Source organism: Macaca fascicularis, chromosome 3 (assembly GCF_037993035.2).
Source record: "Macaca fascicularis isolate 582-1 chromosome 3, T2T-MFA8v1.1".
In the NCBI taxonomy this organism is placed as follows: Eukaryota; Metazoa; Chordata; class Mammalia; order Primates; family Cercopithecidae; genus Macaca; species Macaca fascicularis.
Genome location: NC_088377.1, coordinates 104,602,703 through 104,674,791, shown reverse-complemented (window position 1 = coordinate 104,674,791; position 72,089 = coordinate 104,602,703). Strand labels below are relative to the sequence as shown.

Genomic DNA, 72,089 nt, shown 5'->3' with positions numbered 1-72,089 from the left:
GAAGCTGGAATTATTATTCCCACTTTCCAGATAAAGCTGGAGACTGAGAGACTTAATTTCCTCTGATCATGTAGAGAACAGAACCAGGATGTAAACTTAACTCTGTTCATTCTAAAGCCCATGCTCTTGTCTGGTGCAGACCAGCCCTCTGTGTTCCCCAAGGAGTCAGTCCAAGTTACACCAGTTTACTACACTAAAGGAGACAGGCGATGAACATTAGCTGTCAGTGTCATTCACCTTGAGCACCACCCACTGAAAAAAACAATAGATGCATGAGCATCCAATCTACCCTCCTACAAAATGAAAGGGCCTGAGCATCTCCAGAAGGCAGGAACAAACAAATGTCTGGAAAGAAATAAAATGGGTTTGCATAGCAACAATTTAAAAGACTATATTGAGAGGAAGAAAGACCGCCAACTGAAAACTATTTGGGGAGCTAGAGTCTTGTCTTTGAACCCAGGAGGCTGTTGGGTGTACACTACAGAATGTAAGGAGGCAGGGAGATTTCTCCCCATTCCTTCTCTCCAGTCCACCTGGCAAAAGCAGCCACTTGCAGTTTGGGCTGACAAGGTCAATGCCTAAAGAAAAGGTCGTACAAAGAAATGATAAATGTTTGAGGTGATGGAGATACTAATTACCCTGACATGATCGTTACGCAATGTATACATAAGTCAAACATCACATTCTACCCCCATACACATGTACAATCATTATGTGTCAAAGAAAAAATAAAAAGAAGAGGTAGTGACTCCTCTTGAAGTCAGCTTGACCGTATTTTCCCCAGCAGGCTCCCCACTGGGGGCAGGACACCCCAAGTGGTATTGACACAGTTCCACTCTGCAGTCCCCTTGGAAGCTGGGAGCCCAGGAGCAGAGCGTGAGTGCTGGAACCAAGATGGCACTATCCTGGGGTTAGGCTTCGGGCACTGGAAGCCAACCCTACAAACAATAGAAAGAAATACCAAATTATGGGAATCATGTGATAAATTAAAATTTCTTTTCAAGATAATGTTCTTTTTTCTATTTCTAGCCAAAGGATCTCTTTTCCCTTATCTAAACAATCAGAGAATTTGGTTCCCTCAAGTCTCAACCTTCCATGTGAAGGTTATTATTGGCTCGGTTAAACAAAGTACTTGTTTGTAATAGATATAAGAGATGACGAAGTCGTTTTGAAATTACACAGTTGGTGTAATAAAACCAGTTAAAACCTTATTTAAAAAATGTCACAGCTGGTCAAAGGTATTAATGGCATATGGTTTAGTTTTTTCTTTTTTTTTCCTGCCCCAGAACAATATGTGCATTCTCATTTCACAGAGTGAGTAGAGGATTAATGGAGCAAGATAAACTTTCTGCTGGCTTTTCTTCTAGACAATCTACACTTTCATTAACTGACTCAAGCTTTATTTATCCCTTTCTATGTCTCATCTTCCCCAGTTTGCCATTTTCTTTCCCAAAGCACCCAATTACAGAATTCCTAAAATTCCAGGTAATGTAAGAGATGAATGTTATATCATATAGAGCATGTTTTAGAAGGAGAAGTTAATGCAGAAATTACACACTACATAAACAAAATGCCCACAACTGGCAGACGCAATTATTTTTTCTCCTGTTGATATTACCAACTGTAGTAATAAAGTCAAAAATGTGCCCCAAAGCATAATATTTCGGCTGCACGTAGTCATCATACCAGAAAAGAACATAATTGGATTATTTGTCTCCTCTGAAATCTTTCACTCAAAGCTATACCTTTCCCAATATCTCCTATTAGAGAATTATTTGGCTGTTTTCAAAAGTAATGCATTGACCGAAGTTTTGAAGTCTGGACTTGCCAACGTAGCTGTACCTGTTCAAGTGGGTCATCTCAGAATTGTGCCTGGACTCTGCCTGGAGCTTGGAGATGCCATCTCTAATCTACAACCCTGCCATGTATTTGGTTTTTGTCATAAATGAAGCATGGGGCTGTGCTTTAATTTTCCTTACTGCCCTCTGTCAAGTAATAACCATAAATATTGTCCTGAATCATTAAGTCACAACCTGAAATGTGATCCTGCCCAGCTCCCAATCAGACGGCCATCTGGAAGATGAAAGAAGTCTATTTGGGTTTCGGAATGATCCAGACTCTAATTTGTAGTAACAGTCCTAACAGGCTGTTTCAGAGACATTAACCAGCAACTTGTCTCAAGTTCTCAAGGAAGGCACATTGTCCACAGTTGGAGGCATTTGCTTCAAGCAGAACCGTGAACTGTAACTGTTGGAAAACTACCAGGCTCACCAGCTTTCAATCAAATGCCACATTCTTCCATGGACACTAGATTTCTACCCAAGGGCAAGAATATATGCATAGAGCAAATGCATACATAATATATCTCCAAATATTCTCTATGTCATAAGGAAAGCAAACATTTCAATAGAGGAAAACAAATTGCAGCTTCTACAAGCAGACAACAATGCAACATGATAGATATATAATTTTTGCTATCATCTCAAGGTTACTCTTGCAGGGAAAATAAATTGTACTCTGATTTTGCCATAGAAATAATTTTGTAAACACAAAAAGAAAGTCACTATCTAAAGTCTAAAAACATATGCTTAGATATGAGTACAGTACTGATTAAAAGGACTATTGGCCAAACAATTGCTTTAACTATCTGAACTTCCTTATCATTAGCGATGTAAACAGTATCAATAGGAGATGCCTTTCCATTTCTACTTGACTGTGGATTGGAAAACCAAGTAGAGAAAACAACTGTGAAAAATTATGCTTCTTCTCCAAGTTATACCTAGCACTGTTCTCTCTATGGAGTGAGTTGAATTTAATTTTTGAGCATTGAAAATACACGTAAAAATTAAATGAAGATATTCACTCATAAATAAATGATATTTTAGGCAGGTATGTCAATGGTGACTCGGAGAGAACTAAACAAATGCTAATCAACACAAGAGAGTCTCTTTTCAGCCTTCAGGGAAGGAACTTCCATGCCAACTTTCAGAAACCCTCTTTTTTGCCTCAAAATTTGGTTGGCACCCCTCACGTTCAGTAATTAAAAATATTTATTAATTATTCATTAAAATTAGTGCCATGAAAAAGATAGATTAAAAGAAATTTAATTGTATTTCACATCCTTATTTGAGCCTTTGAGCAAACCAATTATTAAAACATCCATGATATGTGAGACACTGATCATGGGCTGGGTATTAGATAATATTAAGGAATTATTATTAGTCTTGTCAGATGTGATGGCATCATAGCAATTTTAAAAGTCCTTATCCTTTAGAGATATATACTTAAGTATTCATGAGTGAAATGATATGGTGCCTGAGATTTGCTTTAAAATAATAGGTGATGGAGGTAATGTAGGTAGATGAAATAAATAATAGTAGGTAGATTAAACAAGAGTGGCAAAATATTAATACGTATTAAAGAGGAGTGGTAGATACCTACAATTCATCATCTTTTTTTCCTACTTTCATCTATATTTAACATTTTTATATTAAAAAATATTTTTTAGTGTATTGAGAACCTAAAGCAGTGGTTCTCAACCAGGGGTGATTTCTGGCTACTACAATTAAGGGGGCAGGGTGGTATCAGCATCTAGTGAGTAGAGGCCAGGGATGCTGCTATACATCCTGCTATGCACAGGACCGACCCACAGCAAGGAATTGGCCCCAAATGTCAATGGTGCAGAGGTTGAGAAAACCTGGCCTGGACAATGTCTTGTTCGGATGGAGTTGATACATAGGTAAAATATAGTCACTGCCTTCATGGAGTTTGCCATCTTACAGAGTTTACCATCTTACAGAAAGAGTTGATACATAGGTAATATATAGTCACTGCCTTCATGGAGTTTCCCATCTTACAGAAAGAAGAAAACAAATAACTATCCTACAAGGCACCCTGCACCTGTCTTCTATCATGTCTCTTTGTCAGTGACCTCCAGGAGAGATGGAAGGAAGATTAATTCCTTATAGTCAGGCGTTCAAAGGCAGTGCTTTTCATTACTTATTTATAACCCTAGCCTCTGGAAATAAGCTTTTTAAAAGGTCTTTGATAGGAAGGTAATTTAATGGGCTACATTTTAGATAAAGACTGGAATATACACTGTGGAATACTACTAAGCCATAAAAAAGAAGAATGAAATAATATCTTTTGCAGCAACTTGGATAAAGCTAGAGGCAATTATTCTAAGTGAAGTAACTCAGGAATGGAAAACCAAATACCACATGTTCTCACTTATAAGTGGGAGCTAAGCTGTGGGTATCCAAAGGCAGACAGACTGGTATAATGGATTTTGGAGACTCTGAAAAGGGAAGGCAGGAAATGCCATGAGGGAATTTTTTTTTTTTTTTTTTTGAGACGGAGTCTCGCTCTGTCGCCCAGGCTGGAGTGCAGTGGCCGGATCTCAGCTCACTGCAAGCTCCGCCTCCCGGGTTCACGCCATTCTCCTGCCTCAGCCTCCCAGTAGCTGGGACTACAGGCGGATTTTTAAAAACTACACATTGGGTACAATGTACACCACTCGGGTAATGGGTGCACTAAAATCTCAGACTTTACCACTATACAATTAATCTATGTAACCAAAAACCACTTGAACTCTAAAATTAAAAAAAAAAAATTAAGATTGGAAGGGAAGATATTCTAAACAAAGAGAATAGAGAGTACAGAATGCAAGGGTGTGGAGGTAGTGGAAACTACAATTGGGAGAAATCTCTGGTGAGCCTGCAAAGGAAGCGTCTCCAAGGCACAGGGAGGCATTGGTCGTTATCCTTTCTGTGCAGAGAAGTTGTTCTGGTGTCCTCTCTCCCCCAAGCTACCAGGCGGCATAGTTATAAACATTCCCTTTCACCTCTCCGAACGTGGACATTGCATGCTGGGGACTGAGGAATGGTCCTGCACACCACGGAGGCCTCCGTGCAGGGAAGGGATCAGAAGTAACTGGATCATTTCCGCCAACCACCCAACACTAAACCCACTGAAACCAAGCCACCAGCACTCCCTTATCTCTTCCAGGGAAAGCGTGCAGAGGTCTCCGCTTATTTTTAGAAGCCACTCAGCCATAGGACACATGTCCATAAGAAGAGGAGTGATTGTTCGTGTGGATAAGTGGAGAGGAGAGAGTCACATCCATGGAGGGCCTGATGTGCCAAGCCTGGTCCTAGACACCTCTCATGAAACATCACCTTTAATCCACACACCGGCCCTGAGAGGTAGGTAGCATGAGCCCCACTGCACAGATAAAGACACTGCAACATGCTGAGAAAATGTGACTTTTCCCAAGGTCCTGCAGCTCCTAAGTGGCACGTTTGGGATTCGGAGCCAGAACTCTCTGATTCTAAAGTCACACAATGAGCCTCCCATTCTCCATCCAATCTGTGCACATCAATAACACCAACAGTAACAATGAGTGGAGACGCTTCAGGCTGGGAGCTCTTCCTGGCCTTGCTGTGGAGGTGGGCAGTTCAGGTGAAAACCAGTACAGGCTGAGGCTGAAGCCAGGTGGATCAGGAAGGAAGAAACAGGCACCACTGTTTCGAGTCAGGGCTTCCGGAGCAGGGGTTGGCAGCTGTCTCTTGTCTGAATGGAGGAAACTGGACATCCTCAGCCAAGGGCTATGCATTGAGCACCAGCAGTACGCTGGTTTGGGGCTTTGAGAGGCTTATGGTACTTGAGCCTTTGGCCCAGGGGAGTTATCAGGAGGACCAGGAAAGCTGCCAACTCCATGTCAGAGTTCCCAAGCGAGCTCTGGCTAAGGAGCAGTTTGGGTGGTCCAGAATTGGTGCCTTCCCAAAACAAACAGGAGAGGCCTATGTTCCTGGCTAACTCCCACTGTGACCCTAACGTCTGGCACCCCAGGGCACGGCCTGGGCTTAGAGAGCTCATTAGTGCACACAGAAAGGAAGCTGTCCACGTCTGGGCAGAGGGGGTGGAAGAGCAGGTGGGTGGGACGAGAACAGTTGGAAATCACCCACTCCAAGGGACTCAGCTGAGCTAAGTATGGGCAGGGGAAAGGATCCCGAAGCAGGAGGCAGGAACTCAGAGTCCTGTATCGCCTGCTGTGTACCTGTTGGCAAGTTATGAATGCCTTGTGGACTGAGTTCAGTGCTTGTGAGCAAAGACTTACAGTCAGCCAGATTTGGGTTCAAATCTAGCTCTGGCACTAACTAGCTGTGTGACCCTGAGTAAGTCACTCTGAGACTCATTTTCCTTATCAACAAAATGGCCAAAAAGAGGTACTTTCCTTATAGGGCTGCAGTGAGGATTAAACAAGCAATTGTGCGTAGAATACAGGGCCAGGGCCCCACGCATTGTAAGTATTCAATAGATGGTCTAATTTCTTAGTATCATCACCATCCTTATCGATAATGCCACAGGCTCTGCTCTTTCTCAGCACAGGTTGTTGTAATGCTCCAGTGAGACTGTCTACACAAGTGAAAGCATGATGAGGCAGCAAGGCACTGTGTAGACAATGGCCAGACTTCTCAGTAGGGACATGCTGCTCTGCTCCCTTATCTTCTCTCCTGGGCTCAAGAAGATGCCCAAAGGAATATTCCCTTGTTGAGGGTAACCAACTATCTCATGGAGTAAATAATTCTATTTTCAAAGAAGTTACATGTCATTGGTTATTGGCTTTTAGCACATAGCTAACAGCAAGAAACCATGTACTCACATAAGAGTTGGGGTTCAGATCATTGCACCCCTTCAAGTAGGATCATAGTTTTGCATTCCTATATTCCTTATCTACTAGCTTCCCCTCCACTTTCAGTTGACTGTCTTAAACAGAGCCTTTCTTGGTACACATTTGTTGGGGAAATGATTTTTGTAAACATTTTAACAAATTGCTTGGGCATCATGGAGAGCAGATCCATGTTATGTGTTGTTCCTGGGAGGCTGCAGGGAACACAGTGAGCGTTTGCTACTTCCTTAGACCACTCAGACCTTTTCAGTCTGCAAACCACAGTGAGAATCTCCAGAGAGAAGCGGCCTCATGGCTTGTTGACTCCTTCCTGCTTTCTGTAGCACTAGCTCCAGCAGGATCACAGATGCTTCCTCTGAGTTTTATCAAAGACAGTTGAATACTTACAGGCCTGGGCAGGGCATAAAAATCTGGAAGGAACTGCCATGAAGATCTGAGAAATGCCTTCTTTCCAGCTGGCTGGAAATTTGGCTTAGGTTTGGGTCATAGATCAGGTCGATGTTGAAGTGCCCCTCCCAGGTCACCCCAAGCTGGTAAGGGGACCCTTTGGGTCTGCTTTGATTTAGTCATTGCCAGTCTCCTTGTCATCACTCTGTCCTGTTTCTTTGGAGGCTGTGCTGTGAATGTTTTGCTTCTCCTGATGCTAGTTGAGCCCTGTGGTCACTGGCCCTCCCTGGTCTACTGCCCACCACATCAGTCTTTCTGTCCAGTCTGCAAAGCCAGTACCTGCCTGGTCACTTTTCCACTTCCTGGCTTATCTCTGTGCTCACAGCAGGTTTAGCTCCTCTGCACATTCTGAGAATGGTGCCCAGCAGGACTTTTTGGGCTTTTCTTTTCTCCCCGTATAGAGGTGACAATGGATAAAATATTGCCTCCCGAGTCACAAAGAGCTTCCTGGGGAAGCGGCAATGAGGGGTAGCCTTACCTTTGGGCTAAAGATCTGAGGGAAGGAATGAGAACTATGGCCTGCTCTGACTATGCAAGCTCTCAAAACCACGATTTTTGAGAAAAAAACTCTCTGGGGCCTTTCTGAGCCATAGGGGACTGGGGAGGGGGTGGGCAGCTGGAGAAGGATTCAAATGCCCTTGTGATGAATTCTAATGCACCTGTACACATTCTACATCATGATTGTGTTCCAAAGACCCATCCACCACCTCTCTTCCTTGCTTGCTCATGGCTGCTGGTGTTCTTCCAAACCCAACAGCCCAGTAGGCCTCAGCTGCTACCAGGTACGAGGGATAGCATACTGGGTGAGACCTGGACTCTGGAGGCAGACGGTGGGTTTGAACCCTGGCTCTGCTGCTTATTGGTCATGTGACCTCAGGCAAGTTACTCAACCTCTCTATGCTTCCATTTTCTCATCCATAGAATGGAGGTGATAATAGGACCTACTCCACTGGTCATGATAAGAATCAAATGAGTTAACACATGGAGAGTGCTTGTATCAGGACCTGGTATGCAGTGAGTGTTTGCAACATATAACAAATATTCAAAGACCCAGTGTTAATTTTTCCATGGGATATAGGGGTCATTACTGAACTTTGAGCTCTCTTGATGGTGGGGTTGAAGTTAACTTAGAATATAGTGGCAAGAAAACCACTTGACATCCTCAGCACTGGAGCAATGTAGCTGTGTCCCTCGGTTTCCTCTGCTGTACAATGGTAAACAAATAGAATTCTCCAAATAGAATTCTATTCTGGAATGAAATAATTCCAGTAATGCTCTTAGCAGAATACCTGGGAAATATGCAATATGTATTTAGCTATACTCATTAATGTTATTGTTATAGTAGCTGAGACAGGCCAAGGAAGGGTAAGGGTTGTTCTTGGACACTTGCTCCCCAAAGGACATCAGCAATGTCTGGGGTCACTTTGGGATGTCATAGCTGGGGTTTGCTACCCATATCTAGTGAGTAGAGGCTAAGAATGCTGCTAAACATCCTATAATGCATGGGAAAGTTCCAACAGCAAATAATTATACAGCCCAAAATGTTTATAGTGTCAAGGTTGTGTGTTTTAAGTGTAGCTACTGCTGCAGTGCACCACATCCCTGACTGCTGTGTGATCACCCTTAGAACAGAAATACCCTTGAGCAGGCTTTCCACTGTTGCACAGAAAAAAGAAGGTAATAACTCCAGATTCACTGAGTTTAAAGGGAAATGTCTCTCTAGGGCTAACTTCAGGTTTTCAAGTACCAGAATCAGGGAACCCCATGAAAACAACACCAATCCCACACCATGTACCTAGAATAGCTGCTTTGCTGAATTCTCCCTGATAATGTTTGCAATCCTACCAAATGCGGGTGCTGGCTCAATGAGCTTCTGCAGGCCAAACTCTCTCCCCAGTACAGTCTCCACTGCTGTGAATGGCTGCATCCCCCTCCATGCAGTCACCCAAGTCAGAAACCTGGAAATCATTGTCAATGCCTCATTCTCCCTTGTCCGCTCTAGCCAGTCATGCTGTTGATTCACTGTTCTAGATGTCACTCACATCACTCACCTCTCCCTATTCCCACCGCCATTGCCTTGGTCTAGGTTTTCTTTCATTCAAGTTACTCCAAGAGCTCCTAATAGTCTCTGTTTCCAGTCCCTTCCAACCCCTATCCATCCACCACCTTGCTCCAAGAAGCATCTTCCCAAAACATAAATCGTGTCACTCATTTACTTAAAATCCTATCAGCAAAGTATTGCACCAAGCACAGGGCATAAGATGCAAAGCGCTTTGTGATCTGGCCTTGGCCTGCTTCTCCATACTCCCCTTGCATTCCTCAGGCTTCAGCTGCTTGCATGTCACTAGACGTATGTCATATACAGTCAAGCCTCTGAGCCTTCTCATGTGCTGTTACAGTGCCTGCAACACTATTTCCAGCCTCTTCTGTGGGCTGACTCCTACTTTCCTTGAAGACTCGATTTAAGCATCACTCCCTCAGGAAAAATTTCCTAAAACTCTCCCCGGGAGGCTGTGTTTAGGACTTTCCTTTCTGCTTCCATAGCTCCTCATGCACACTCTTCTCATCTTGTATTATAATCATGGATTTCCTTACCTGATTCTTCCACTAGACCATCAGCTCCTTTAGGTGAGGCACTGTAATCATTTCTATTTACCAGCATTCTAGTACATGGTCTTGCACATGATAAGATGGTCAATAAATGTTAATGGAATAAATAACTATTGGGGTTATGATCAATATATGGTTGTTGAATTAATTGAATGAATTATTTAATGATATTTCACCCAAGTTACTCCAGGAGCTCCAAGGATGTCACTCACTAATACTAAGCATCTGCTTTTTTTTTCCCCCCTTGGTGGATTTGTAAGCCAATCACTATACAGGTCTCTAGAAATTTCAAGATGAATAAGATGATGTAGTCTCTTCCTTGTGAACTTTGTAGTCTGGCTGAGGACACAGACCCACTAATTAATCCTCTCCTGCCTCCCTCTCCATTCTGCTGCTCAAAAAAAAAAAAAAAATAGGATTCTTTCTTCATTGATCTCTCTTACTCTTCCCCCTCATCCAACCCAGCAACAGGTCTCACTGAGTCTACCTCTAAATCATAATATCCTTCACTTTCATTGCCATTTCTACCACTATAATCCAAACCAGCATCTTCCTCTTTGACTCATTAGTCTTCCAGCTTTCACTCTTGCCCTTTACAATTGATTCTCCCCATAAAAGCCTAAACGATCTTTTGACAACGTAAAAAGAGCATGTTACTTCCGTTCTTAAAATAATTGCTCCTCATCACACTCTTACCAGGCCAATGAGGATGACTGAGCTCAGTTCTTCTCTTCATCCCTTAACAGAATTTTGCATCCATACCCTTGCTATGGCTTCTTGGTAGGAATCATGTACTTCTCCACCTCTTGACCTAGAAATTGGCCATATGACTCCTTTGACCAATAGGATGTTAGCAGACATCACCAAAGCAGAGGCTCAACATGTGCTTGTGGAGACTGGCATGCCCCTTGTGCTTCTCTGACCTGCCATGAGATGTTAAGCCCTGGTACTTCCTGTGCCAAAGAAAATGTGGAGACATGTGGAGCAAATTTGAGCTGAACCCAAATTCTGGAGCAAAGCCCCACCAACCCATACACCTGCAAATAGGTGCTTAACCTGTGTAGTTGTACAGGACTCCTTGCTTGGAGGAGCCCCATGCTTGGTTTAATGTTCTTCTGTTACTGTTTTATTTGTTTTAATATTTTTAACAAGGGACCCTACATTTTCACTTTGCTCCGGGCCCCCAAATTATGTAGCTGGTAAGCAAGAATAAATGTTTGTTATTACAAGCTACTAAATTTTGGGTGGTTTTATTTATGTTCTTTCTTTGTAGTATCTTATCAACTTCTGAAGTTCCCTGTCCACTTACTTGTTGATGATTGTCTTCTCCAAATAGACTGTAAACTCCTTAACAGCAAGGACCTTGTCAATCTTCTGTGTCTTTGTAGACCCAGGGTCTGATGCATCCTGGGCTTCCAATCAATGCTAGTCGAAAAAATAAATGAACAACTTCCATAATTTCTAAAATCAGGCAAAAAGCTGCAAAAGCCTCATGGACAAAAGTATTAGTTCTGTCCAAAGATGGGAGGTTTACAGAAGAGGCAATGCTCAAATTTCTTTATCTCTTTCACTCATCCTTTCTTGTCTTTTGTCTATTTGGAGTACCCAGCACCTGAGTGACATTAAAAATCAGGTTTTTCTACAGTCATCTTCCAAAAACATAGATGAAGGAGAAAACAAGAAACACCTCTTTTCTCAGACCACTCCAAGGATAAGTTCACTGCTCAATACGTTGGGGGGTAGACAGAGGTGTTCATTGTCCCCCTGGCTTTCTTCTTCCTATATATTTAATAACATGATGCCAAGAGTTTTATCTGGGCACTGATCACTCAGCTCCAGCCTCCTCTGCAGCCAGTTGAGCCACATGACGCATTTCAGCCAATACAACATTAGCAGAAATAAATTACACAAAAAAATTTGCTTCACAAAGTTGCTATAAGAACCTTGTGAAGTATGAGATAACATCACATGTAAAGGGCTTAGGAGAGTGTCTGACTCATAGTAAGCACCCAAGAAATGTCATTCACAGTCATCATTAATATTTTAATCTTCAATTTTGCCCTCATTATAAAAGAATAATTTATGAATCTTCCACTGTTCTCATAGCCATGTAGTATCCCAAGTCTCTGGTTATTGATTCAGAGGCTGTTTCTTCATTGTCCTTCATTGTCCTTTCTTCATTGTCCTTCCAGTGTATTACCTTGGAGAAGACATTGCAATGGAACAAGTCACTAATCAGGCACTTTTCCTGTTGTATTACAATTCCCATAGGTAAAGGTGTGCCGGGGCCTCAGGAAAATGCATCCCATCTCAGATCTTATGGGCTGCTTTGTGCTCACCAGGCAGCTTTACCCAGCACCAGCATTTCAAAGGACATTTAGAGGCTCAATAGAAGTGCCCAGAAGCATGCACTGCTCTTGAGAAATAACTAGCTTCCTATTTGCAATATTTTGAAAACACTGTGCCATAGTCTATAAAACTGGAGTCAATTATGTGAGAAAGTGATAAAACAAAATCAACTATTTGTCCTGGAGAGCCACTGATTCTGAGGCAGCGTTGTAGATGCACGGTTCTTTCTTGCATCTTTCTGGCATGGCCAAATGATACAGTTAGGTGTTATGAGCACAAGACTTTCAAGACAGGCAAGCTGGCTTTGAGTCCTAGCTCCACCCTTTCCAACTGGGTGACCTTGGGCAAGTCACGGTCTCACCAAGTGTTTAAATGTGGCCCACTTCATGCAATTGTAGTTTATGTAAGGAGCAGATGAGATGATGGAGGCAGAGCACTCTCAACAGCACCAGGAGCACAGTGGGTGCCACTGTTATTACTGTCACATGGCCCAAAACTCGCCTGGCCCAAGTCAGCTCTGTCACATGACTTTCAGCAGTGCTTCCCGGCGACAAAGCTGTTTCTGCAAGTCACCAACAGCCAACAGACCCGGTGGATAATTTTAATTCTCAAATAATTTTAATTCTCGCAGAGAGACTTCAATTTCCTATTGGTCAATTAAAGAATTCGTAACTGCCTCCTGCCCTTCATGTTCAGCGTTTTAAATGGTGCTCCCTAAATAGAACATGTTTCGTCCTCTTTAGCCCAGCCCTTCCCAGTCAGGAGAATCTTTACGTGGGTTGTTCTCCTCCACATTCATTTTCCCTTTTGGAGTCCAGCTTACAACCTTGGGAATCAAGTCCTCCACTGGCTTCTCGCCACAGGTGACTCTGGGAACAGGCCTCCCGGAAGGGCCTCTGAAAAACCTCCTGGGCAGAGGCGTGGGCCTAACATATTTTAAGCAGAGGAGGAAATTCTCTTCAAGCCGCACAGGCAAAGGTTCATGAGAAAGTGCTTTCACGCAGGCAGGCTCAAGAGACTCCTCGACTCGGAAGAGGCAGGAACAGAATTCATGAGAAAATGGGATAAGAATTCAGCCCTCAGACCCACAGCACATTCAGATATTAACACCCTTGCCTTCACTCTCTCCCAGATAGCAGGAAAAAGCAGTACGAACCATCACAGTTGAATTAAGCCCAGGCTGGGCAAAAACAAACTCTCTCATGTTCCCATTGCAGAATTCACCTCTTGGCCAGCATGAAAATATCCAGAACAATGTAATTCAGGAATAAGCCATCTTATTTCCTACTGGTTTCTGTTATTGAATCAATAAAAGTCTCCCATTTTAAATATATACACTACTGTCCTGAAAATAGTGCTCAGAGCATTTTAAAAATAAGTTAAGAACATTCCTCAATTGCACATAACCCCCCATATCCAAAGAAAACAAGGACTCAGGCTATCACTTGGACAGAATGTGGTTGTGAGTAGGACGAGAGGCTCAGTGGGTCTCTAAGAGCTCTTCCAGTGCAATAATGAAGGCATTAAATTACCAGGTCAGAGGCCCCAATTCACAAAGAAATAATATCGGTTTATTATTTCTAATCTTATTAAGTTAGAAAATAGTCTTGAAATGCAATGTCATCTCAGAATGGCTAAAGTATTGATTATGTGAGGTTGCTCTCATGGATAATTCAAGGAGCCTGATTTTATTTAATTCCAGTAATTTTTAAAGCATTCTAACAAATTTTCTATAAAGTAAATAATACTGAATTATTCCCATAAATAATGTAGATATATGGTCAGATTTACTTAGTATTTACCAGTTACATATTTTGCATTATGAGTTAGAAAAAATAATTATTATTTTTAATCCTATTTTACCAATCCCCAGTGTCTTCCTTGAGACAAATAGACCTTTAAAAATATATATGGCCATTTTAAAATATATATATGGATGTTATCAAACTAGAACTTGTGACAATCCATTGATGCTGTCATTTTCTTACAGTTGCATTACGTCCAAAGCTGAAACCTCAATATGCTATGATTTCAAATTATGCAAGGAAAAGCCTATAGCCAGGCATTGTTACAACGTCAACCTGCTGCAGCTGGCATTATAGACAGCAGTTAACCCTGCCAGAGCCCCTTTCTCCCCTGCCTACCAGCAGAGCTCTACTTGAGGGTAGGGCCAGAAAGAAGCCTCAGTCTCCTCAGCCACAAACCACATTCTTCCCTCATGTTCAAGGAAAGTGACCCCAGCATCTGGTGAGTGGGCAAGACTGGCTACTAGAGCCAACAGCTTAATCCAACATTGAATGAACACCTACTCTATGCCAAGACCCAGGCCAGGCATTCAAGGATACAAGATTTTCTTCCTTCTAGAAGTTTCCAGTGGGATGTATGTCTGGATAATGAAAGGCTTGGGAAAGTAATGTCCAGGGTGGTTAGGGACCTCTTCTTCATTACTAGATATTACCAGGGCTAAAAAAGTCACCACCCTCTGCTACCACCACCACATTCATGACATTTTTCTCAATATCCTCCTTTCCTTCCACATAGACAATTTTTTTTTCATTCTCCAGGCAAATAACATGGGACCTGCCATGTCCCAGGTGCTATGCCAGGCATTAGGAGTACAGCAATCAGTAAGATCCAGATTGGGCCATTTAGAGTCTTACAGTCTAATGGAGAATACAAGCAGGTCAATGAAAACCATATGGCATCATATACTGTATAAGAGTAGACACTTGGTACGAAAGGATCATGGAATTCTTTCTGGGGGAGGAGGCATCTAAGCTGAGTTTCCAAACATGATGACAACACATGCAAAGGAAGGTGGGAATGGAGTGCAGCATTTTGGACAGCACGTGCAAAGGCCCAGTGGTGAAAGACAGAGACGTGACAGGGAACTCCTAAGTGATATGTCAGAAATACACAGTGCAAGGAGGTGAGGGAGGAGCCCCCAGTCCTGCTCCCAAAAGGCCCTACATGAGGTGCTATGGAATTGGCACTATGGTCGACTCACCTGGGGTCAGCCTCCACCAGTGGCTCACCTTGGCTTGTGTCCCGTAGGCCAAAGAATCCAGCAGTCTCTTCCCTGTCTCTCACTCACATCCCCTGAGGTTGTTAATTAGACTTTTCGGATCCCAAGATTTCGTGAGCAGTAGGCAAAGTGCCTTCATGCAATTAGTGAGCTTGAAGTTACCAATCTGAACCTGAGATTCACGCCCTCAAGAATGTTTCCTCTCAGGATATGTATTAGCTCAGAATACATGTGTGAGCAAAGCATGTTATTTAGTGACCTGTAATGCCTGAATAATGATCACAGTAAATCAGACCTCATTATTATGTGCAGGAGAGTTGGGCAGCCCAACTCTTAGGTAATGAGGTCTAATTTAATGCCCTGGCATTATTCTCCACATGTTTGCTGGGAAGTTAGGGGTGGGATGGCGGGGTTGGCCTGGTGGATCCAGAAGCCCTGGGATGTTCAGCAGTTGCCTAGGGAGGCTAGTACACACGTTAGGAGCTTGGGAAAGACTGTGCTCAGCAATGCTCAGTCCCTCCCAGTGGGTTACAACAAGGCCTGGTCCTCTCACACTGGCTTAAACCAGAAAAGCTTACAGTCACAGCTTATTATAACAAACAACAGCACCCTGGGAGCTATTTCTTAGAAATAAAAGGAAGGTTACAAAGGCAGGAAACGCCAGCACAGATAGCCAAATCAGAATCTCCATGAAAAGAAATACTAACTGTCAGAGGGTTCACTTCATGATCATGCGTCTCAGACCAGTCTGTGATAGAGTCTAATCAGCATGTCAGAGCCAGGGGAAATGGCTCTTGGTCTAGCCTTCTTTGACTGTGAGTAGTCCTCACTTATTTCTTGCTTTAAGGAGCCTTTCCATAGCAATCCATTATTGTGGTTTTTAATTCTTCATGCACAGCCTTTTCTCATTGATTACCTAACATCATTCACTTGGGCCTGTCCCATACAAAAGTCAATGGAGAGATCAATGTTAACCATTTGATGTACAAAAATTTGCTCTTAAAGCATCCAGAGACTGAAATCATTTATCTTTTGTTCACCAACTTATAAATCTTTTCCTACTATTGGTTGCTTGTTGGGTAGCAGACATAAAGAAGGAGCCAGCCAGAGACCTTTGTGCAGGTAGCCTCCTCTGAATCCCCATGGAACTATCATCTAGGAAACCTCTGACATCCAATGGCAGTTACAAAGTGTAATATCTGTGTGTGACATCAGGTACCAGACAGGATGTAACACTCAACACGCTATCAGCTGAAGCTCTCTCACTGCCTCCTTCATCAGTTTTCAGTCCTCTCATTCCTATCAGTGGAATATGGTGAAACCCAACAAAGCAGACTGCACGGCCACATGTCGGGGGCTCACATGAAAAGCGATGCTTAGTGCAAATCCTCCTTATCTTCCATATCAGCAAAATAGCAGGATTCTCTTGCATTTTCCCCGAGCAGCAATTTGAGCATTTATTTCTACGGGGCACAGAAAAATGCTTCCTCTACATTCTCTTTGGACTTGAAAAGGATTCTTAGATCTCCCTGTCTTCTGGGACTTCTAGGCTCATAATCAGACAAAAAGCCTTTTAGTAATACCAAACTATGATGCAAGATAATCATCCCAAGTGTAAGGGAACAGCAGGGAGAGACTCAATTGTGTTTTAAAGCACTCTGAAAAATAGCAAACCCATTCATTTGAACCCTTCAAAAGTATTCTGTGTTGTAGGTTCTCTAGCTGGCATTTTAGCTGAATATGGCAGTAAATCTTCATTGTATAGCAAAGTCTCTAACAAGCAAAATGGGAAGAGGCTAAGTGTGCATTGGGCTGCCAAGGCAGAGGTTTCTTTATTGTAAACCAGAACAGTGAGATGGGTGTGGGTGCAGTGGGCTAGTGGAGTAGAATCTGTCTGGGGTTCAAAGTGATCACAATATGGTGAATATGGACTATGGTCAAAATTATCCTTGAAAATCCCGTAGGATAGTGCCAATCGATGATGGACACACTGCCTCTCGCTAAAGTCAGCCCTGCTAGATTTTCTCTAGCATTGAAATAGGACTATGCCTACCCTTGAGCTTCTATCTAGGGACTAATTGGCCTGAAAACTGTATGCCTATAAACAGTAGAACAGCACACAGCATTAAAAGAGGCTGATGCTGTGAAGGGCCAGGAAGACTGAAGTCATCTGCAAGAACAGCAAAGTTATGCTTCCCACTTCATGTACACCTTCGCCCAGTGGTCCTCAACCTTCAGCCCTCATCAGAACCACTGGAGGCTGGTTAAAGGACAGATCAAGAGTCCTACCCCCATGGTTTCTGATTCAGTAGGTCTGGGGTGGGCCTAAGAATTTACATTCCCAGTGAGGCTGGGGCCAACTCTGCAAACCACTGATTTGGGGGGTTGTGTGGACTGATGGGAAGAACTTTCTATACTAACCACTTTCCTGCACTTCCATGCTGCCTTACTCATACATCTGTACCCATATTTCCATTTTCTCCAATCTTGAAGTAATCATCTGTCTCTAGCTATAGTTTCTACCAGCTTTGCTTCATTCTATTATTGGCTTTTTTTCCCGGTTGCAGATGAATGTACGATGCCCTTCCTAACGTCTAAAAAATTTCATCAGTCTTCAGTTCCCTGCCAATATTGGTCTTCCGTGTTCTCTACCACCCCACCAGCAGCACCTAGATTTGCCAGAACACCAACACTTTAATACGTAGGGCAATACTCTTTTTTTGTTCCTTTGAACTAATTCAGGCATTCTCACATTCACACATTTTATTGGCCATTATAGGTCAAAACCTACCCTCACAAAGGCCACAGAGAAGTAAATAACACACATGGCACAGTGCGTTCAACTCAAGACGAGAGTCAGCATGTTTTCAATAAGTCACAGTAACTATTCACCAGATTATTACAGGATTCAGAGCACATATGCAGAGAGATACGCAGTCATGTGTGTGAGTGTGTGTGTGTGTGTGTGTGTTTATTTCAGAGGCAAATAATGCTAAAATACTTCAATCCTTCACAGGTAGGTCTTCAGTATCATATTCATGCTAAGAGTACACTGTTGGCATCGCTTAAACTGCCTGTGATGTACTCGATTGAATGTGTTTTATGGCTAGTGAGAAAAATAGAGATATATAGTTTATAGTAACAAAAAAGAGAAAGCTAGATATCCATCTCACATCTAATTTCCTGGTTTCAGAAGGTAACTCAGAAAAGGTTCTCTCCCAGGCAATTAAGTGAGCTAATGAAAGGCAATTTACAATGCAGAAAGAGAAAATAACTAAACAAACGTATTTAACCTATGGCCTCATCAGGACCAGAGAGCCTCTTTCCTGGAGTCTAGAACTCCCGAACCTAAGAAACAGTTCAGTCGATTTTCATCTTTTGTCTGCAAACATCTAAGAAATGTTGGTTGAGAACACAGCTTTGTGTTAAGCTGTTTGATTTTTTGAAAAATAATATGTATACTCATGCGTTATATATCTCTAATATTATTAAATTTAATCAATAGGTAGTGGTTTTTAAACAAAGGATTATTTTCTCAATAATTGAAAATAGAAGTATTTTCCTTTGTGTCTGTCTTCGAGTTTTCCGTATCTAAAGCTGAGAGTCGTGAGGGGCTCACACTATCCCAAACAGATACCACCCCACGAAGTGACTATTTTTATAAATACTGTCTTCCAGGAGCACAGCGGCCTCTGCAAAAGCATTCTTGCAAACTCAATATTATCTCATGGTGGCAAAGTGATGGACCTGTAAGGGGGTCCAATTATTCAGAAAAGACTTGAGGAATGTTCTGCCATAATGTCAGAGTAATTCACGTCTCTACTGCTTCCATACCTGCAGTCTCCCCCCATCAAAGTGACAAACCTGTTGAGAGTTTTTGTGAAATCATAACTTCCTACTTTGCTAAGAATATTATAGCCAATATACCACAACATCTTTATTCACCGTGTTTTTTCTCTCCTACTCTGTAATTAAAATGTCCATCATTTAAATACTTTCTATTGTTTCCAACTTAGTATGGGCAAAGGTTGTAATTCTGGGATAGACCTAATTACAAAGTCCCATGTTCCATTCTGTGCCAATTGCAAGCTTTTCAAAGAACTTTACCATCTGGAGCTCTGACTCCAGATACAGTGAATATCCACAAGTACTGTTAGTGCCTGATTGTCTGAAGAAATATTGATCTCTCCAAGCTATAAGCATCTCATGTTTGGGGAATGTATGATTCACACTAGATATTATTCTTGATCTACACTAGATATTCTTTTACTGCAGATGTAATCTACATTGAAGATTGTGGAGGACCTGTAGTTCTTTTTCCTTCTCCATCCATAATAAGCGCCATTCTCCAGTTCCTACAGGTTGTTCCTAGGCTTTATTTACCTATCATCTCGTTCTTTCAGAAAGTCCTAGATTCATGTTGTATTTTTCGAAGCAATGCTACCTGTTGTATCAGCAGAACCCAGAAATCTCAGTGGTTTAGCAAAAGGAAAGTTTCTTTGTCGCTCATGTCACAGTCCAGTGAGATTATTCCTGATTGGGAAGCTCTCCTCCATATGATGAATCAGGGACCCAGACTCTTCCCATCTTGTGGCTCAGCATCTTCATCAGGGAACTCCCAAAGTTGCCCTGGAAGTCATTTCCATAGGAACCAGCTGAAGGGACAAGGAGCATGGAGAGCCTCACAAGGGAGTTTGAATAGGATAGGCCTGGAAGTGGTGTAATCACTGCTGCCCATGTTTCCCAGGCTCAAAGCCAGTCACACAGTCACTTAATTGCAATGGAAGTTGGAAAATGCAATGGGCTGTGTGAGCCCAGCAGGAAGAGGAAGCAGGTTTGTTAATTCCCCAGCAGCCTCTGTCACAAGGGCTTTTGCATCCTTTTGGACATCGTCACTGATGGAAGAGGGCCATAGGACTGAAACACAGCTGGCTTGCCGTGTGCAGACTTCTCCTTCCTGGTCTTCTGATTTCTAGGTAAGGGGACTCCTGGGCCTGCCCATGGGGAGCACCTTCTAAGAGAAGAGGGGAAAGAAAAACTGGCAAAATGAATTACCAAGAAATTATAGCTCCTTGGTTGTCAGGGACATGTGTGCATACATTTCAAACAATTAAGCAGACACGATAGGAAGCTAAGTGTGCACAGTGAGAAGCTCCAAGAATTAACTGGTAGGTCCCCACACAATTTCAGCCCCTCCTTAGTACACAGCTGGGGCTGGCCTTCTGCTACAGATCTGCCAAGTCACCTGCCCTTTAGTCATTGTTTCCCTGGTCTCCAGCATCAGAAGGAAGTTCAACTAGGGAGTTTGATTTTGCTGAGCTGGACAAAGCAATTTTCTGGTGTCATCTCATTTGTTAGCAACTGTGAGATGTCAGCACCACGCATGGTGTGGACCCAGGTGGTATGTGCATGCCCAGATACACAGAGAGCATACAACAAATGTCTGGAGAACTGTGAGAAAGACTCTTTCAGAGCAATAATTCTGCGTGGTATAAGAGAGCCAGAGAGTTAACTGTCACCAAGGTCCTGGGAGTAATTTGATTTTTATGGTAAACCCTGGGAGACCTTTTTCCCTACCGTTCCTATTTTGAGTGTAACTTTATCTTGTTTGCTTTTATGGATGCTAAAGGCTGGAAATCTTTAACACTGAGAAAGTTCTCAGATTTAATCTGGACATCGTTCAGCCAGATTTGCCAATCTAAACGGGATTTTCGGCCTCCGTGGAGAGAAGGGATCTGGAAGCAGGGAGATGCACAAATGCATAGTCACCTCTTCTTCCCAGCCCTCATTGCTAAGGCCGAAGGAATAGAAAGAGGTCAAAGAAAGGGCTGGATATTCCCCTTTAGGCTCTACCATCCTGAGAAGAGTCACCCTATGTGGGTTTCCTCTTGATCCCTGATATAGAACAAACTGGATCCCAGAAGAGACTGGGTACCTGCTGAGCTTGCTCTTTCATGGATCTGGGGGCCCACAGTCTTCAGCCTACCACAGAAATGTTTCATTACTTGGGTGAGAGACCTCACTAGAGGCCTGCAACCCCCCATGGGGGCAAATCAGCAGGGCCATTTTGTGTAGTGCTTAGGATTAGAATGCCTGGTGTTCAAATCTTTGTAAAAGTGTCCTGCAACATTATTACAGTGCCCTATGCAATTCAACTGCTCAAAATGCATTTGAGGATTTGTCACACTTCTTGCTTTGCTTCTTTGTTTTTCTCTCTGGCCTCCCTATATCATATTTCTTTGAGCGATCATTATCTTCACAGTCAGTGAGCAGGAAGAGGAAATAAATGAATGTCTCCTTCCTTCAGTGAATGAGGAGGGGCCCCCTCCAGATATTCCTTTATATCCTCTCCTGAGAGACATTTGATTCCAAGTTGATCACGGAGGTCATAGTTCACAGTCAACACCCAAGCGTCTATACAGCAGCATTAAAAAGAAGAGTTTTGTCATCAGTGATGAAAAGGAGGACAATTGGGGAATTTCAAGTAGCTCTAAAACACAGTAGAGTTCTCACACTCAAAAGCAGACAAGGGTCAACAGGTAATGAAGAGTGAAACTGGCTGGGAGGAGATTGGGGGCAAATTGAAGAGCGCTTGGCCCACTGGAAGGGGCCACCACTCCCCAACATCTATTCATGGCTGCCAGGCCAAACAGCGGACCACTGTTGCTAGACCCATTGATTTTCTAGAGAAGCAGGGGGAAATGTTCCTATATGAATTATCCCATTCTCTAATGATGAAAATTAATTCATGCTTTCAAAAATACTTTGCTGGCTGACTCAGACACATTGAATGGTGTATGTCCATGGGGACTTCACTTTGGAACCTCTGTAAGTCTACCCCTCTACAAATAATTGAGGGCCAGCTATTATTAATATGCTCTTCTTGTCCACTTGTACATTTCCTGGTCATAGGACTTCCGTGTGTTGTAGTAAAACGAAATAATCCTTATTAAGAACATATCACTAAAGACCAGGAGCAGTGGCTCATGCCTATAATCGCAACATTTTGGGAGGCTGAGGCAGGAGGATCACTTGAAGCCAGTGAGCTATGGCCTCCTGTGAGTACCACTTTACCTACTGGACAACAGAGTGAGACTCTGTCTATAAGAATATAAGTAGATAAAAGTAAAAATAAGAACATATAAAGAGGAATACAGATAAAATAAATTCAATCTATGGTGAAAAGTAATAATCTACCTCATCTCCTTATAAAACTATGGTCTTTTCTCAGCAGTTTAAATTACTCAACATTATTAGATGCAATGTTCATTGAAAGAAGATTTTTGAAGTCATTCAGATCCAAGAATTTGGTCTTAGGAAGACTGGCTACAGACATTACTAAACAGTAGCATTGAACAATTGTGGAAAATTCCTCTTAATCAGACCTCAAGAAATACCTTTTGATTGATTGGAAAAGGGAGAATTGCTTGTCCTCAGGAGGACAAGAAGAAAGCATTTCAATAAAAGTGTTGAAAATCTGAAACAAAGAAAAGGTCCTGTAAACAGCCTAGATAACTGGGCAGACAGGCCTGCCTGATTTATGAAGGAATATGACCCATTCATGAAGGGTTCCCTTAGAGGATCAAGGAGGCCTTCATAAGGAAGACTGGAGGACATGCCTGTGGCTGTACGCACCTTTGGCCAAAGGCCTGGACCAGAGTCCCCCAGAGTTTGGGGTTTGACTACTTCAAACATAGACATCTACGCTACTAGATACATCTTCTTCACTAAGTGCAGGCTTCACCTCCCTCCCACTCCCACCCCCAAACTCATCCTGAAGTTGAGAATCACTGATTAATTGACCTGAATTCATAGTCACTGAACAAGGTTATTGGACATACACTGATTTCATTATCACATACCTTCTAAAAGTTAATGAAAGGTTTTTTATTAATCCAGGTTTTAATAGGCTATATTTCTTCATACCTAAAGAAGTAAAACTGGGAAAAAATTGAAAATAGTAACAGGAATTGATTATTTTTAATCTTTGTAAGTTCAAGTTAACTCAGTTTATTGTTTTGTATCTTTTAGACAGAAAAACGAAATCAGGCACACACAAAACCCGATTCTCCCTGTCCTCATGAAACCTGCCTCTAAGGATGCATTTGTATTTATTTTTTAATAGAAAAATTCTCTTCCTTATGGCTTGTCTGTGGTTCCTTTTCATTGCTGCAGGGTTTCCGAGCCTGGGAAGTGGGGCTTCTGGGGTCCAGGAGAGTCGGTGATGCCGGCGGATGCTGTGTCAGTGCCTCGCACGTGCCATCGTGGATCTTCCAGAGGTCAAGATTTTTCCTCCTTCTTTTGTTCTTCTTGTTCTAGCGGTATGAGATTGCTTCTCTCTTGTTTAAGAATCCTGATTAGGGATTTTAAATTATGTGCTTAATGATAACTGTAAGAGCAAGTTTTAAAAAGTTTACAGCAGGGCAGGAAATACAAAATAGTCACACTAATCTAAAAAACACCCTCAAAAATAAAATGCATAGACAAAATATCAGAAATATTTTTCATTATTTTCCTTGGTCGTGGGAGATTTTCCAATCTTCTTTCTACAATAAATCAAAATGAAATGCCATTTAACTTCAGAGAGATGTTTTTTTCCCTTTGATGATGAAAGCAAATAATGGAAATAATTAAATGAGAGTTTTATTACATTCAAATTTCTTTGCTGAACATCAATTCATTCTATAATTAAAAATTCATTTTATAATTTACACATTTTTAATTTATGAAGTTAAGTGTCCTTGTCACCTGGCCTCAGTCATCTATAGCAGGGAGCGGGGACAGGATGTTATGAACTGATGGTCCCCACAGTCCAGCCCCTAGTGCTCAGAATCCAGGGGAACTCTGGCACTGGACATTGGATCTCAGCATCAGCAATGAGCTGCATCATCTCTGACAGGAATGGGTGATAAGAACATTTCCCTTCACCATTTTTTAAAGCCAGGTCCTTGATTTTCATGGGCAGGGAGGGGAACATGGTTGGCGGAGTGGTTAGTTTACCACATCACATTTTCACATTTTCATCTATCATAATTTAGATCTTTACATTTCTGGAGTTGGTGATTGATAGCCTCCAAACACATAAACACTCTCCACCTGTACAGAATGCACCAGGGACTCTGCTCTCATAAAGTCAGGACCAAGGTAGAAGTGGATAAAATTCTAAAGCCCACTCCTTAGCAGTAGTAAGTCCCAGGATGGGCCATGACTACAGAAGGTGACAGTTTCTGGATGCTGTTAGTTTGCAGCAAATTGAAATTTTGTGGTTTTATCTATTACCAGAAAAGCCCTCCAAAAAAAATGTAGCCAGTGGGGAAGAAAGCAGGAGTCCCACCGTCTCATTTTTAACAAGGACCAGCTGAAAAATGAAGGCACACACCACACAAACCATCTTATGTCTGCCAATTCATTTCCTGGCCCCAGAAGAAAAAAAAAAAAAACCCTCGTGTTTCCTCTTATGCAGGCCAAACATGGCAAAGCACCAAGGGAATTCTGAATGGAATCAATTGCACTTGTTACTAACTGAGTTTTCTTTTATTCTTATATTACCAAGGGCTGGATACTCAGCTGCAAGCAATTATAATGAAGAGTTACTGAGTAATGGTTTCCAGATTGCTCCATGATGGGGCATTAATTGAAAGGGACAATTTAAGAGCTTAGGCCATGTAAATGCATTTCTTATTCTGTCAGATTGAGAAATTTCTGGATGCAAAAGGCTGAAATACTTAGAACTGATAAAGACTTAATAATGCCCATTTAAGCCAGTATTTTCAAAACGAGTTTCATGTTTTTAAGAGAACAAATATTAAATGGTGAACCTGTGAGCTTGTTCATTCAACCAGGAAAATGATCTAAATAGCACACTGGCATGCTGCACTTCTGTTATAAACATATACATTGTATAAAATGTGACTTGTTTAGTCTGTTGCATTGCAAAGCCAGTTAAATTGGCAAGTAAACTTTCATTTTTCAGTTCTCATGCTATTATGATGCATATTGAGCACCCTCTCTTGCTCTCTTGCTCTCTATATATGCTTTAAAATTTTAAACAGCATTTAAAAACACATAAATGAGTTTTATATGTGTATGCATGCTTTAAAATTTAAAACATTTCTAAACAGATTTGCATGCATACGAAAGTGGACCTTCTCAAAAATTATCTGTGAAGTCCATATCAGAAAGCTTTATTTTGCCTTTTTTTTTAAGTGGGCTTTTATTTCCCTGAGCTGCATTAAGCTGTAATATTTTCAAAGAGATTCTCTGATATGCCACATTAAAGATAAGTATCATAAGACAGTAAGACAGTTAATGCCGAGCAAGGAAGAAAATCACCAGCTCTCTCTCAAAAAAAAAAAAAAAGAGTAGTACTCATTTTTAAAGTCTAATATCAGACTTCTGCATTAGTACTAGTTTTGTTTATGAAAAAGAAGGAAGAAAGAAGAGAAGGAAGGAGGGAGAGAAAGAAAGAGAAAGAGAAAGAAGAAAGAAGGAAAGATGGATGGATGGATGGTAGACAGAAAGAAATAGATGCAGATACAATTTAAGACATGAATTCATCATTGAGGAGAGATGGACGCCACTGCTCTTTCTCATTCTGTTTTCTAAATCTGAATTGCCATCTGAGATTTGAACTTTTACCCTTCCTTCTGCCTTCAGTCTGGCATTCTGGATTTGTGCACAGGAGCTGTGGTGCTGATGGTAGACTTCTCCTAGAGCCTTGACACAAACCATGACATGGATGGCAAAATAGGCAGAGGAAAGAAGTTGTCAGCCTGGGGAAATTGAGAGCATTCAATCCAAGAGAATGAAAAGGAAAGTTCAAGCAGCAGTGAAAAAATCTGGTGGTCTTTTCTGCTCACTCTAAAGTCAAGGTCAAGCCCCATCAGAATGTCCCAGACAAGTCAAAAACACAACCACTTGAAAAGTGGATGGTCAATTTGGGACAGGGTTGAATACCATCATAAGCAATAAAGTAATCTAAACTAATTATTCAAACAGAACTGTCAAGAATCCAAGATGAGATAGGGAAAGCATTCTTTGCCAGCAAATAGCATTGCCTCAAATGATCCCTTTTTAGTCACAAAAATCTCCACTATGTATCTGTCCTTTACTTTGCTACCCTTTCTTTTTTCCATTCATTGCTGAAATCTGACATTTTAACTGAAGGTTCAAAACCTCTTTATTTATTTCTAAGATTTAAGGGGAAAAGGTTTCTTTTTAAACATCCTGAATTTAAAAATAAATAAACTGAACAGGAAGACTTAGACTGTCTATTTCAATTGATCTTGTGATTTCTCATTTTGTGGATTGTACTGATAAATTATTATAAGTCACATCGTAATTTTGCCTAAGAAACGTGAGCATCAGCGGGTGTTTTTAAAATATAATAGGGGCCCTCTTTCACCCAACCATTTCCTGGGCTGCTGCTTTTCCTAGTAGCAGCCAAACACCTGAACAAACCCAGGAATTCCAGGCCAAATGGTTCTGATAACAGCAGATCTTGGGTAGAACTGATTTGATCAAATAACTCATACAAAATGCAGCTTAATAGGTGTCCTTATTCTCAGGACTCCACTCAACTAGACAGAAGAGAGTGAAAACACATTCTCTTTTGATAATGTAGTTTATTCAAAAAAAATTTTGTACAAGTACATACACGCATATTTCAATAACATATGAGTGTAACTACTACACAGAGGGGTATCATTATAAACTTGGATCCTGAACATATACTTAATTTGAACAGCTTACAGAAAAGAATCAATGTTGCATGCATAAGTGTGCAGTGAAAAGTTTGGAAGTTGAGTTAGAAGGTTGGTTTAGTTTTGTTTTTTAACAGTTTCAAAGTTCCTAAAATGCAGATAGTATGAAGAAAAGAACTGATTTTCTACATGACTAAAAATTCAGGGTCGGCAATTTCATGCTTATGCTAAGCAGTTTGAATCAGTACCTGGAAAAATTAAGGTAATTCCTGTGTTTACAGGCTCTATTCAAGCAAGGCAGGAGTAACGTTTGAGAGGGATTAGCAATCAAAAATTGAAAATCTACCATCACCACACAAGCTTGCCTTTTCATTTTGTACAGATCATAAAATACGTAACACGGACCAGACCCTTGTCCGGCAAATGTTCACATCCTAATTTTTAAAAATAGCTTCTATACACAATTGCTCTCTTTGCAATAAAACAAAGATTTGTTTATAGCTACAATTTAATTAAGAACCTTTTCGAAGAGGAAGATCTGGAAACCAGGGATCTTATTTTTTCTTTTTTTCCTTTTTTTTTTTTCCACCAGGGTTGTTTGTTTATTGGTTTAATTTTCCCTGAAGTAAAAATACACTTTGAAATGTAACATGTCATTATGTAATTTGTAGTAACAAAGTGCAGGCCCTTGCACACGACAGCAAACAGGACCGCTCCGGCTCACAGACAGTCCCCATATCCACAGCCCCCTCCCCGATCTGATTAACAGCCTGTATAAACATTCAGCCAACCAGAACAGCGGCCAGTGCACAATTTGGTCAGCCATAAAACTGCCAGCCAAACACAGACACGGGGGTTTATGCAGAAATCTTAATTTGGGGGAAATGATCAAAACTGAGACAACATGGCACCCGGGGAGATCAGGAAGGGCTAACCTTTATTTTCATCAATCCCACCCCACCTCCCAAACAGCAAGGGATGCTATCACCACTGAAGGTGAAATGCTTAATAAAATGTCCCTGAAATACAATGTCACAGAGGGAGCATCGTCATGAGCTCCAATCCCTGAAGAGCAAAATCTAAAAGGGAAAAATAAGCTTCTATTTTAAGGAGCAATTTTAAATGGTCTGAGTTTTTTGGGAAAGGTCCTATTTTGACATATCCAGAATGGATTCCCTCCATCAGCATGTTTTCTATTGATACAAGAAAACATGTTTTCTATTGATGCAAGAAAAACTAATATGTATTCTAACTGTGCAGAAATTGGTGAAATTTATACAAAGGGTGTTTTGTGTGTGTGTGGTTTTTTTTTTTCCTTCCCACCATTTTCATTGCTCTTGGCAAAAGACTTTAGACCCTTCACATAATGGAAAATTCAAAATGTTCAATGTAAATCAAATAATTAGTAAGAAACAGGTTTTTTAAAAAAAATTTTTTTTTAGAATACTCTCACAAGACAGCAAACTTGTTTTTTCTAGCTTGGGACAGGGTTTCATAGCTCACTTTTGAGACTATATAGCACCCAACTTTTATCAGAATTGAGTCTCTTAAATATTCTCTTTTTTGAAAATATGCTGGTGGTAATCACAGTGATGGAATTAACTATAGCAAAAAGACATTGCGTTAGTCTGGTTCCTTTCTCCTCAACAGCTTTTTGCTAACTGGTTACTATAGAGCATTGGGCTTCACAGAAATTTTTCATAATTTTCACCTTTGTTCTAGTCTTGCTCCTTAATTTGGAATCTCTAATTTGTTTGGGAAAAAACAAAAACAAGAAAGCATGATCAGCCACCTTAACAATGCTCTCCCACTGGGTTACCCACGTCTTCCTTGGTATATCTAATTGTGCTCACAAGCATTTATTTTTTCCTCTCATAAGAAACCTGCATGCTTTTCTCTGGGTGGCTTTCTACTAAAGAAATGAATAACTAAACATGATGCAAGCTCCAAATAAAATGAGAAAATGTATAGACATATTGAATAATTATTTTTTCCAGGCCTTAGGCAAACCACTTGCCATTTCATTTAATTCTCACAAAACCTGTGAGTTAGGTATATGTATTATCCACACCTTTTTTTCCCCCAGATTAGGGAACTGAAGTACAAAGCGTTTCAGTAATTTGCCCCCAAGCCACATAGCATGTGAACAGCAGAGCGCGAGTACTAGCTCAAGCAGCCTAACTCAAGAATCAGTCTACTGCCCCTCCTAGATGTGATGTTATTGCCTTTGTTGAGAGGTAGCTATGTCTCAGATCCTTGGGGTCATTGCAAAGAGGTGGACAAGGAGCCCTCCATGATGATTTCACTTAGGCGGTAAGTGAGGTAGCCTGGTGAATCTAAGGAGCATCAGTTTCAGAGTTTGAAAGCTATGGGTTTCTTCACAAGCTCGGCCACTGATTAGCTGCAGGACCTTGGAAATGTTCACTCACATCTCCAAGCTTCTGTTTCCTCATCTGCAAAAAAGAAAAAATTTTGTGAGAGTTAAATGAAATGTCATTTTTTTTAATGCTTCACAAACATATAGAAGATTTTCAGGTCTTCTTTTCTCTCCCCAAGCTAATCATTTATACCACTTTGTGATCAGTTTTAATCATTACAACATTACTAATATACTTTATAAAATTACCTTTCTAGGGTATAACGTGATGAAAGAATTTCATATCTAAACAAAATTTTAAATAGAATATTGGGTACTTTTTTAAAATTCATTGGATCCCACTACATTGCAGATACTCTAAAAAATGAGTTAGGTCTCCTAAGTATGGCTAAAAAGTAGGCACATTTGCCTTCACTCCAAAAACCAGCAAGATAATTTCTAACATTCACGAATGTTCATTTCAAAAGCATGTGGTAATTGCATGTGGGCTACTCTTCGGTCAGCAAGTTAAAGAAGAGCACAGATGTCAAAGAAGCTTCCTCTCTGATATCATCCATCAACTTAGGTTGTTGGACCTTCTCTGTCACAGCCTGCCTCCAGCTGATTCTCTCTCATTGTTGGAAAAAGGGAAAAATGAGCAAAAACTACAACATGCAATACTTCAAATCATTGCCCTAAATGTTCTTCCAACTCTGTGAGTTACATAACCTTAACCTATCTTGAAAACCACAGTAGATTTCCATCTCCTTGGGATGGCAGAAAGCAACAGAATATTCTAAATGACATTTTCAGGTTTATGGGTTTGACATATCTTTCAAGACATTTCAGAGTTTTCCCCACTTCATCCCCCAACACCTCCCTAGGAGCACTTGCAGAGAGCAGGCCTAACGTTTTCGATGATAAATTAGTTGTCAATATATAGACAAGTTGCTTTTTCCAAAGCCTCTTGGAGCAGAAGCATATTCTACTTCCTCTCAAAGGCCCTAGAACTACCTGTGTACTGGCATGCTCACAAGAAAATTTTTATTCACAAGAATAATCTGTTGAAAGGAGGATAGATTTTCAAATGGAGTTTCAAATAATCCTCACCTTTGAGATCATCTGTGCTCACAGCCCAGTATTTTTACAAGATGAAATGATTTACAGAATCAAGCCTGGAAAAATTGGAGGGCAACTCCAAAAGGCAAAAACATGTTACCGAGTCCATCATTCATCCTGCCAGGGAAACTTTTGTAGTTTCCAAACTGTTATGAGACACCGCTCTCTATCCAGGGCAGAGGAATCGTTGAAAAGGGAGGAGGTATGCTGGCCACACAGCCAGCATGGAGAGCTGGAGTTTTTGGCAGGGCACTTCCACCCCAAAAGCAGACAGAGTCCTGGAAGGGCGTTCATGTAAACAAAGCAGGGAGATAGCTTCAACTCTGCAATGAGGCGCAACCTTTCCCAGATCAAAGCCTGGATCACAGAGTCAGCCCTGAAGAACTGAGTGTCCTTTCTGGAACATCCAACTCCAGGGGAGAGACTTGAGCTGGAGCCACAACCTCACCACCTGTAGCCAAGGACTTGGCACGTGAAAGCTGTCACAGGGTGGGGAGCCTGCAGCTACTCCCACAACAGAAGATCAATGGAAAGACAAGACAACACAGGGAAGAAAGGGTTCTTCCTCGAGATACTGAAGCTGAGATCGTTTAACTAAAGCTTGCATCCAGGCAACCCAAGCTCTCTATGCAGTGTTGAAAGGGGATGGAAATCAGTACAGGGTCATAAGTTCTGAAGCCAGGTTGCTGGGGCTTTGACTCTCTACTCTGTGTTTACTAGCTAGATGACCTATGCCTCAGCTTCCTTACCTTCAAAGGGACCTAATAATGCCTCCTCCGTAGGATTTAATGAGTGACTGGGACACTAGAAAGCTCTCAAAATGTTGCTGTTATTATTTGAAGTTACACAGACTTGGGTTTGAACCAGGTTTGGCTACTTAGCGCTTTTGTGAACTTGGAGAAATGACAATCTTTGGGTGAACTCCCCAAGTGTAAAATGGGTGTTAATATGGCCCTTGCAGTATTGCCATGGTGATTTAATTTTGTATGACACACAGTAGGTATTCAGTAATTGGCACTTCTGATTATCTTCATTTTTCCTGGTTTCCGACAGAGAAACCCAACAGGACTGGTGAGACTGGAAGAAACACAGCCAGTAAAATTTAGGATCCTCTTAAGTCCCCAAAGCTTCATCCATATGCAAAAGAGACACATCCCCAGGGAAGACTGGGTCCTGGATGTTTTTAAATACACAACTTATTTTATTTTAAGAGCAAAAAGAGAACCTGGAAGCGTTCCCAAATTTAACATCTGCAGGCAGATAGGATGACGAAATGTATTAGTACTGAGGAATAACTTTCTCCTGTCTTCTTGGAAAACATCTGGGGTATTACCCTCCCGTCCACTTATTCCCCCACCTCTTACCCCAACGCTGACTCTCGGCAGACAGTTTATCAGCGATAAATGGAAACACCTGGGCGGCAGATAAGGCCACCTGAGTGTGATCAGCTGAGGAAACCTTAGGGACGCGTGCCACTCAGTATTTCTTTTATCACGCCAGGCAGGGCAGAAGCACAATCTAGCCTGTGACAGATGGCAAGGTTCACTTTCTCATTCATTCATTCATTCAGTCAGTCAGTCAGTCAGTCATTCAAACAACCTCAGGAGGTCAGCAGGCCCAGCTCCCTGCCTGAAATAGGTCAATGCCTGAGCCACCAGATGAATTAGAAGGTTATTGATCCTGCTTTTAACCACATCTGCAAAAAGGCATTCTAGAAACTAACTCTGTGTCTTGTTCAAATATTTAATCACCCTTTCTTTTGTGAAACCAAACCCCCTCCAGCTACAATTTCTCATCTTTATAGAGATGAGAAATATCATCTTTTGTACCCCGTGGCCAGTCAAAAAGTATTTTTATTGCCATCTCTGCTGTAATAACCTCCCCAAACTTGAAAACTCTAAATCCGGGTTTCTTCCCATGTCCCCACACCATATTAAACAATCCCCACCTCCTTTGCTCTTCCTTCAAAGGTCCTACTCATCTACCTTTTAATTAGCATGTTTCTTTTCTCTCAGCTCATTCCAGCATCTACACATCATTTAGAAACCAAAACTTGACACAGAACTCTAATAGTTGACAAGAGATGTAGCTGCTATTAAAGTGAAAATGATCCAGTGTGTGTTTTCACAAAGCCGCTACCTGGACCCCCAAGCAAGTTACTTAACATTTCTGTTTCCGCACCTGTAAAGCTGGTTCAATCATAAAGAATGAGGTCTGTGAACATGACATTAGGAAGACCTACCAGCAGCTGATCGTCTGTAAAAGGTAAAAGTACTTCTTTTACTTCCTAAAAGAAGTAGGTTCAGAAAGACACATAGAAATTAACCAGGTCAAGAGAAGAAAGCAATCCTACCAGAGGCAACTGCATGTGCAAAGGTCCTGAGGCCTGACCTGAGAACAAGAAGAGGGTTGTGAAATGAGGCTGGTGAAGGAGGTAGATAACATAGGGCCATATAAGCCAGGATTTTGGTCTTTTGTTTTTCAAAGCACTGTGAAGATGACGAAGTTATAAGCAGATTTATATATTTTGTAAAGGCTCCTGGCTGCAGAATAGGTTGGACACAGAGAGGATGTGGGGAGAGTAGGAAGCTCTCCAGGTAACCTAGGAATGGGACTGTGAGAGCTCGGACTACGGTGGCATTTGTGAAGATGAAGAGACGTGGCTAGATTTGGAAATGAGAATTAACAGCATTTTACTGATTCACTGAATATGGCAGTGAGCGGGAGGGAGGTGTCCAGGGTGCTGCCAAGTGTCTGATTTGCTCATCTTGGATGGCGCTGCTGTTTACTGAGGTGGAATGCTGGGGGAGGAACAGGTTTGAGGAAGAAGGCATGAGTTCAGTGTTTGGACATGCAGAGTTTGAAGTGCTGTGAGATGGCCAAGTCGAGATGTGGAATAGGCCATGGGATTTATGATTGGGAGCTCGGAGGAGAGCCTAAGCTAGAGATATAAATTTAAGAGTCACCAGCATATAGATAATAATTAAAACCATGAGTACGGACAAGGTCATGGAGGGAGGGTGTAGAATGTGAAGGAGAAGAGGGCAGTGTATCAAGCCTTGAAATTCTCCAGTATTTAATGGTAAGCAAGAGGAGCACGAGCCAGGAAGGAGACTGGGGAGAGTCCCAAGAGGTGGGAGAAAATCAGAATGTCAGGTCATGGAATCCATAGGAAGAGGATGTTTTAAGAAGAAGGTGATGCCAATAGTGATGCACAGAATGGCCAAGCAGGACCCATAGAATGTGATGTGTCAGGAAGTGAAGTGTGGCATTTGTTTATCCTTAATGATCTCATCTAGGTTATATTCCTGTGGGATTTTCAGGATTGTGTGCACTCCTGGGTTTTGTTAACTCAGAATTTTTCCACTTTTCCTATGCATAGCTACGGCTTATGTTGCATGTTATGACCGAACTTCCTATCCAACGTGATCAGTTTAGCAACACCAGGGTTATATCTCATCTATCCAGATACTTCTGCTGTTCAGACTGCAATCAAGAATTAGGAAAAAAGCAAAAAATCACAATGCATTCTCGCTAAAGTCTTGTCACTAATATTCATGTGTTTACTAACAGAAGCCGTTATTTAGCTTTCACCGAGAGCTATTTAACCTTTACAAGTTTTACAAAGATAGATGTTCCGTTTCTCCATCCACAGCAAAATGGAAAAAACCTGTGGGCAGGGGCTAAGGTGGAGGAGGAAGACCAAGGAGGAAGGTCACTGAGGCATGTGAAAATTGTTACAGTACAGTCAGTCCTCATTAGAAGTAGATGAAAATCTACAAAAACCAGGCAAAAGGACCACAAAATTACAGCAGTCTGAGTCAATTTAGTGAGGAATAGATACACCTTAGTCCTCAGTAACCTTTGGGGAAAACATCACAATATAGTGCCTGTTAATAACAGAGTAACCAAGGAAATTTGAAATAAATGCTTGCTACGTTAAAATAAGTGGGGGAAGCCTATCATGTGATTTTCTTTTCTGTCCTTGTATTTTCTATAAAGTGGTTTTGAGAACTATAGGCTCAATCAGTTTCAAGTTAAATTTTTGGGTAAGAATTCACTCTAGGAGGTAATGTACACATCAGATTGTTCGGGGATGTTAGGATTGACCAGAGGGCTCCGGTATCATCAGCCTTATCCAATATATTTCCTGTTGGCCTTTCACCTAATGGTTTCGCAGCTATTAAATATGGTCCCCTAGATGTATCATTTTACTAGAAATTAATAAATTCAGAATGTGGCAAACTCTACAGAGCAAACAACTTAGTTTTTTAAACAAATAAATTGCAAGGAAAAAAGCCAGCAGGAAAGGGAAGCTATAGATTAAAATATATTTAAGAGACATGACAACCAAATCCAGTGTATAGGTTTGTCCTGCTTATTAGTAAATGGACATTGACTCATTAACTGCGGAAATTTTAAAACTGACTGGAAATGCAATCCTATTTTTTAGGTGTGATGACAGCATGGTAATTACACATTTTTTAAAGTCCTTATCAAGATACATACTGAGGGATTTATAAATAAAATGACATGATTTCTGGTATTTGCTTCAAAACAATCCAGTGGATGGGGGTAGTAGGCCATGGAAGAATGAGGGAGTGGGCTTGGGGAGAGAGGAAATCAGATCAGCCTTGAGCTGCCGTGAAGGCCGGATGACGGGCACATGTGGGTTCTCGGTGCCATGCTCTCCACTGTGGATGCATTCTTGAAATTTCTCTAACAAAAAGCTTAAAAATAGGGAGAAGAGGCCAGGCATGGTGGCTCACACCTATAATCCCAGCACTTCAGGAGGCCCAGGAGGGCGGATCCCCTGAGGTCAGGAGTTCGAGACCAGTCTGGCCAATATGGTGAAACCCCGTCTCTACTAATAATACAAAAACTAGCCAGGCATGGTGGTGGGCACCTGTAGTCCCAGCTACTTGGGAGGCTGAGGCAGGAGAATTGCTTGAAGCCGAGAGGTGGAGATTGCAGTGAGCCAAGATTGCACCACTGCACTCCAGTCTGGGGGACAAGAGTGAGACACCATCTCAAAACAAATCAATCAATCAATCAATCAATCAATCAATAAAATAAAGGGAAGAAGTCATTTCTTCTTCATCTTATTATTTTGGAAGAAAATATTTCTAAACATCTTCTTCAGCAGGGTAGACTGAACAACACTAAAAACAGATTATCTGGAAAGTCCAATGGTGAATACAAAGATAAATTAAGAAGAAGCACACCTTGGAGTAATGGAGGTGTGACTACATTATTACCTCAGTAATTGAAACAACCAAATTGAAGCCAGACGAGAAATCACTCCACACTCTGATGGGTTAGAGAGCTCCAATGCCTCAATTAGAACTGACTTCTTTTTTTTTTTTTTTTTGAGACGGAGTCTCGCTCTGTCGCCCAGGCTGGGGTGCAGTGGCCAGATCTCAGCTCACTGCAAGCTCCGCCTCCCGGGTTTACGCCATAGAACTGACTTCTAATGGAAACACTCATGAACTTCAGGCAGCAAAACCCGCTTCTGTCGCGGCTCTGTGGCTCTGTTCCATAAGATAGGGTTCTGTGCCTCAGTGAGCTCCTGTATGAAGCCCAATCCCCTACCCTTCTCCTTCCTTTGCTCTCTTCCTTTGTTCCTCTGCTCCAGAGAAGTCACCCATTCATTTGCTAACTTAGGAGTGGCAATGCCAGCAAATATTTTGAGAAGTTTTAGGGAAAAAAAATTTTTTTTAATGAAATTCAAACTACTACGGAATGGACTCTTCACTTCCAAGCCATCAACTCTCTTTCCTTCATACCTGGTCATGTGGTTCCCATCCAGGACCATCGTTGCCCCCTTGGGCTCCCTGGCCTACCTGCTTCGACAAGGGGAAGGCCACCATGCTGCCCTCTGCAGCTCCGTGGGTGAAGGGAGGACAGGTTGGCCAGGCAGGGAACCGCAGGCGAGGGCCTGGGACTGACTGACTTTTTGGTTCACAGTCATCTGGGTTGCATATGCCTGAAAACTTCTGGGGTTTCAGGGTACACCAGGGTCACTGGAGATGGCAGGTTCAGAGAATACCCAGCATCTGAGGTTTTTGCCCCCTCTATGCTTGTGTTTTTAACTACACCATTTCCTGAGCTCAATAAGCCAATCACCCACTGAATTCCTATTCATCTTTTAAGAGCTCACCTTCACCATCACCAAATCCACAGATCTTTTCCCAACCTGTCCATCAAAGCTAAAGGACCCTTCCTCTCCTTTCAACAGTTCTCTGCTTGTGAAGTTCTTATAACATTTAAGTATCTAGGGAACCAACCAGTGGTGAACTCCTCAAGGGCTGGACTGTGTCTCATTCACTTGTGTATCCATGCCCCAAGTCATGCCCATCCCTGGACATTGCCTCATGTTCACCCCTGTGCCTTTGAACAGGACACATGAGCTCTGTCCATAGCCCTCCAACCCTCTTCCACCACTTGTCTCTAACCAACCCCCTTCGCCTCCTTCCTGCTATCCCTCCTTTTCCATACCACCACTTTCCCACACCATCTCTTTCTTCCCCCGAATCAAGAAGTGAGAACATCAGGAAAGAGAGGGATCAACTTCATGCCAGAGTCTCAGGCTGTCTCCACGGATTTTCCTGTGCCAGGCCATTTGGCTGGTGATTGCTGAACTAGATGAGAATTCTCGGCCCTACCCAGGAGTCCTCCAGCTCCCACTGCCTCATGGGCCCATCACAGCTTTCTGGATCAACAAACCCCTCCTTCAGTCAATAGGAGCTTTGTGAACTAAACAACAGATGCCATAGGGCCTAGAAGGCAAATAAATATGGCTATTCAACGTTATATCGCACTGTGTGTAATTCAGGAAATTTAATTATGGTCTCCCTAGCAACAGTAACGCAACTTCAGGCCTGATACACAGGCCTTGTTTTCTGGTGCACAAGGGGGTGAACTTCACACCTTCACATGGATGGAGACAATGCAATCTGGCAGACTTACAATTGCCATGGGAAACCTCAGTGAGTTCTTCCTCGCAAATCCTATGCTTCCAAATTCAAAGCTGATTTTCAGCATTTGGTATAAAGACTCGGGCAGTGGAAGGCACTAACATAACCCCAGACGAGTATAGGTAGTTAAATATCATAGGCACAGATCTAGATGCTGGATACACTTTCTAGACGCTGGATACACTTTCTAGACGCTGGATACACTTGAGACACAGAACGTCTGAGCAGGACTCTCAGAAAACCAAGTGTCAGGATCAGACCTGCATACTGCTCTATTGCCTAAAGCAGGGGTTATTAACTTGGGGTCTGTGATGTCCCCAAAGAGAGACTGATGGCATGGTGGCTGGGAGCATAGATTCCAGTGCCAGACTTCACAGGTTCAAATCCTATTTAGCACTTCCATATATGGAGCTATATGACCTTGGGCAAAGGACTCACCTTCGCTGTGCCTCAGTCTCCTCATCCATAAAACAGGGGTAACATTATTGGGAGAATTCAGGGTTATTTGGTTAGTTTTGCTTTGGAGCACAGAGTAATACTGGACCTCTAGGCAGGATTTACTAATGACAGCACTTAGCTATTTTGCATGGCCCCACTTGTAATCCTCTGCCCGAGCCAAGTCAGAATTGGGACATGTCACATATGGGCTCCCTTGAGTTTGTTCTCTTTTATTTTCTGAGCAAATCATATTTCTTTTTCCATTCCTCACTCCTCTGCGAACTTTAATTAAGCCCTCTCCCATCTAGAGAGCCAGGCGAGGGTTAGGTTTGTTTTTGAAAAGCCTCACAAGCTTGCACAGCAGCAGGTTTTGCCACAGTTTGACAGTTCCAGTTCAGCTCGTTGCGGCTGATTTATAAGACACTGAGCTCATTGGCTTTATCCTCTGTTCTCTCCCAGTCATTTCTCCATCGAGTCGCCCTAGCTGGAAACATCTGAGAAAGAAATTTACTGAGAGATGCACAGACAGCCTATTCACATTTCATAACGTTTCAGGAGCCTTCCCCTAGAGGAGCCAGCGGTAGCCAGTTAACTCATGCATAATCCCTAGCTAGTGTCCCTACCCCCATCACTCCACTCACCGGTACAGACAAACCCAGGCTCCCTCCAAACTCGGCTTCTTTGACCCTCATGCTAAGTGATGTAGCCATCAGAGCACACACTGTTCTTAGACCTCACCCAGCCTCGCCTGTGACAGCAGGATTAGACAGGGAAATATGAACGGAAAGCACCCAATGAATTTAGTGATTTAATTGTCTGAGTACTTAAAAATTCAGGATTAATTCCACTTAACTGCAGTTGTTTCTTTCTCATCAACAGGAATCTCTTTAAAATAATTTATAGAAATAGGAACCTAATGGAGGCTCAAAATAAGCCTTTGCATGACTTATCAACCTCGCTTTCCCCTTCTCTAGCCAGCCCCTCTACCCACACCGATTTGGTCTCAACATACAGAAACCTCTAATCTGAAACCGGTGTTTCCCAGTCAACCCTCCATTTGTGCTTGAAGTAATTTGAAATGGCCACTTTCTGTGCCTTGTTCTCAGACGTGTCTTGGTCAATTAGTGCAATGTCACAGCCATGTGTAGTTATTGTAACTCCAGCTGTGAGCTGTTAATAATAAACTTGCCCACAGGACAACCCTGTCATATGGTTGATGGTCAATCAAGACTAAAATATGCATTCGGAGAAAAAAATGCTCCTGTCAACAGTGCGTGGGTGGAGGTCATTGGTTAGGATGCCGGCATGTAGCTGCCCAGTTTGGGTTAATGTCGTGTCGTCGGCATCCTTGACTCGCTCCCACTCTACGATGTTTGTCCTGAGACACAAAGGCGTGATAACTAAAATGACACAGCTGGAATCAGAAGACAAGTAGACAAAACATGGGGAAATGTAGAATATGGGTCAGGGAATAGGGATTTGTTGAAAAGAAACATAGCTCAGATTCTTTAGTAGGAAAAGAAGACAGATCTGCGTTTTGGTCATGGGAAATTTTATTTAATGGGAGTTCTGAGGCAAATAAAAACAAGCTGATTTGTGGCAAATGAGTGAAGAAGGAACAGTCACCCACTTGGGTGATTCCGATTAATTTCCTTCACAGGATCACAGGGTGTTTTGAGTATTTTAGTTCAGTTTTAAATTTTGGTTTTCCAAGGGGTGGCTCTGAGTGGGGAGACTCTTGGCAAATAGAGGAACCTTGACTTTTGTTCCTAGATATCTGCCGCAGTATGAAAATCAAATGGCATTTACTTGTCTCTATGGCTAAACTGCTACTTACTCATCTCTATGTCAGTTTCATCTGCAATTACTAAGAACCAGTACAGAATGGTAAAAAGCCATGCCAACTGTCTCAGTCAGTCCATGCTTTCCTGTGTGTTCAAATAAGTTCTCAATACAATATCTATCATAGATAGCATTTCGTAATACCCTGAAGGCCAGGCTGTGAAAAATCTCCAGTCTCTTCACTACCGCAGTTCTCGGTTCAACATTTTCTATTAATAACTGAAAACCCAGGGAGGCCGAGGTGGGTGGATCACCTGAGGTCAGCAGTTCAAGACCAGCCTGGGTAACATGGTGAAACTCCATCTCTACTAAAAATACAAAAATTAGCTGGGAGTGGTGGCATGTGCTTATAATCCCAGCTACTCAGGAGGCTGAGGCAGGAGAATCACTTGAGCCCAGGAGATGGAGGTTGCAGTGAGCTGAGATTGTGCACTCCAGCCTGGGCGACAGAGCAAGACTCCATCTCAAACAAACAAACAAACAAACTGAAAACCCAGGTTAAAGCAGTACATGCAGCTTTTTCTTTGAATTCAAGCATTCCATTGCCTCCTTTAAAAAAAAGACATGTTTTTTCTCCTTTATCTTTTTTTTCTGTACCGCTAAGGAAGTGAAATGATTCAATTCCTACTGAGGTTTCTTTTTCATAGAAAGAATGAAATATTTGTCCCCTACTAAAAACAAAAGAACTTTTAATTGGCATTCAAAGGGTAATCACACAATAAAGGCCTTATTAAAAGCCTGGAGCCCTGTTTACTCACTGTGGAGCCTGACTTGATTATTTGATAATTAGAAACACCCTGCTAATGACTGGACTGGAGTCTTCCCTGAGGGAGTGCTCCCTTCAGGGAATGCATTATTTGTCATTGAGAAGGTAAATTACTCCCTTCTCTTTCCTCCCGTATTCTTTCCAGATTTGCCTGAAAATTGTGGGAAGCCAGAGAAGACTGCCCCGTCTGGAGATACCCGTGCACATGCACAAGTGCACACACATACATGCATGCTTCTCCTCCATCCCAGTTAGTTGGTTGCTAAGGGTTCGCTGAATTTCCTGTCATTCTGAGACTGTTTCACTAGCTTAGTGGTTCTCAGCTGGGTGCATGGCAATGTCTGGAGCTGTGTTTGGTCGTCAAACTGCAGAGAGGAGAGGGGCTACTGGCATCTAGTAAGTGGAGGTCAGGGATGCTACTAAACCTACAATGCAAAGAACCCCATCCCCACCGCCACCCCCCACCTCGGCAAAGAATTATCTTTCTCAAAATGTCAACAATGCCAATGCTGAGAAATACTGCACTAACGATCAATTTAGTTTGAGGTGACATGATCAATCTATGGGTTAATGTTCAGAATGAAAGCAATGAGACAAAGGGGTATCAAATTCCTCTTACATCATTTTCCCTTCACCCCACCAAAAAATTATACCTGATTCACCCCAATTCTGCCTAAGCCAGTTTTCCCTATGATATTGTAAGGTGGGGATCAGCAACCTACAGCTTAATGCATCTGCCACCTACTTTTGTACAGCCAACAAGCTATGACTGCTTGTTACATTTTTAAATGGTTGAGAGGAAAACAAAATGAATATTATTTGTGACCCAAGAAAATTATGTGAAATTTAAATTTAGTGTCCATAAATAAAATTTTACTGGGATCCATCCACACCCACTTGTTTACATATAGGCCATTGTTACTTTTGTAATATAGCAGCAGATTAATCTTGACAGAGAGTATATGGCCCCCAAAGCCTAAATATTTACTATCTGACCCATGACAAAAAAATGTTTGCTGGCCTGTACTATAAAACCCAAAACCAATTATGTGCCCTGCACAAAAGACAGACTCAATGATTCCCGGAGATCCCAGGTCCCACGGTGATTAGGAAAGGTGTGTAAATAACACTGCACTCTTTCTACATTTGCTACTCTCAGATATCACCAGATTGGTGGGAGGTCACTTACACATAAGTTATTTGTTTTGTAATCTTACCACAGTTATAACTTTCTTGCCCCAATAAAACTCATCATGTGGTTTCAAAGCTGGGCTTTCCTCTCAATTTCCTTCCCCAGCATTAGCCTGAAATGAGGATACAAAACCAGAGAGAGAAGGCAGAAGGGTCTGATTTATCTTCCAACTGGATCCTCAGCCATGAGTAATTGAAAGAAAAACATAGGGGCACCCTAGCCACAAATTCTCAGACATCTCCCCACTCCCCGCCGAAACTGACAGTCCTCTCCCTATTTCAGAAACAGTTTGAACATCCAACAGGAGCATTCTCCTGTCCCAGAAGAAAAGGGTATTTAGGGATGTTACCCACACAGACAGAAAGAGGGTAGCTGGAACAGGGTTCTACAAACACAGGGGTTAGTGCTGTGTAACCTCACCTATTTAAAATGAAAAGGAATACACACAAAAAGCCTGCCCCTGGCACTGTCCATGCCAAAGGGGTTAAGCAGCCCCACATGCATACATTCCAGTTTGGAGACATGAAAAGGACACACATAGAAGGCTGTGAGGATGCAGAAGAGGGAGAGATCATTTCTGGATTTGGAGATGATAGTGATAAGAAGGAGTAAGTGGGACAAGAGGAGAGCATCATCATTTATTGGTGTCAGAAAGTACTCTGAGCACTTTACATACATCTTCACAGTAACTCAAAATGTTGATAGTGTTCAACCCATTTTATAGATGGAAAAACCGAACTTCAAGACGTTAAGTAACTTGCCTAAGGGCACAGAGCCAGTAAGGTAGTGGAGCAAGGATTCGAAGCACATCTGTCTGACTGCTCTTCTCCATGTTGAGGGGATTTTGTCATTGAGAAAGTAAATTACTCACTTCCCTTTCCTCCCATTTTCTTTCTAGAGTTTTTGCCTTAAAATTGTGGGAATCCAGGGAAGACTGCCACAGCAGAGGCAGGAGATGAACATGCGTGGATGAGTAGGATACAGATTGGAAAACTAAAGAAAAAAAAAACATTCTAAGTAGGATAAAGGGATATGAATAAAAGAACAACTCTGGAATGGGTGTGTTACATTAGGGATGGTTCAGAGATGGAATAGAGGAGTCTCTTGGAAGCAGAGTTTACACAGGGCAGATAATACTGGAAAGGTTTGATGAGGCCCAAACATTGCCAAATGCAACCATTGTTAGGAATCAATTTTGCAAAGTCTTGACATTTGACGTTGAGTCCATGTGGAAGGAATGCGCTATGGTAATAGCAGCTTTATTCATGACTGCCAACACTTGCAAGCAACCAAGATGTCCTTCGATATGTAAATAAATCAAACCAGTACAACCATATGATGGAATATTATTCAGTGATGAAACGAGCTATCAAGCCACCAAGAGACTGGAGGAAACTTAAATGCATACTGCTAAGTGAAAGAAGTTCATCTTAGAAGAACTAAGAAAGAAAGAAGCTACATACTGTGTGACTTCAACTATATGACATTTGGGAAATAGCAAAACTGTGGAGACTGTAAAAAGACCCATGGTTGTCAGCAGTTACAGGAAGAGTAGGATGAAGAGGCAGAGGATTTTTAGGGCAGTGGAACTATTCTGCCCCACATTATAATGGCAGATATGGGTCATTATATATTTGTCAAACCCATACGATGAAACACAGAGAACGAACCCTGATGTAAACTATGAACTTTAGTTAATAATATGTCAATATTGGCTCATCAATTGTAACAAATGTACCACACTAATGCCAGATAGTAAAAACAGGGGAATTTGGGGTGGGTGGAAGAGGGGATATATGAGAACTCTATGTACTTTGGGTTCAATTTTTTCTGTAAACTGAAAACTGCTCAAAACAAATGTTAATTAAAATTTTAAAAGGTTACTGGACCCTGATTCTATACCCTTCTCTGACTTTGAGCAAATCACAGCCTCTCTGGGTCTTATGGACCAAGAGATTAGTGCATGACCCATGGCCATAGGACATCCTATTGCTGGAATAATATATATTTGTTTAATTTACTCTTTTCATTGAAGAATGAATGAGAGATGGAGGGTTCTTGGGCCTCAGGCTCATGAATGTAAGCCCTGAGGGTTTCTGGGTATTTGCAGCAGTGTATCAGGATCCATGAGATCGCTTCCCTCTTGCACATGAGGTCACTTTGCATATAAGGGCCCCAATACCAATGTGTTTGTGGTGTGGTCCTGGTTTGTTTAGAATGGTTACCAAATCCCAACTTCTTCAAACATTTTTTAAAGTGCTGATTACTTTGCAGCATGCTAGAAACTGGCACCCACAAAATGTGTTGACTTAAATGAAATAGATGTGAGAATTAAAACATCTTCCCTTCCACACCCAGCTTCCAAGCTTGTGTGCTGAGCTGCCTGACAGAAAGTTGGCCTCTGCAGGCCCCACAGCTGCCATGGAAATGGCAGTGTGACTGGCAGCTCTCAGCAGTGTGTCCAGGATGTACTAATATTTACCGGAAGAGGCAGCCTTTGCTGTCACTGAGTCCCCACTCACCTCATGTGACTGCTGCTTCCCAGCCTGCTTCACAGAGTTGGCTCAGAGGAGGGTGTGGTCTAAGCTTGCATCAGAGATCTGGTTTTACCTTAATCCCTCAAAATCACAATTATATTTAGCAGATCTCAGCAGGCATAGTATAAACGATAAAAACCAACCTTTAAGGATATTGTTCACAAAGGAGGTGATGTAAATGCCAAGTAAGATGGGTAATTTAACTTTACATATATATGGATGGAAACATATATGGCTTTTAGACTGAATTTTCTACATATATAAACACACATACTTTTTAAACATTTTGGGTAGAGAAAATAATATCACCAACTTTTACTTGTGTGTGAACTTTGTAGACACAAAACTTAAACAGATGTGCATGTTTATGATTTTTAAAGATGCACATATGTAAAACATTCAATAGTATATTTGTTCACGCAGTTGATTTAACTGAGAGACCTTGTATTTACACATTCTAATTGTGTTATGCGAGACAGTGCTACATATATTAAGTATGTTGACATTTAAGATTGAAAACCAAGTGGCTTGGTAGAAGTAAGTTCTTCATGTGTTTTGAAACTGTTCCAGACCTAAACATTATGCACCACTCAGGAAGGGGTAAGGAATAGGAGGGGAGCTGAATGTGGATTGATTCCAAAATACTTCATGAGGGTAAATAATAAGAAATTAAACTTAAAATTTTTAAATTCCCTGCTCCATACAAATCGCAAAATCTGAGGCTATTTTTCTCATTCAGAGAAAGCAAGCAGCCTTCGGCTTCTGTTGACGTGTGATATTTGAAAGAAGAGTGGGGTCTGGGACTGGGGATGGGAGGTGGGCAGCCATCTATGGAGGCTCCTCCATCCAACACTTCTCAACGAGGATTCCAGGAGGCCCAGCCTATAAATGCCTGTATTGTCCTCCCGCTCTGCAGTCACAGGCAGCTGAACATTTTGCTTGGTAATCCACAGAAGTGTTCTTCTTGCATGTAAGATTTGGGGTTTTAATACCCACTCTGTTTGGAAAACTTCTAAAATCAGAAATGATGTGGTCTGAAATGTTGACATGTTTGGCCCCATATGGACTCCACAGCTCAGAGAAATGAAGTGGCACATTTATCAGGTCTCAAGTTTGGGGTCCCGTATAGATTTATTTGAGCCACACTGGCCAGAGGTGACTGAGTCTCTTCAGTCCTTAAGTGCTTATGTTTTTTATTGTCCTCTCCAGCTGTAGAAGTGCCTCTGCCCTTTGGCACACAGTATTAACGGCACTGACAATTCTGCTTATTTCCTCTCTTTTTATCAGTAATTCAGCCTTATGAATCCAATAAATATCAGTCTAGGCTTGACTTACACATTGGTGAATTCTTTATCTGTCCTTTTCTAGTTTTCCACAGCTTTGGGGCAAATTATCATACCTAGTGAGACACACTTGGCAGGGAATATTGTCCCTAGGGAAACTCTGGTAAAGTTATGAGGTCATATCAAGTCAATCTAGAAATACAAGCAGTAGTACCAATCTTCAGATGCAGAATCTAGAGCCTGTCTCAGAACTTACAATCGCTCTCCATTTTATAATTCCAATGAACATAGAAACAATCAAGGCTAAGGAATTTTCTGCTCCACGCTGCAGAGCTGCGTAGCTCCCAGGTTGGTGTGAGGGGCACCAGGAAAGGGGATTTGTGTCTCTCTGTCTTTACTCCTAACTCTCACCTTGACCATATCTAGTAAAATCAGCAAGTAAAATCTAGCAAGCTCTAGTGAAATCAGGTTAAAATAATCACATGGGCAGCTTTCAGGAGGCTTAAGGCAACTGGGGCAAGTTTCTACGCATAGGAATTTCAGGCCTCTTCTAGTACCAGTTCCTCAGTCGCAGCCCAGAACCAGCCCCCCCTCTAGCTTGGGCCACCACTGTGGCTCCACTGGGGGACCCAGTTTCACAAAGCCATAACTGTGTCCTCTCAACATTTAGAGAAGCCAAGAGGCAAGCTCTGAACAACTGGTAAAGACAAAGTACACAATAGGAACCCCAAAAATTGGGAGGGAAAGGCGGCATTCAGAAGATTGCGTCAAATAAGCAGATTTCTGTAATAGTGGAAAGATAGAGTCAGAAGTAGGAGAATGTATGATGAAGGGGTAGGAGTATGTGTTGCAAGAGAAAAATGATATTCTCTCATAACCTTTTCTTTTGTCCCTCCTGCACTGTTCTGCACCCTGCCAAAGGGGAATTAGCAAAGATATAGACCAGCTCCCATCACACAGGTAACGAGGAGAAGCCCATGGAGAGAAAAGGGGAAGACCAGGAGGCTGGACCCACCTTTCCACCGTATTTGAGCATCACCACCACCACTGTCAATCACTACTACCAAAGTTTCTTTCTCTACACCTTTTAGGGGATAGGGCAAGTTTTGTCTGAGGGAAAAGTTTTAAATCTGAGGGAAAGACAATCACTGTGGATTTTAAGAGGACTAAATGTCTTAGCAGCTTGCGGTTAAATGTCTTAGCTTGCAGTTCCCCCTGGGCGGCTGCAGCTTGGGGGAGGATGCCCACTCCTCAGCAGCTCTCCTCTTGTGGTTGCCCCAGAGTTTGCAGATGGAAGGAGCCCGCCGCTCCTTCAGGGCTTAGCACGTGGCTGGTCACTGCCTCGGTGGGGTCAATCAGGCCCCCTCTCTCTGCCGTTCTGGGAGAAGTATCTGTCATGGTTCTTTCCACACTGATTTTATTCAAGAGTTTCTACTTTAATCCTCATGTCTTTGCCTTCTTGTTTTGCCTGTAGAGAACTTCATAATGCCTGGTTTTCCCTCCTTTTTCAAAGTGAGCCTCAGCATCTTCTGCTCTTTGCTGCCCCACGAAACCTCCCTCTGTAGCACCAACCTGCCGTCACACACATTGTCAGAGGTGACATCAGGCGACGCAACTGTATAGTTTCTTGTCCTGCCAATTTCTGAGAATCCATGGGGCACATTCCACAGGACACTAGAGATGTGCCTTGAGGAGGGGGAGAAGCTGTGTGCCGCATTCCACTCTTGGTTGGAATTCTGTAGTGCTCATTAGTCCACATCGAAGGTCCTAAGGCTTCCTCTCACTGTTAAGTGGCCTGCTTAACTGCCTATAAATTGGTGTTGCACCAACTTGTTTCACCACGGCCCTTGCCTTTTGATTCATACCTTCTACCATTTTGCAGAACTGCTGCTCTGAGGATCATGTCTCAGGATATGTTGCTGATCCACACGGAGGGTCTACCCAGGAGCCAAGGGCTTGTTATGTGCCATGCTTCAGGAAACAAACTCCCTTTCCGTCCTCCTTGCCTTCTCTTCGACTCAAGCACACAGCAATTCCGTTGAGGCCCAAGATACAGATCTAGAATTACCAGCCCCGGGATCCCAGCCCCGACTCGATGTACTACCACCCAAAGAACTCCAGGAGGTTCCTCCTGTCTGCTTCAATGTAGCAAAGACTGATGGTTGTCCTACAAAATCTTTTCTTTCTTTCTTCTTTAATAAAAGAACCTCTGATTTCTGGCTGGACATGTGCTCACTCTGAGTAAAACTATAGTTCTCAGCCTCCCGTGCACCTAGGTGTGCAACTACGGGAGGTGCTGGGTACAACATCTAGGAACTATGTTTAAAGGGAGGGAGTATGTGTTTCTTTGTCTTTTTCTCCTTGTTACTGCTGGAATAAGGATGTGGTTACAAGAACTTCTGCAGCCATTTTGGGTCACGGAGGGGAAGCCAGACGCTGAGCAGGATAGAAGGGAACTGGGTTCCTGACACCGCAGAGTAAAATCGTGTTCTAGGCTGACACATCTGGGCTTCTTTTATGAGAAAGAGAAATAGACTTTATTATTTAAGCCACTAGCTTTTTACTTTTTCATTTTTATTTTTTATCGTTAGCAAACTAACACAGGATTAAGCCACTATTATGGTGGGGTTTCTGCTACCTCAACAGAGTCTCATCCTAACTGCTTTGGTTCCTCTCTTCAGCTAACCCCTCAGACCTCTCAAAATCAAATTGAAAGCACAGACTATTTCCTAGAACAACCTCTCAGAAAGTTATCTTGACTGGGAACAAGTTAGCCTCATGATGACCCCACTGGAATTCCTCTCCTGATGACCATCAGCCCTCTGTATCCAGACCCTCTGTCACTCAAGACCTTTCTTGAGGAGATGGTGAGATGGGGCTGGGTTGGGCAAGTCTCCACACCACAGTGATTTGCACATCAGCAGATCCAACTGGGTGGTCTAGTCTAAGTGGCCATATGTTTTCCCACTCTGCCCCAAATAGCCATTCCCTGAGTTTTCCAAATTTTTGGTCTTCATGTGCTCACTTGGCTGTGTTCCCATTCACTGTTGGTGCCTTTCCCACAAGAACCATCCAATTTGTTCATTAGTATATACACACCATCTATTCTGAAGGGCCTCAGCGTGATTTGGTTCCAATTCAACCTCACCCAACTTCTAAGTTAACAAAGATATTCTAATCTACTACCACGGTCCTGCCACTCTATTCTATGTTTAAATCCTTGGTGCCAAGGCTAGTAATTCAAGCAAAGGCACAACTCAGGCTATGTCACCCACAGACACCACCTGAACTGGGCGAGACCTGGACCAATGATCGTTGGCTAGGATTTGGTTATCTGCACAATACCAAAGCATGCTAATGTAGCAACCCAATGTGTGTGCTTCCAGTTGTGATGAATTTTTCTTCATCTCTATTTATGAGATACATGAATAAAGGTTAATTATATATCACGACGGTAAAACTAGGCAACTCCATAAATATACAAACGTGGTTATCAGCCTTTTATACCCTTATTGTAGCAGTTATCCAGTGCCTGGAATTAGAAGAGTTCATGGCATATGCTTGTCCTCTGCCATTGGACTGTGAAGTACTTGCAGCACCTTTACATCCTCTGTAGTACCTAGCTTCATGCAGCAGTTAAGAAGCAAGTGCATTGGACTCGGATGGAGTCCAATTTTGAATAGCTGTGTAAATCTGAGAAAATTACTTAATCTTGCCAAGTCTCAATTTCCTCAACCAAAAAAAAAAAAAAAAACAGGGATAATAATACATATCTCTTAGGTTGTGCTGAAGATTACATTAGATAGTGTATAAGGCTGACAGCAAGTGGGAGCTGTGACTAAGTCACAGAGACACAAGTATTAAGTGCTCAAGAAATACCTAATCAAATGGAGTTTTCAAGAAGCAAGACCCCCATGTCCATAATCTATGAATTATCCTATATATCACTAAGTCCCCTCTCTAAGATATTCAGTCATTTGTTATTTGTTCAGCCAAAAAGCATTAGGCATACATTACCTACTAAGTGTTAAAAGAAGCTAGGGATACGGAGATATATTTGACATAGTCCTTGCCCTCAAGGTGATTAGATTCTAGTAAAGAAACAGAAAGGTATACCAGTAAGTGCTATAAAAAGTTGTAGATGCTGTGCTAGAAGTATTCTACAATTCACTGAGTGCCCAAAGAAGGGAGTGGTCTACTCTACTTGGAGCAGGTGTGAAGATGGCAAAGTCATGAAAGTCTTCAAGGAGTGGTGATTCTCAAACTGACACTTGAAGTATGAGACAGGCAGACCATCCTCAGCACAAATAAGTGTGAGCAGAAGCAATGGAAAGAAGTGCATTGGGCTGGTTTTGGGGGGAAACAGCAAATAATTCCCCGTGGCTTAGGGTCTACAGAGGAGAGGACACCTGTGTGAGAGTTTGAGTTGGAAATCAGGTGTAGACCACCTAGGGAGGTTAGTCTTGATTAGTGGCAGGGAGTTTACCCAGCAAATTCCAGTCACCATCCAAGGGAGACAGACAGATACCCAGAGAAGGAACGAGGTGACACCACAATGACCTGGTTTTCTACTATCCAGAGACAATGGAGCAATGTCTATACATCTAGGTTACAGGGCCCTTGTCTTGTGCAGTCTCACAAATCCCCAGCAATATCCCATGTTCTGGTTCATCCCTTCCACCATCAGGCGCCACCCACCTGGTGTTTCCCTTTCCTTAGGAGTCAGTCCTCTCCTAGATGATAGTTAATTGTATAATTTTTAAAATCTCAAATACCTCAGTACACATCAGTGTACGTTATTTATCCCAAGTTATAGACTTGCACTTGAACAGGGACTTTCTGGGCTAATACTTTAAACCAAATAGATAAAAACTCTAGTGGCAGAATTTCAAGCACTCTGGCACCTCTGTGAATGTGAGATTTTTGTACAAGAAAGTGGTGTTTTAACCACCAGTCTTAGGCTGTGGAATCAGCTCCTTCCTTTGTGTTTGTTGCCAACAAAAAGGTTTACAGAAAAAGAAAATAAGTTTCCCTTACAACGATTGTGAAAACAGTCATATTTATAAGCACAATTACCTACCTTCTGACTATCCCTGTGGCCAGTGTATGGTAGCTGCCTAATATGTGACCAAAGAAGGAAGAAGAAAAAAGAAAGGGAGGAAAGAAGAAAGGAAATAAGATTGTCCATAATCGTTTTTTTAACATGACTTCCAGCATAAAACTTGATGACTAAAAACAGATATTTTTTCATTCCTAAGGGGTCAGGGCAAGGCACAAAGATATCCAATTTATTGCCACTAAGCTTTTTATCCTAAAATTTGAAATATTTGAGTGTACAAAAAGTTTCATGTTGTATGCTCTTTATTGGATGCATAGATCTATGTTTATGGAAAGTTTTAATGGTTGCAAAGTCAAATTGCAAAAATGATTCATTTTTGTAGAGATCTCGATATATCATACTGCATTCTAATAAAATTTTCAATACTGGCTGTAATGTAGATTATAATACTAATGTTTCCCATGGGATCCCGTGATCAGAACTCCTTTGGTAAATGTCCTAGAGTTAAGGTGAATGCACCAAAGAGCTGTAACTCACTGAGATTTAATACTGGCTAATGCAGTATGAAAAAATGGGCAGCAAATACAGGATATAGAGAAACACTCCTTCAAGATTTGGAGTCCAGGTCATTCACAAAATGTTTTCTCCTCATATTCTGAGATTAATGCAGTTCTGACACCTTCCTCACAGATACATGATGATTTAGGAAAGACAACGAGAAAGCCATGGAGATAACAGATGAATGGGGCCTTCAGGCAGTAACATTGTAACGAGAAATGAAACTCGCACTCTTTGAACAGAATTTTTCCAGGAAACCACTTTCAAACTCTTGAAAGGGAAACATCAAAGTCTGAAGGGCAGATACGAAAAAAGTTTCCCCTCTTACACCAAAGTGACATAAATTCAATCTGACACACATTTATAGTGAATTTTGTGTGCCAACAAAGATAAAAAGGAAAAGGATACGTGCTTGTCCTCAAGGAACTTATTACAATTATCTCTCAGCTGATTGGGACCTCTGTTTTCTGAATATTGTTCCCTTCTGTCCTCTGCCTACTTCAAAAAGGACTGAACTTGTACGGGAGTTTTAAAAGTACTCTCTTAAGATGCTCAATTTCTGTCAAACTACTAGGAAACACAAATGGTAACTACCATGAAAAAACATTTTTTCACCAATCAGCGTGGCAAAGACCAAGAGGCTCAACAACAGAATCCGTTGGTAAGAGTGTGGAGCAACAGGCACTCTCAGACATTTCTGGTGGGCGTGGAAAGAGATATGACCATTACAGAAAGCAACCTGGTGATGCTTACCTGAAGTTTAAATGCATATACAAGTTGATCGAACAACTCTTCTTCTGGAAACATATTGCCCTTTGCAAGTACTTTACTCTTGTGAAATGATGGATGTTAGGTATATTTGCAGTGCTACTGCTGTAATGGCAAGAGATCAAAAGCACCTAACTGTCCGATCATGGGGCATATGTGTCAATAGGCACATGTTTATTGACACATATATTCTGAATAAGCAGAAGCTATAATAACTGAGGAAGCTCTATATGAGCTCATATGGAACCAGAGCCAGATATATTTCTAGGAGAAACAAACAAGGTGCAGAAAGACCTTATGGTGTGTTGCTGTTTATGTTTAAATAGGTGCTGTGGGTGTGTGTGTAGAGAAAGAGCCATGTTGTGCATAAAATATCTCTGGAAGAGGACACAAGAAACTGAACACAGTGCCTCCTCTAGGGAGGGTGAGAGGATGGCTGGGTCCCTGGGCTAGAAGGGAGATTTACTGTTCATTATCTACCTTCCTTTTGTATCTTTTGCACCAGTTGCCTCTATTACTAATTCAAATAATTAAATTTAAAGGGAAGGTTTCTAGAAGGGCATGTTTCCAAACCAGAGATCTGAGGGAGTGCACAATGCACACTAGTAAACTAGTCATTTCTACAAGGCCCTACCACTTTTGAAGCCCATCAAATAGAAGGAGCTCGTTCTGGAACACAAGTCCTAAAACTAGATCCCCACAGAGAGAACTGGGGTGACTCTGTCCAGGGGTCTTTGGGACTCACTTCCCAGGTCCGCATTTTGGGACACCAGTGCTCTCTTTCTGCCTTGACTGTTGTCACCTTGAGGAAAAAATCGATTCCTCAGATTTCTGCATCCATTGAGCACCCTCAGTTGCGCTCTGTGCACCCCCAGCATTGGGGTGCCCCATGGCCTTCCTCACCCATGCTTGCTTCTGTCTCCATGTCCTCAAGCCCCACCCATCCACCTGGAGGTCACAGGCAATCCTAATCCCCATCCCCCGGGATGTTTACCACCTTCTGTCTCCCGCTGCTGCTGCTGAGGCACACTCTTTGCAACAGGACATCTCAGTCATAGCATTTTTTTTCCATTGCATTTATTTTTTTGTCTCCCCAAACGGAATGTGAATTCCCTGGAGAGGGATCTGTTCATCTTTGTTTCCCCACAACAGTCATTCAGTTGAGATGTCTAATAACTGACCATCAGCTGAAGAGCCACTTCAAAGCTGGTGCCCCCCTGTGCCCTCTGTACCCAAACCACCAGCCCCCACTGCCCAGCAGGACCCAGGGATGTCAGCCCTTTGGGGACTGTGCCGGCCTAATGGCAACGAAGTTGTCTTCTTACCCAAAGGTCCACCCTGCCCCACCCTTCCAGAATTTACTCTCAGGCTTGGAACTGAAAAGATGCCCCATGCCATGATGGAAAAACAGGGTAGCTGCTCCACCAGTTCATACTCTTTACATACCATGTTACACCCAACACCAGGACGCAGGTTGACCTGCAGCTGAGGGCATTTCCCGCAGCCTGCTTTCCTAAATCCCAGGGCTCCCAGTCCCCTGATCCTGCCTGAGAAGTTCCTGCTCAGGGCAACCGACCAGCAACAGCGTCCCCCTGAGCTCCCTGAATGCCCCAAAGAGACAACTCCTGGACTCAGCAGTGGGCCGTCTTGTTTACAAAGCCCACCCTCTGAGAACGGAAGCTCTGTCTTGGTTCTACGAAAATACAGTCAGTCCTGGCATTTTTGAAAATGAAATTTCCCTGGAGGATACTTTACATCGACATGCAACTATGCAACTTTCTGCCACACTTTCACCCCTGACACCTTGGGAGTGGTGCTGCTGGTGCCTCTAGCACCTGCTTCCCCGTCCTGCCACCTGGACAAGAAACAAAGTGCAATAGCCACATGCCTTGTAGGGGCTGGTGTGGGAGTGGGAGTCCTCAGGCTTGGCTTAAACTGGGATTCAGAGTCTGGCCATATCTGGAGAACTTCTGAATCAAAGGGGTTGGGTGTTCATTGGCATGAGGAGTGTGACCTGGAGGGAGGAAGGTTCATGCTTCAGGGCCCTGAGCAGAGGCACCAATGCCCCAGGAGAGACAACAGAGTGGCTCCAGCACAGTGAGCCTGGAATGGGGCCCGGGATCTTCTGGCACCACTGGAAACTCTGACAATCGGTGTTCAGGGCAGCCACAAGGGAGAGGGCATGAAAGTCCCCAGGAAACAGCATTCGTAAGTGGCTTTGCAGGAAGGGACACTAACAATGAACCCTCAGAAAAGAACCTATGAGAACTGTCCTGAGCCCATGTGAAACACAACCATAAATAAAATCAGGGCAGAGCCACTACTGTCACACAGACAGACGCAGTGAGGCAGCCAAGTCTGATGGCTCATGTCAAGGTGGCAAACTTCCTACGCCAGGCAGAAGAGGCCTGAGGAATTCAGGCTACAAAAGCAACTTGCAGACGTCAAGGGTACTGAAAACTGAATCGACAGTCTTTCATCCCTGAGGATGACAGCTCCCAAAATGTAGAACACAGTCTGCTTCAGGCTCTACTGCCCCACCAAGTTCACTCCTGCCCGTCCCAGAAATGAGGTATGCAGCGACCAGTGAAATGCCAGCTCTTGCCCTTGGAAACGGCAGCTTGTCTTGACTACAGACACCTCTCCGGACGCACCCAGAGCCTCTATTACGCAAAGGGAATATAACTCCTGACAAGAGGAAATAAATCTGATCACCCAAAGCAGAAGTCAAAACCAGAAGGGTGATGGTGGTTTTCCAGCAGTGAATAAATCCACAGCTTGATTTTTGTTGTTGTTGTTTGAATATACATTCCAGATGTTTAAGAGAAATCTACAAGCCACATCTCTAGATTCCAAACTGGCCTCTCTGTTCATCTCCTCTCTGCCCTAAGCAACTCTCCTCCCTGTAGTTGAGTTAATTTCCCCCAAAGCCCACTTTGTTTATTAATTTGCTGAAGAGGTTCTCCAGTCATCACACATGTTCCAGTGTTATTAGATTTGCTTTTAGAACTGGGTGGACTGAACGAGTATTTCCAGGACTATCCCCTGCTAAAACTTCAGGCTTATCTGTTCTCCAAAAAGCATGTTTCCAACTTCGCTCTTGTTGCCTGTCACTCACCCCATACCCATAATCATTTGTGGATATCTTGCCATCTTTCAAATTCCAACTCAATGCCACCTCTTCCAGGAAGACCTTCCTGATTCTTCCAGTGGGAATCAATCTCTCTCTCTCTCTCTCTCGAAATGCAGCAGGCCCTTGTTGTCTCTGCTCCTTTCGTGTGATTCTTCTCACATTGCTTTGTGTTATGGTTGCTTTCCAAACAGGCTGTGCTCCTGAGGAGTGAGATGTATTTTGGATTTTCTGTACTACACTTTTTCTGATATCTCACAGTACTTACATCACACCTCACATGTAATATAGACTTGCAGCGTTTAGACTGCAAGGGGCCTGCTATGGTCTAAATTGTGTTCCCCCTCAAAAAATTAATATTTTGGAGCCCCAACCCCCAATGTGATGGTATTTGGATATTAGACCTTGGGGAAATAATTAGGTTTAGATGAAATCATGAGGGTGAGATCCTCATGATGGGACTGCTGTCCTTTTAAGAAGAGACACCAGCTGGGTGTGGTGGCTCATGTCTCAAATCTTAGCACTTTGGGAGGCCAAGGCAGGCAGATCACTTGAGTCAAGGAGTTCAAGACCAGCCTGGGCAACATGATGAATCCCCGTCTCTACAAAAAATACAAAAAATTAGCCAGGAATGATGGTGTGCGCCTGTGTTCCCAACTACCAGAAAGGCTGAGGTGGGAGGATCTCTTGAGCCTGGGAGCTCGAGGCTGCAGTGAGCTGAGGTTGTACCACTGCACTCCAGCCTGGGTAGCAGAGTGAGATCTTATCTCAAAAACAAACAAACAAACCAAAAAAAAAACAGAAAGAGACAGAGAAGGAGACGCTAGAGATTTTGCTAACTGTCTGTCTGTCTGTCTCTGCCGTGTGAATACGCAGTGAGGAGATGGCCATCTGCAAGCAAGAAAGGGAGCCCTTAGCACAACCTAACCATGGTGGCACCCTCATCTCACACTTTCCAGCCACCAGAACTGTGAAAAAGTACATTTCTGTTGTTTAAACTCCCAGTCCACGTATGGCACTTTGTTATGGCAGCCTGAACTGACCAAAACAGGCTGTCCTCTGAACCAGCCTTTTTATTTTCTACAGTGGTTAAGTACCAGGTCCAAAGCGACACAGAGCAGAGCAGGGATCAAAACCCAGTCAGTCTCCTAACCCCCAGCCCACAGCTCAAGCAAATAGAACAAGCTTGCCAAATAACACAGAATGAAAGAAAAGGCCCAAAGCAAGAAGTATATTTTTCTTAGACATGTCCGTACCTCAAACTCTTTTTATCCTAGCTTTGAAATAACAAACCGAAGGTCCAAGGGGACTTCCAGCAAGGTCTGAAATTGAGAATTTGGCTTAAAAGGCTGCAAGGGATGAAGAAAAGAAGGGGAGAAGGCTAACTATTTGGTTAAGACAATATCATATTACGGAGTTATGAATTATGCAAATGAAACCGCAGGATTCACAACCTCATGAGATTTCTTGTACCTATACAAAAAACTACGCGAACAAGCATTTCGGAGCTTCGCTTTAAAATCTTCTGTTACTACCACCCTGTTACACTAGTTATAGGGTTTTCCAACTCAGGAAGGGCTTCCATACATACCATCTCATGGAAGACGTGCAACAGCCAGCACAGGTGTCACCATCTCCCTGCAGCAGAGTACACTCCTGAGCCTTAGCTCGCTTAAGTGACCCAAGCAAAGTCACAGAGCTGTTGGAACTGCGACTGGAATATTCTGTGTGTCTGTGCAAGCGAGACAGGGAGAGACATAAACAGAAAGAGAGAGAGTTGGGGTGGGGTTGATCCCACTTCACTATATTTTCCCAAGATTGCATTCAAAGAAGTCCCACAAATGTTCCCCATCAGCAGGCAGCTGAAAGAAAATAAACCACTGATGAGAGCCCTGGGCTTAGCCCTTGTTCTGTCACCAATTCAGTATTGACTGGGGCGAGCCACTTGGCCTCTCTAGTTCTGCTTCGTCAACTGCAAAAAAAAAGGTGTGTTGAATTGTTTTGTCTTCTTTTTTTTTTTCCAGTCAATGAAAGGGACACTTTATTGAGGCCCCAGGGCCATGGGGCCTGGGCAGGAGGCTGCCCTCGGGGGAAGGAAGAGGCTTATTTGACCTTCTTCTTGGGGCGCAGGTTGCTGGTGTGGCTGCACTTCTTGTGGTAGTTGACAGCACAGGGGTGCAGGCGAGCACAGCACTTGCGGCAGATCATCTTGTCGCAGTTGTATTTCTGGGCAAGCTGGCAGAGGGAAGGCTCAATAATGCCACCTTGCAGGTGCAGCCCCAGGTGCAGGATGGACTCTTTCTGGATGTTGCAGTCTGAGAGAGTGCGGCCATCCTCCAGCTGTTTGCCCGCAAATATCAGACGCTGCTGGTCAAGTGGGATGCCCTCCTTGGCTTAAATTTTGGCCTTGACATTCTCAGTGGTGTCACTGGGCTCGACCTCGAGGGTGATGGTCTTGCCTGTGAGGGTCTTCACAAAGATCTGCATCTCTGCGTTTGTAGCTTGGCCACTTCAGTCTTGTTTTGTCTTTGATTCCCTTTAAGCTCAGACAATCTGTGGTTTTCTAAATTAGACAGTCAGATAAAAGATCAGGCCAAGTCACTTCCAAAAATGTCTGAGCTCTGGATCAGGCACTCAGGAGGACTATACCTTTTCATGGTGTTTCTTCCCCAAACTCTTCATATGGGAAGGGGGCAGAGACAAGACTGCAACTGGTCTGAATGCAACAAGAATTTAAGTCGGTGCTGTCATTAAAAAATTCAGCTTTAGCCATTGGCACCAATGTGGGCAACATGGCTTTGCAGGAAACCAGATCCAAGTATGCAGAAGACCAAAAGCTTTATTCCACTGCGACCAGCAAAAGGCACATTTCTCAGACACTCTTCTCTATGGAATTTAAGATCTTGTGAGATCCTGCCTAACTTAGACCCTAAACACCAGTTATTTCAGGCCAGTGACAGCCCCAGATCAATAAATACTCAAATCATAGTAAATCAGAAAACAATGTTAACAGCACGAAAAATTGCTTTATATGGCAGCAACTGTATTTATTCACCATATGTATTACTAATAAAATACAGAGAAGGTAAGGGCTTAATATGTCATTCTGTCAGTTTTTATTTTTAACACAGACTATTTTTAATCAAATTCAAAAAATTTCCTCAATGATCCCATGGCTCTAGAGTAACTAAGAACATTCATCAGGAGAAAGACATTAGGGCAGGTTTTTAACAAATGAGAAATACAGTCATTCTCTTGAAAAGATGAGGGTTTAAGACATAATTATTAGGTCTTGAAAGCCTTGAAATTAAAGCCAGTACTATTACTGGCTTTCAAGTCCCATATTGTTTGGTGAGTATATTACTCAGGGTTCTCTAAAGGGACAGAACTAATAGGATAGATGTATATATAAAGGGGAGTTTATTAGGTGAATTGACTCACACAATCACAAGGTGAAGTTGCATAATACACTGTCTGCAAGCTGAGGAGCCAGGAAGCCAATCTCAGCCCCAAAACCTCAAAAGTAGGGAAGCTGACAGCGCAGCCTTCAGTCTGTGGCCGAAGGCCCAAGAGTCCCTGGAAATTCACTGGTATAGATCCAAGGGTTCAAAAGCTGAAGAGCTTAGAGTCTGATGTTCAAGGGCAGGAAGTATCCAGCACAGGAGAAAGATGGAGGCTGGAAGACTCAGCAAGTCTTTTCTTTCCATGCCTGCTTTTATGCTGGCAGCTGATTAGATGTTGCCCACCCAATTGAGGGTGAGTCTGCCTCTCCCAGTCCGTTGACTCAAATGTTAATCTCCTTTGGCAACACCCTCACAGACACACCCAGGGACAATACTTGGCATCCTTCAATCCAATCAAATTGACACTCAATATTAATCATCATAGTGGATATAGTACAATACTGGCTTTCAATTCCCATATTGCATAATTGTTGTATTTTTTATTAATTCGTGTTGGCACATATTATGGAAATTTCAAGGACTCTCTACCAATGAGTTTCTCCTTATCAGCAAATGCCCATAAGGAAGATGGCAGGAAAACTCATTCATCAGAAGAAATGCAGCTCACGACTATGATTGCTTTCCCAACTCCAGCACTGGGGTCCCAATTTCACAACTTTCTGCCCTTCCAACATACAACATTATTTACCTGGCATCTTACTTTATGTTCATACTAAACAATGAAATTGGTGAAATGGGAAGTTCAATATGTAAGTTACAGTTCTTCCCAAACACATTAAGCTATATAATAGCGATTTAAAATGTTTATTCCATCATCTCTTAAAATTATGCATTATACACTCACACAACAAGTTGATCCGTAACTTTCAAAGTGTGTTGACTGTAATTTGGGTTTCAGCATTCATCACTTACCAAATACTCAGTTAACATCTGCCCTATAGATATAAAATAAATACTCCACAGTCTTTGTCACAACAGTCACCATATAGTAAAAAAACAGACATTAAATTTAATAATTACAGTACTGCAGCTAGTGATACAATAGAGATATGTATAGTGGCTATATCTATTGACATTTATTCTATTAGAATTTAAAACTGAGAATTTTGAAGTGTTTATTGTTCATTGAAATAACAATAAGAAATCCATTGCATGTTAACATAAATAACATTGTTATGAAAATGACTATATTTCAAAAAAAAAAAAGAAAGTTACAAAGTGAAATAAACCAGTCACAAAAAGACAAATACTATATGATTTCACTTATATGAAGCACCCAGAGTTGTTAAATTCAGAGACAGCAAGTAGAATGATGGTTGCCAGGGGCTGAGGGGCAGAGGGCGTAATCAGGAGTTATGGGTCAGTGGGTGCAAAATTTTAGTTTTGCAAGATGAAAAAGTTCTAGAGATTAGTTGCACAACAATGTTAACGTACTTAACACTATGAACTGAACACTCAAAAATGATTAAGACGGTAAATTTTATGTTCATGCATATTTTACCACAATTTTTTTTTAATTTTAAAAGTTTAGTAAAAAGACTGGCATAGTTTTACAGTTTTATGCATCTCATAAATGTCTAGTTTAATAGAACACAGCTGGATTCTTATATCTGCTCCTACATTCAATCTGTTACAATATATTGTTTTGATTGAAGTTTATGAAGATTATCCAGCATCACAGATATTTTTTTCTAACTGCGATTATGTACTTAAAAAAGGAAGAGCATTTTGATAGCTTCATTAGATCATTGCAGATATTCTTTGGTATCACACCAAAACTTAACAAGTGGTAGCTTCTTAAAGGTTGGTTATAATGTGGAATCTGAAACTATACAAATTAACTGTTGCTATATTCTCTAACATTACTATCCACTGTTTACCTCCTACATTGAATGACTCTTTTACCCATGCATGATTTTGTAACATCAAGCATTGGTCATTGGGGAAATATTGGTTGACTATGTTAGTTATGCAATTTTCCAGATGTTGCGATATCTTACTTTATATCAAAAAATTGCATGTGTTAATTTCACTTCTGAGCTCAGAAAAGTCTTAAGTATTCTGAAGCTATCAAGCTCATGGTGGTGAATACAAGATCTCCAAGATTCTAATTTTCTCTTGAAAGCTCAAATTTTATTACTAGCCATAAATATGGTGAGTTTCTTGACACAGTAAGCACATTTTGCTTATTTTCGTAAAAATGCCCCACTAAAAAGATCTGCCATGTCTAAATATCCATCGTTTGTCTTATTCTTTCAAGTGAAAATGGGGCCCCATGAAAGAAAGGACTAGACAGCTCACCGTTCAAACTGTCAAACAGTGATAGCATTGTACTTCAGTGCACAAGGGCCTTGTGCTCATGTCTCATTTTGTCACACAGAGTATGTTTTAAAATTTTTTCATAAGGGTCAAGGTTTAGAAAAATTAATAATTTCTTACTCCTTCATCAAGGATGTTGTTAAGAGAAATTGTCTTTTTTATCTCCCCACAAGCACATGGCAGTGAAGAACACAAGGACCACTAGCACAACTTGATTTTAAAACTTCGATTCGTGCTAAGAAGCAGCAGTTTGCCTGCCATTGCTTCTGCACCCTTAGCGCAAATGTCAGCACAGAAAGGCAAGTAACCTCTTACTGTTAATATGAAAATACTTTGATCTCATGGGTTCCCAGAAAACAGTCCATGAACCACAGTTGGAAGCCTCTGATCTAGAAGGTTCTTGACTCTTGAAACATATTTCCTAGGACTGTGTCCTGCCTTTGTCATTAGCCATATGGTGTTAGGCAAATTACTAAACTTTAGTGAGCCTCAGTTTCCTCATCCATTAATAGAGATAATAGTACCTACCCCAAAAGAGTGCTGGAGGAAAAAATAAGCCAAACTATGTAATGCACTTACCTCAGTGCCTGGCTCATTGTATGCAACAAATGGTAGCTCCCAATGCCACCTATTGTTATTAATGTTATTACCTTCTGCTCCTTTGCAAAATGCTATACATATTAAATGTCCTATAAATGCTGCTTAAAAAGCAATGATCTCCTCATTTCTCAGATGATAAGTTTTTATTTTGCCAAAACAAGATCTCATTTGACAACAAATCCCTAAAAATCCTGTCAATAAATGTTGGTGGACTGAATAAAGAATCCCATATGGGAAGAGGTCATTGCAGATGTATCTTTATGTTTAGGCATTATACCAGAAGTGCTTTAGCCCCTCAGTGTAAAGGAAGACTATCACGATGTTTCTAAAGGCCAAGGGGAGTGTTTCAATGCTTGAATGTAATGATTTGGAAATACCTAGACCTAAGACAACCCTAGCATGGAATCTTCAGTGTTAAAGAAAAAATTAAAACAGATAGCATATCCGAAATGCAACAATAAAACAAAAATCATCCATCCAAGTTAGTTATTGGGTTTCTATCTCTAAGAGAGATTTGTAGCTTTTAAATGTTGCTTCTTTTTCAAGAGGATGATTTTTTTTTCTCTCTCCCAAGAAAAATTTAATAGAGAAGAGGGAATCCCCAGTTCTCATCTTATTTCTTTATTTGGGCAAAAGTCACGGCCTTCACAACCAATGACAGCAGAAACCTTTATGAAAATAGCACAGCCTTTTCCATCTTAAACACTTAAAGGTCTATTAGATTTCAAGGAATGAAATGGCTGAAAAGTGACTACATTTGCCGTATTTCAAGCTGAGTGTGTAAATAACTAAGGTCAAACTCAGAAAACAAGGCTGATAATTCCATGGTGACCAGCCAGACTCCGGTTCCCATCATTTATTCATATGTTGATAGACTTCCCCAGGAAGCCTGGGAAAATAACAGAAGTTACTCAACTTCCCCCAAGAGAAAAGGGCTTCATTTTTCCTTGGCAGATTCATTTCTAATCACATAGCAGGGAACCATTATTAACATCTGGATATTCAAAAAGAGACACTGAATTATTATAAAAATGTTTCAAATCATCAACCTAAAACTCAAATGATCTACAATGCGTACAATCTTTTTCCCTCTTTAGTCAAGAAGATAAATGGAGAAATTCTTTATATTTCAACTTTCATTACACATTACACATTTGTTTTTAATCTAGGAAAATTCATGTCTGCCAACTGTACCTCCATATCAAAGACTGATATGTCAACATTGGTTTCTGCTCCTCCCACCATGAGCTTCTTTTGAGAACATGTTTTTTCTTTTTTTTTAGAGACAAGGTCTTGCTCTGTCACCTAAGCTGGAGTGTAGTGGTATGATCACAGCTCACTGTAGCCTCAAACTCCTGGGCTCAAGGGATCCTCCTGCCTCAGCCTCCCAACTCACTAGGATTACAGATGCATGCCACCATATCCAGGTAATTTTTAATTTTTTATAGAGACAAGGTCTCACTTTGTTGCCCAGGTTGTTCTCAAACTTCTGGCTTCAAGTGATCCTTCTGCCTCAGCCTCCAAAATGCTGGGATTTCAGGCATGAACCTCTGTACTTGACCAAGAACATGTATTTTTAGGAGTGAGATAACTGCAAAAATTAGTTGGTTCAAAACAGCCACCGTCTACTACTATTACAGATACTAATACTGAGTTATATTCTCTTTAACACAGTTACATGCTGTTAGGTTGAACAAGAATGAGGCAGATCAAATGTCATCATGTTTAACCAGGCCCTTCCTCCTTTACACAGTTTTTAAAAAGTTAATTGTCATGACTTGTTAAAAACACACTCAGATATTTCGATGCTCTTTGCCAAACCTCATCCAAGTCCTCAATATTAGAACTTGACAGCACTTGATAAATACCTCACACTTCTCATTAAAACTGTCTAGTAGCTTCTCATTGATCTTAGGATATTATACAAATTCCTGCCATGGCCCACAGGGCTCTGCTTGCAACCCCATGAAGAATAGGTCAGAGGACAAATGTGGTTCATGCCTACAATCTCAATACTTTGGGAGGCCAAGACAGGAAGATAAGGATTGCTTCAGGCCAGGAGTTTGAGACCAGCCTGGGCAACATAGCGAGACCCTATCTCTGCAAAGAAAAAAACATTAGCTGGACATGGTCATTCTCACCTGTAATCCCAGTTACTTGAGAGGCTGAGGCGGGAGGATTGCTTAAGCCCAGGAGTTCAAGGCTGCACAGAGCTATGATCATGTCACTGCACTCTAGCCTAGGTGACAGAGCAAAACCCTGTCTCTAAAAAAAATTAAAATTAAAATTAAAAAAGAAAAAGTCAGGCCCAGGTGAAAACGCTGGACCATCTCCTCCAACCCCAAACCCACCCCAGCAAGGATGGACAGGCTAAAATCTTTGCAAGCAACATTTATTTAGGCAAAGCCCATTTCAAACTTCTTGCCCTACTAATGGGCACCAACTTCCTGCCACTGCACTCCACCTTCTGCAGGACCAGCCCCTCCCCACCCACTTAATCACCTGCTTCAGCCTACTCTTCTGCCACACTGCCCATCTCTAGCCACCCTGAACAAAGACTCTGCCCAAGATGCTTCCTGTGACTGTTTTTTTCTGGCCAAATGCTACTTAACCTTGAAGTCTCAGCATAAGATTCACTTTCTTGAGGATGTTTTGCCCAGCTCTACCTCATACACACTCAGACTCCACAGGCATCCTTTGTCACACTGACCACAACAGTAAATAGCTAACAAGCTATTGAAGTACCCTGCTGTTCAATGTCCATCTCCCACTTAGTCAAAAATGCAAAGATTAGGTCTGTTTGACTACTGTAACCTCCCCAAAGCCCAGAATAGAACTATATATAGGTCCTCAAAAAACATTCCTTCACTATGCAAGAGAGTTTTTAACAAGGCAAAACCCCTCCTGACTAAACTTTACATTCAGATGAAATTTAGTACAGATCAAACTGTTTCAGAGGGGAAAAATCTTTACAGTCTATTGGTTGTAAGGTAGAGAAAGTGAAGAGGCCAAGGGATTTTGGTTGGTTGCAGACTTAGGAGGGCCAGGGCTCCCCAACAGTTGTATGACTCCCACACAACAGTTGGGGTCCCAAAACCACTGGTCTAAATATTTATAATCTTTGGATTGAGCTAACAAAAGTTAAATAAAATATGTCCTCTAGTCCGATCTTGAAAATATGGCTTCAAATAAATTAAAGGTCTAGATAATTAAACATAATAAAATATAGAGACGTTAATCAAGTCGGGTTTTCAGCACCAAAATTATCCACATTTTAAAACTCTTGAGTGGGGGATAACTATTTTCTTCATCACGTGCACACACGCACACACACACACACAGAGTATGTAGTTATCCATTAAGAAAGAATGGTTGCCACTGTTTTGAAAAAAAAAAAAAAAAACAACTAAGATTTATAGGATGCTCAGAATCCAGTTCTACTGAACTGCAAAACCAGTATGTGTACACCTGGGAATTCTTGCCCATAAAGAAAGTGCTGCTCTCACTTAAGCATCTCTCTTCTTCCATACCTACCCCAAGAAAAAGTCATGCTATGTTCCTCCTTTGTGCAGTTTTCAATTTCCATCCTACATTTTCCAGTATTCATCTTTGGTGCCTCCCAAAGCGTGGTATTAGGTGAGAGTCTTCAGGTCTCAACCAACTAATAGCAATGTCCTGTCTTGTAATGACCACGAGCATTTTGCACATTATCATGGGGTGAGGATCCCAAAAACTGAAGAAAGACATTCACAATGTAGCATGAGGATACCTCGCATTACAACATGGATGTGACGTGACGCACTGTGTTCCTTCCCACTGACTCCCGCTCTCCCTTCGTCTTCCGTGTCTTTGCAGATTGTTCATCCGCATTTCTGAGGGTCTTTAATTTTATCCCTTCTCATCCTCTTTGTTAGGTAATTACCATAAACTGCATTCAAATACTTTATGAGAAACTTTAATATTTAATGATTTACAATTAAATATAAAAAGAATATTAAATATAGAAAGACCAGTGAATACCTTTGAGGAGTGAAACAGTCTGTTGTGATGTGAATTAAATTACTAAACTATACTTGTTCTGTACAATTCTGCTTTTCCTGTGTTGTGATACAACCATACCCTGGAGAAGGCTTTGCTCAGGCTTCTGTTTGCTTACTTGCTACTGCACTTACTACTCTTTTGTTAAGACAAAAACATCTCAAAACGCTAACTCGGAAGAACCTGACATTCCAATTGTTTCACTGACAATATTGGTTGAGACATGAGGAATTGCTTTGAGTGTCAATGTACCTGTGTTGATGAGAACTCCCAAATGTTTCCGAAGTGGCTTCCCAGCCTGTAACTTGCCGCATAACCAGTAGTACAGGGAAGAAGGATAAAATTCCAAGGTGAAATGTATTAAACACAGACTTATTTTTCAGCTTCTCCTTTCGCTCCGCCTCCAGGAGAACTAATGCCTAATGATTCCAGGAAGTGAAAAGCAATTAAATTTCACTTGGTGTAAAGTTGAAGAAATTGTCCCATGTGAAAAGAATGTTTCTTTGCCACATTCCATAGGTGGCAATAAACAGGCAAATTTCACTGGTTTTGATATAGCAGTATGAGCTTTCACAGGGCTCAGGTTGATTTCATTTTAAAAAGTTGAATTTATGGGACAGAGGATTGAAAAGTTTGTACTGACATGTTTAAAACCCTCTTTTAAAAAGTGGCATATTGCATCGTTCCATTTAAGTGTTCACACCGCAGACTGAAACATAATCTGTTTACTGAAAAAACAACCTTTTATTGCCCTGTGAATAATTTCCCATCGAAAAAGAAAACAATGTACAGTATTTTAGTGCTTTGTGAAACATCTGGAAATTTTTCTTCAGTTGTGAAAGCTATGAAGAATTTGCATCCACAAATTACAAATTTCTTTTTAATTTAACACATGAAAACTTCAAATATACTATTGAACCTACCCTACTTTACTCCAAAAAAGTAAGTTTCCAAAGGACCACTGAAGGCACTCAGAGACACAAGGCAACCAGCCCACCTGAAGGCAAGTCTGGCTTCACAGCCAATTAGAGATGTTTTGCCTTTTTGTCCTCATTTTCTGAACACAACATAACGTGGATTGTATCAGTTAGTGTTATGCCAGGTGTTCAACAAATAAACTCCAAGTTCCAGCGGCTTAGCACAGAGGGAGCTTTTTTTCTTGCTCACTTAACAGTTCAACGTGGTGTGCCACATAGGCAAGCATAGAGGTGCAGAGACACTGACAGTGCCACCTCTGTCTCTGCCATCTTCTACAGGGAGCTTTGCAACAAAGAGAAAGAGTGTGCGGCCTAGAAGTGGCCCGTTAGGACAGGGACATTCCATTGGCTAGAACTCGATCATGTGACTGAGCTGAAGGGAAGTGGGAACTGCAGACTAGTTGTCCCAGGAGGGAAAAGAAAGGGTTTGGCGAACAGCTGCCAGTCCTTAGATCCCAGCCAGCACCTTACAAGATTAAACTCTTTCTCCTCATTCCAACATGGACAGTGCTTAGTACTGGCTTATCCAACCCTGACTGTGGACTCTCTGTCAAGCACTCTGCTATGGGTACTGGGGTGTTTCTGAGGTGACTAACAGGTGCAGCAAAGCCCTTGACTTCAGACACTGTTTTGTGGTATCAGCTCCTAAGCCTGTGGTCTTTTTTGTGAAAGTTGTAAAACGGAACTAATTATGGAGACAGCAAGTTAACTAATTAAAGCTCTCGGAAAGAGCTCAAGCTTTGGAGTCAAAAATCCTTTTGGCGGCCAGGCGCGGTGGCTCACGCCTGTAGTCCCAGCACTTTGTGAGGCGGAAGCGGGCGGATCACGAGGTCAGGAGATCGAGACCACCCTAACACGGTGAAACCCTGTCTCTCCTAAAAACACAAAAAATCAGCCAGGCGTGGTGGTGGTCGCCTGTAGTCCCACCTACTCGGCAGTCTGGGGCAGGAGAATGGCGTGAACCGGGGAAGCGAGGCTTGCAGTGAACCGAGATCGCACCACTGCACTCCAGCCTGGGCGACAGCGAGACTCCTACTCAAAAAAAAAAAGGAAAAAACCCTTTTGGCATTTTACTCTATTTTACTTTTTTCCCCTGGGACTTTCATTCCCCACAAGGTGTGTCCGGAATCTGTTCCTTCCGATGGGTTCTTGGTCTCACTGACTTCAAGAATGAAGCTGCACACCCTCGCAATTAGTGTTAACAATTCTTTAAGATGGCGTGTCTGGAGATGTTTCCTTCAGATGTTCAGATGCGACCGGAATTTTTTCCTTCCAGTGAGTTTGTGGTTTGCTGACAAAACCACAGACCCTTGCAGTGAGTGTTACAGCTCATAAAGGACATAGTGACCCAGACAGTGAACAGCAGCAAACAAACCTCCCACGGTGAAAATGCCGACCCACACTTGTTGCAGCTGCAGTCCCGGGTGGCCTATTTTTATTCCCTCATTTGGCTCCACCCACATCCTGCTGATTGGTCCATTTTATGGAGTGCTGATTGGTCCATTTTACAGAGGGCTGATTGGTCCGTTTTTACAGAGTGCTGATTGGTGCATTTACAACCCTTTAGCTAGACAGAAAAGTTCTCCAGGTCCCCACCCAATTAGCTAGACACAGAGAACTGATTGGTGTGTTTACAAAACTTTAGCTAGATACAGAGCACTGATTGGTGCATTTACAATCCTTTAGCTAGACAGAAAAGTTCTCCAAGCCTTCACCCGACCCAGAAGCCTAGCCTGCTTCACCTCTCAAAAGGAGCTTCGCAAATTTCAGACTCAGGTGCTTTGTGCAAAAACATCTTTCCAAAGTTGTAAGTGCTGATGAGTAGGCACAATACTTAGACTTCAAGGACATGCAGTGATATGAGCCAGTTTCCCTCAAGAACAGGTCCACCTAGAAGGTATAAATGAAAATAGAGATAACTGAGGGGGATATTTGTGAATTCTTCTGCCCTTGTGCCCCAGTTTATGGAGCAGCCCTTTTCTCTGCTACCATCAAACACTCTCCTGCTTCGTCACCCTATGAGAATTGTCTGTTTCCTTGTCAGCCTCTTTCATTAGACTATGAATTCTGTGAGGAAAGGGATCCTTGCTATCTCATTTAACCCCAGCACCTGCCAGATTCTCTAGCTCCTAACAGATGCTTGCTAGGTATTTGTGGAATAGGTACATTAGAAAAAGTAAGAGCCATAAGATATTAAAAGAATCAAAGAGCTACTAGTGTTCTAAAGAGGGAGCACTATACAGGGGGTTGGGGAGGAGGGAAGGTTTCCTGAAACATTTGAAGTGGACTTTAAAGGAAGGATAGAGTTTCAGCAAGCAGAATCTCCCGGATGGCATTGCAGGCAGAGCAGTGGCATATGTAAATGCTCAGAGGTGGAGAGACAAAGATGTGTTTGTGGAATAGTCAGTATTCTTGTTTATCTTGTGCCTAGAGTATGTGGAGGGAGGGATAAGAGTTGGGCTATTCCAGAGAGAGTTTTAGCTCTCAGGCTGGTAAGTGTCTGTTTAATTCTGTGGGCAATGGGAAGCCAGAAGATATCTCGGTACCAAAAGGATCAATTTACCAAGTGGGTAGGGGTGGAATATGTTGGTGCGAGGCAGGAAGAGGAGAGACCTCGTGGAAGGCATGATAACCACCCAAGTGAATGGTAGGGTCCTAAATAAGGAAAATGACAGTGAGGAGGGACAGGACAGGAAGAGTTCAGGGCATAGGGCAGAGGGAGAGCCAACAGTTTTTCAAATTTTAAGGAACGATGATGAAGCAGGAGTGCAAAGTGGATGACAATACAGTGTGGCCATTTATGGAAGGAGAGACTTTACGAGGAAGAACTGATTTGGTGATTCAGGGCAAGGTGAAAACTGGGTTTAAGATATTTTGAGCCTTGGGAGGGGCAGGGCAGGAGTTAGGGAGTTAGGCAGATGAGACATCCAAATGAAACCAAGAGGGAGCTGCAATGCAGAGCTGTTAGGTAGGGGTGGGGATGGGGGAGAAGGAGGGCCATTTGGCCCAGGCCTCATATTCGTGAATTTCTCAAACTGAGACTTTTGACATTGCCTTTAATGAGTGCCGTGATCTGAATGGTTCCTGAAATTCATAGGTTAGTCCCCATGGGGGTGATATTAAAAGATGGGGCTTTTTGGGAAATGATTAAATCATGCCCTCATGAATGGATTAGTGCCTGATAAAAGAGCTGGAGGGAACTAGCTTAGGGTCTTTTTGCTCTTCTGTTCTTCTGCCAAGTGAAGACACAGAGTTCGTCCCTCTGGAGGACGCAGCAACAAGGCACCATCTTGGAAGCAGAGACAGGGTTTCACCAGACACAAAACCTGCTGGCACTTTGATTTTGAACCTTGTAGCCCACAAAACTATGAGGACTAAATTTCTGTTCTTTGTAAATTACCCAGTCTTGAGTATTTTGTTGTATAATAGCAGCACAAATGGCCTGAGATGATGAGTTAATGTGTACAGTCCTTGAATTCGTGTGGGTGTTGAAGTTTGATAAATACAAACTTTTAAAAATATCGCAATTTTGCAGCCCTATTGATATATTAATATACTGCTCTAATATACATGGAAATGTGAAAATACTATAGAAGTGCCTTCTAAGAACACTGACAAGGGATCCTCTTATAATCTGCATTTACCTCCAATTGTAGAAATATTTTCACTGAGTTATAACTGCTGCCTCCCTGTCCGTCTTCCTGCCCTGCATGAGGGATAGAATTGTGTTCTGCTTAGTTGAAATTCCAGTAGCTAATCTAACCTCTGGCAGAAAGAAGGTAACCAAAAATTGAATAACGTGGGAGGGATAGTAAGAAAGGAAACTTGTCTATATTGAAGTAAAATAAGTACAGACATCAAAGTGGAGAACAATTTTATAGAAGAAAACAAGTATCTTCCTTTCAAAAAGGGCAACAAAACAATCTTGTGGGATTCGTAATTGTAATTAACATATGGCAGCTCTCAAATGCAAACCAGGCGCCATCGTTTGTGTGAAGCTTCCTGACATTATCAGAGAAGTTCTGTCCAACTCAGTGTTGGGGTTGGGGGAGAGGAGATGAGAACTATCAAGGGGAATACCACCCAGTTCTTTTTAGCATCTTGGATTCCACTTTTGAGCTCATAGAAACTTTCCCAGAGAAGCTCTCTGACCATCGTTTCTATTTCTCTCTTCCTTTGGCTCCAGAGTGAGCATGGATTAAGACAGATAAAGTCAAGATTTGGGAGATTTAAGCAGATTTGAAGACGAGAGAAAAATAATCCCGGCTTTTTTTCTTCCCCAATAAACCCTGGGCAGAATGCTTCAAAAAGAAAGAACACCACATTGCCCAATTATTATAAGAATATACTTCTGATACACCTGTTCTACTTCTCAAAGTCAACTTTGATGACCTTAATTTTATCTACACTACAGGATAAATTTTCACTGAGATCTTTATCTCATCCTGACACCAATTAGCACACGCATTTCGGCAGAAGAATCTACAGCAATTTAATACATACCTTTGAAGAAAACGAAACACTAATCGAAATGAAGACTGTCCCAAAACCAACTGAACAGGTGTGCATTACCATAATGGCTGCACAATTCAGCAACCAAGTGGTGTTTGCTGCTTTTGCTTGTGAACTGAATTAGTAATCTTCACATGCCCTGTCCCGGTGATTGAAATAAATTACTTTGTTAAATTGCGAAGCAGGTTGACCCATCTGTTGGCCCATGAATGTTCAGATTCTCAGAGGGTTTATTATTCCAAATAATGACTGCCATATGCAGCGGTAAACAGTTCCTTTAAAACTGACTGAAGGATTTGATGCTACTTTTGAAGGCAATTTATAAAGCTATTCATGTTCCTCTAAAGGATCTGCCCTTCAGCTAAACTTCCAGAAAGGTTGTCTTGATCTGTTAATCCTGGCAGAGACACCTTGTTCTCTGAGGAAAGAGAAGGAAACAACAGAAACATAAGTTCCAGCAACACCTACTAAGTGTCAGATGCCTCGCACATATGGTAGCACTGCCCTGTGAAACCTCACAACAACTGTGTGAGTTGGATATTATGCTCCCGGAGAAAACAGGAGGTGAGAGAGGCTAAGTGACGCATCCAAAGACAACTGTTATGCTGGGGAACTGGGACTCGAACCCAGTCCGCCTGGCTCCATGACACATTGTGCTGTTGGAGCATCTGATGGAGTGTTCACACTGGCACTTGCAGTGAGTGATAATTCTTTTGCACAATTCAGATCCATGGGAGAAAATAAGTAAAAAAAAAAAAAGTGTTTATGCCATTGTTCTGATTCTAGTTAATTCAAACTGTTCTAATCATGCTTTCCCCCTCTTTTCTAAAGTGTAAGCCCCACTGTTCTCTCCCTGATATTCTCCTTTAAGGAGGAAGAGGGCAGAGCTCTGAACTCTCCTTGGTAAGAATGGAATAGGAATGTTTTAAAGACAAACTTCTGTGAGCCCTCTTTTCATACGCAGCTTTCCTTACTTCAGATCATCCTTATTTTCGAATCCCTGGGGAGAATGCAAGCTCTGTCCACACAAGGCCCATAAACTGCTCAGACCATGAACCAGCCATGATTTGTTCGTGATGTTAACAGTGACTCGTTGTGGCTAGATTACAGATGTTAGATTGCTGATGGATGGCCCAAAGCCAGCACATGGTCGGCTCTTCTGGTATTCAACTGCAAAATTAATCATGTGTGGAAAGGTACTTTTTTCCATCTGTGAAAAATGAAATGGCTAATATACAGTATGGAATGAGTGCCCTGGAACAATTCCTTTCTTAACAGGCAAAGAATTAAGCTATTAAAAGAATAAACTCCTGTATGTGACATGATGACA

The 72,089-nt window shown here is 42.1% G+C and overlaps 1 long non-coding RNA gene and 1 pseudogene across 1 annotated transcript; both read right to left on the bottom strand.

Moving 5' to 3' along the window:
- Window positions 1-26,726: 26,726 nt before the first annotated feature.
- On the bottom strand, window positions 26,727-56,579 carry LOC141410014 (uncharacterized). Its single transcript, XR_012433214.1, has 2 exons — window positions 56,441-56,579; window positions 26,727-29,277 (listed from the first exon to the last, which is right to left on the bottom strand). It is a non-coding gene; the product is annotated as an uncharacterized lncRNA (long non-coding RNA).
- A 373-nt stretch (window positions 56,580-56,952) lies between these two features.
- Window positions 56,953-57,407, bottom strand: LOC102117118 (ubiquitin-ribosomal protein eL40 fusion protein-like; annotated as a pseudogene).
- Between the last annotated feature and the right edge of the window lie 14,682 nt (window positions 57,408-72,089).